Source organism: Apodemus sylvaticus, chromosome 20, assembly GCF_947179515.1.
Source record: "Apodemus sylvaticus chromosome 20, mApoSyl1.1, whole genome shotgun sequence".
In the NCBI taxonomy this organism is placed as follows: Eukaryota; Metazoa; Chordata; class Mammalia; order Rodentia; family Muridae; genus Apodemus; species Apodemus sylvaticus.
The window spans coordinates 57205953-57278041 of record NC_067491.1 but is presented as its reverse complement, the minus strand read 5'-3'; the positions used below and the strand labels follow the sequence as shown (position 1 = coordinate 57278041).

The 72089-nt window shown below is 39.8% G+C and overlaps 1 protein-coding gene and 1 pseudogene across 1 annotated transcript; both read left to right on the top strand.

Moving 5' to 3' along the window:
* The first annotated feature begins 21521 nt into the window (after nt 1-21521).
* On the top strand, nt 21522-50063 carry LOC127670846 (vomeronasal type-2 receptor 116-like). Its single transcript, XM_052165396.1, has 5 exons — nt 21522-21800; nt 22161-22967; nt 24811-25038; nt 28881-29004; nt 49135-50063. The coding sequence occupies exons 1-5, from the start codon at nt 21543-21545 to the stop codon at nt 50061-50063; spliced, it is 2346 nt and encodes a 781-aa protein (XP_052021356.1). The 5' UTR covers nt 21522-21542.
* A 15704-nt stretch (nt 50064-65767) lies between these two features.
* The window catches only part of LOC127670612 (leucine-rich repeat-containing protein 58-like), a 9441-nt pseudogene continuing 3119 nt past the window's right edge, over nt 65768-72089 (top strand).

Sequence of the window (72089 nt, the reverse complement as noted above, 5' to 3'; positions counted from 1 at the left end):
CTATGAATTCTATCTTGGGTGTTCCAAGCTTCTGGGCTAATATCCACTTTTTAGTGAGTGCATGCCATGTGTGTTCTTTTGTGACTGGGTTACCTCACTCAGGATGATATTTTCTAGTTCCACCCATTTGCCTAAGAATTCCATGAATTTGTTGTTTTTAATAACTGAGTAGTACTCCCTTAGGCAAATATCTTCTACTAATAGTGATATTTTGATTTTTTCCATTCCAATTTGTTTGCATTTTACGTTCTTTTGTTGTCTAATTGCTTTTGCTACGTGTTTGAGTACTATATTGAACAGGTAGGGAGAGAAAGGACAGCCATGTCTAGTTCTTGATGTTAGAGGGGTTGCTTCAAGTTTCTCTCCATTTTATTTGATGTTGGCTACTGCTTTGCTGTGTATTGCTTTTCTATTATCAGGTATGGTCCTTGAATTTCTGATCTTTCCAAGACTTTTATCATAAAGGGTATTGGATTTTGTCAAATACTTTCTCTGCATCTAATGAAATGGTCATGTGATTTTTTTCTTTGAGTTTTTTTATATAGTGAATTACGAGTATAATGAAGGGGTGATGGATTTTTTCAAATAATTTCTAAGCATCTAATGAAGTGATAATGTGTTCTTTTTTCGTTTGAGTTCCTTTATATAGTGGAACACATTGATAGATTTCTGTATATTGAACCATCCCTGCATCCCTGTGATGAAGCCTACTTGATCATGATGGATGATTGCTTTGATCATGGATGATTGGTAGGTAGATATTGCTTAAATTTGCTTTTGTCATGGAATGTTTTGGTTTCTTCATCTATGATGATTGAGAGTTTTGAAGTCGTCTGAAGCCTGAGTTGACGTTTTTTGTTCTCTTAAGGTCTGCATGATCTCTATCCAGGCTCTTTTGGCTTTCGTAGACTTTTGAGAAGCCTGGTGTCATTCTAATAGGTCTACAATTTTATGTTACTTAGCCTTTTTCTCTTACAACTTTTAATATTTTCTTTGTTGTATACATTTAGTATGTTGATTATTATGTGATGAGAGGACTTTTCTTTTCTTGTCCAATCTATTTGGCTTTTTGTACATTTATGGTCATCTCTCGCTTTAGGTTGGGGAAATTTTCTTCTATGATTTTGCTTAAGACATTTTTCTGGTCCTTGGAGTTTGGAATCTTCACTCTTTTCTTTTCCTATTATTCTTTATTAACATAGTTTTTAAAATTAATTATTTTTATACACTCCATATTTTATTCTCCACCCTGCCAACCCCTGTCTACCCTCCAACTGTTCCACATGCCATACCACTTCCCCTCCCCCTGTCTCCACGTGGATATCGCTAAACCCCACCCCACCTGACCTCTAAACTTCCTGGGGCCTCCAGTCTCTTGAGAGTTAGGTGTATCACCTCTGACTGAACACAGACCTGACAGTCCTTTATTGTATGTGTACTAGGGACCTCATATAAGCTGGCATATGCTGTCTGTTTGGTGGTCCAGTGTTTGAGACATTCCGGGGGTCCAGATTAATTGAGACTGCTGGTCCTCCTACAAGGTTGCCCTCAGCTTCATTCAGCCTTCCCTAATTCAACAGCAGGGGTCAGCTGTTTCTGTTCATTGGTTGGGTGCAAATATCTGCATCTGTCTCTTTCAGGTGCTTGTTGGGTCTCCCGGAGTGTTGTCATGCTAGGTCCCTTTTTGTGAGCACTCTATAGCATCAGTAATTGTGCCAGGCCTTGGGACCTTCCCTTGCACTAGATCCCACTTTGAATCTGTCGCTGGGCCTTCTTTTCCTCAGGCTCCTCTCCATTTCCATTCCTGTATTCTTTCAGACAGGAACAATTATGGGTCAGAATTATGACTGCTGGATGGGTCCCCTCTCACTCATTTGAAGTCCTGTCTTCCTGCTGGAGGTAGGCTCTATAAGTTCCCTCTCCCTACTGTCAGGCATTTTATCTAGGGTCCCTTCCTTTTAGTCCTGTGAGTATCTCAATTCCCAGGTCTCTGGGGCATTCTGGAGGGTCCCCCCCCAACCTATCATCTAAGGTTGCCTATTTCCATTCTTTTTGCTGGCTCTCGGGGCTTCAATCCTTTTCCCTCCACAAATGTCAGATCAGGTTCCCCTCTCTCCCCTCTCCCTCTTCTTCCCTGCCATGTCTACTTTCCTTCCCAGGTCCCTCCCTCCCTCTTCACTTGTGATTGCTGTCTTCTCTCTTGCAAGTGAAACTGAGGCGTCCTCACTTGGCACTTCAGCCTGTTGACTTTTTTGAGTTCTATGGAATGTATCTCAGGTATTCTGTCTTTTGTTTGTTTGGTTCGTTGGGTTTTTTTTTTTTTTTTTTTTTTTTTTTTTTTTTTTTTTTTGCTAATATCTACTTATTACTGAGTATATACCATACATTTCCTTTGGGGTCTGTTCTGAGCTACTTCACTCAGGATGATATTTTCTAAATCTATCCATTTGCCTGCAAAGCTCATGATGTCCTTGTTATTAACAGCTGAGTAGTAGTATTCCATTGTGTAAATGAACCACATTTCCTGAATCTATTCTTCTGTCGTGGGATATCTAGGTTGTTTCCAGCTTCTGGATATCACAAATAAGGCTGCTATGAACACAGTGGAACACGTACCCCTGTGGCATGGTAGGACATCTTTTGAATATATTTCCAAGTGTAGTATAGCTCGGTCTTCAGAAATATCTATTTCCAATTTTCTGAGGAAACTCCAGATTGATTTCCAGAGTGGTTGTACCAATTTGCAATTCCAGCAGCAATAGAGGAGTATTCCTCTTTTTCCACATCCCCTCCAAAAATTGTTTTCACCTGAGGTTTTGATCTTAGCCATTCTGGTTGGTGTAAGGTGGAATCTCAGGGTCATTTTGATTTGCATTTCCCTGATCAGGAAGGACTTTGAACATTTTTTTTAGGTGCTTCACAGCCATTCGATTCCTTAGTTGTGAAATCTTGGTTTAGTTCTATATATTTTTGGTTTGGGTTGTGTGTGTGTGTGTGTGTGTGTGTGTGTGTGTGTGTGTGTGTTAGCTTCTTGAGTTCTTAATAAATTTGTATATTAGCCCTCTATTGGATGTGGTGTTAGTGAGGATTTTTTCCCATTCTGTAGGTTGTCAATTTGTCATATTGATTATGTCCTTTGCCTTACAGAGCTTTCCAGTTTCATGAGATCCCATTTATCAATTCTTGATGGTACAGAATGAGCCCTTGAACTTCTGTTTAGGAAGTTTTCCCCTTTGCCAGTGGGTTCAAGGCTCTTTCCCACTTTCTTGTCTATTATATTTAGTGTATCTGGTCTTATGTTGAGGTCTTTGACGCACTTGGACTTGAGCTTTGCACAAGGTGACAAATATGGACCTATTTTCTTTTTTCTACATACAGACAGCCAATTAGACCAGCACCATTTATTGAAGATGCTTTCTTTTTTCCATTGTATATTTTCAGTTTCTTTGTCAAAGATCAAGTGTCCATAAGTGTGTGGTTTTATTTCTGGGACTGTTCAGATGGTCTAGTTGGTCCTGATTTAATTTTGGTATTTGGTATCTGTCAAGGAAATTGTCCATTTCCTCCAGATTCTCCAGTTGTGTCGAGTACAGGCTCTTGTAGTAGGATCTGATGATTTTTTGGATTTCCTCGGTTTCCGTTGTTATGTCTCCCTTTTCATTTCTAAGTTTGTTAATTTGGATACTTTCTCTGTGCCCTTTGGTCAGTCTGGCTAAGGGTTTATCTATCTTGTTGATTTTCTCAAAGAACCAGCTCCTGGTTTTGTTGATTTTTTGTATGGTTCTCTTTGTTTCTACTTGATTGATTTCGGCCCTGAGTTTGATGATTTCCTGCCTTCTACTCCTCCTGGGTGAAGTAGCTTCTTTTTGTTCTAGGGCTTTCAGGTGTGTCATTAAGCTGGTAATGTATGCTCTCTCCATTTTCTTTTTGGAGGCACTCAGGGCTATGAGTTTTCCTCTTAGCACTGCTTTCATTGTGTCCCATAGATTTGGGTATGTTGTGTTTTCATTTTCATTGTGTTCTAAAAAGTCTTTAATTTCTTTCTTTATTTCTTCCTTGACCAGAGTATCATTGAGTAGAGTATTGTTAAGTTTCCACGTGTATGTGGATTTTCTGTTGTTTCTGTTGCTATTGAAGACCACTTTTACTCCATAGTGATCAGATAGGAGGCATGGGATTAGTTCTATCTTCTTATATTTGTTGAGGTCTGTCTTGTGACCAATTATATGGTCGATTTTGGAGAAGGTACCATGAGGTGCTGAGAAAAAGGTATATTCTTTTGTTTTAGGATAGAGTGTTCTATATATATCTGTTAAATCTAATTGGTCCAAAGCTTCAATTAGTTTCATTGTGTCCCTGTTTAGTTTCTGTTTTCCTGATCGGTCCATTGAGGAAAGTGCAGTGTTGAAGTCACCCACAATTAATGAAGTCCTCCCTTCCCCTGGGAGGACAGGGGAAGAGAAGGGGGCTTACGGGACTTTCGGGGAGTGGGGGGGCTAGAAAAGGGGAAATCATTTGAAATGTAAATAAATTATATCGAATAAAAAAATTAAAAAATAAATAAATAAATAAATAAATCTGAAAAAAAAATCTATTCTGGAGGAACAAAGAAAACATAAATTTAACTATTAAGTAGTTCTTTTCCTGGAAATGTTTCAAAAAGTTTTCCAAAACAGTAAACTAATAGCCACGAAATTATCTCAATATTAAAAGGAACTTAAATCCCCTACTCTACCCTTAATTTCATCACAGAACCCAGTAGTACTTAAAAGAGAAAAGGCCTATTAACTTTTCTCAAACATCCATATATTCACTATAATACCTGTGAGAACTTTCTTCCATCAAAAATGAAAGGGGCTGGGGAAAGATAAGGAATGGTTTGAAGACATATTTAGTAGTTTCCAACCAACATCACATGAGAAGAAAATATTTTCAAACTGAAAAAAATTTATAAATAAAAATGAATTTGTGTCATATATCCAAGACTAAAAAATCATTTTACATAAGAAATTCAATGAAAAATGTCTATTTCAAAATTGAATTCGCATCTTCTATTGGAAATTTAGAAATATTTTTGAGAACTGGTATAAAAGTAGAATTAGTTATTGCAATGTAATTTGGTATTTTCTAGTTTGAAAATATGTGCTTCAACTGTATTACAAAATATAAATAAAAGAAAGGTAAAAAGCTAAAAATAAGAATACTTCAATATACAACTAAAATAAATAGGCTCTCGGTATGAGATTTTATGGGTTTTTTTCATTGTCATTTTGACACAATCAGGATTTATGTAATAAAAGAAAAACCACAATTGAAAATCCGTTGTACATACTCATGTTTAGTGGTTGCTGTTGGCTGCGCTGCCTCACTGGGTTGGTGCACCTCTGAGGAGGTGATCACAAGCTACATAACAAAGCAGGTCAGGGAAAATAGTAGAGGCAGGGCAGGCAGCACCACACCCCAGTGGACTCAGCTTCAGTTCTTACCTCCTTATCCTCCCTCCAGTTCCTGCATGGTTTCCTCAGTGATATATTTATAATGTATAATGTGAAAAATACCCTTTTCTCCAGAAAAGGATACTCTTCATCGGGTTTTTGGAAAGAAGTATAAACCTTAACTTGTGTAATTATTTACTTTAGAATACTCATATCTCCATACCAAAAGTGACAAGGGGACATGGTTGTAATAACAATCCAATGAGTTTGAAGCATAAAATGTAGTAGGGTAAAGGGAAACTTGACTGTGCATTCATGATCAACTTCATTTCCACCAGGTATGGATCAGTGTGTGCACTGTCCAGAAACTCATTATGCAAATGCAGAGAAGACACACTGCCTGGAGAAAACTGTCATCTTTCTGGCCTATGATGATCCCTTGGGGAAGGGACTCACATTCGTGTCCTTTGGATTTTCTACTCTCACAGCTCTTGTTATTGGGGTCTTTGTAAACCACAGAGACACTCCAATAGTCAAGGCCAATAACAAATCTCTCAGTTACATCCTGCTCATCACTCTGACCCTCTGTTTCCTCTGTCCATTGCTCTTCCTTGGTCTTCCACACACAGCCACATGTATCCTGCAACAGAACGTGTTTGGACTTCTGTTCACCGTGACTCTATCCACTGTGTTGGCCAAAACCATCACTGTAGTTATGGCCTTCAAGATTACAGCTCCAGGAAGAAAGATCAGATGGTTGCAGATATCACAGGTCCCTAAGTGTGTCATTCCAGCTTGCACTCTGATACAAGTACTTCTCTCTGGCATATGGCTGGGTACATCCCCTCCATTTATTGACATGGATGCTCACTCTGAACAGGGACACATCATCATTCTTTGCAACAAGGGCTCAGCTGTTGCCTTCCACTGTGCTCTGGCCTACCTGGGAGTCATGGCCTTGGGTAGTTACCTCATGGCTTTCTTGTCCAGGAACCTTCCTGACACATTTAATGAATCCAAGTCCATGGCTTTCAGCATGCTTATGTTCTGCAGTGTATGGGTCACGTTCCTCCCTGTCTACCACAGCACCACTGGGAAGGTCAGGGTAGCTATGGAAATGTTCTCTATCCTGGCTTCCAGTGCAAGCATTCTAATTGTAATCTTTGTCCCTAAGTGCTACATTGTTTTGTTTAGGCCAGAATTAAACACACTTCCTCGTAACAGGGATGAAAGACACCACCGGGGCAAATATTTACTTAAAACATAGTTCACATGATTCTTCATCTAAACTGAATTTCACTGGATCTCTACCGTTCTGACCATCACATGTTTTTTCCTGTGATGGTTTGTGGGTATGGCTTCTTCTCACCAAACCTTATATTCTGAGCTTAATTCCCTGGAACCCCATGATGAAGTAAGGAATCGATTTTCTGAAGTTGGACTAGTGCATTTCCAGTCCCCAAAATAAGTAAACATTTGTAATATAACTTTAGGAAACCCTTTTGAAAACAATCATAACATTGAGATATGATTCCATGAGCTCTTATTGTTTACACTGACTTAAATTATTAATTTTTCCTATTGAAATCTCTCACATTTTGCAGTAAGGACACTCTATTCACCAAATCATGTGATGGTCCTGGGGCTTTTTCTCTAAATTCTTATTTCTAAATCATCTTAATTACTTCAACCTGTGGTGTTTTTTCCTTTAAGGACCTTTTCATTTCTCCCAGTGCTGACTATGCAATGTCTTTCTGGTGGCATTGATTTCTAACAGTTTCAGATGTCAGGAATTTCACACAGTTTGTCTGCCACATAAAACTTCATACCACAACATTCCTCATAAATTTTCACATTTTCAAATCTTTCAATACTGTTCTCATTTCAACTGAAGTCCTGAAACAGCAATCAGCAGAAACCATGGCATAGCTAAATGTGAACCATCTTGATGTCTGTCCTGCTAAATAAGCAATTAGTTCTCTGAGTCTGAGGTCAGCATCATGTGGGCGAATCCTTGACACTGCTTCACATTATGTACAATGTGTAACATGATTATATTGACCAATAAAATTCTTGTTCCTCTAGAACCATAAGTTAATTGTGACATCACTCTAACCATTATTCTCTACCTTCTTATCCAAAATTATGAAAAGTGTCCTTTAAACACTTCCCAACCCATTTTGAAAATTTTGTGTATCTCAAAATCTAAAATTATTTCTTGACACCATAAAAGGATAACAGTTGATTAAATCCTGAGTCCTTGCAAACAAACAATGTGCTCTAAAAATTATGCATAATTTTTAGCACGTAGAATTCTTTACTTTTAAAATCTATTCAAAATGTGGGCATGTAACCCCCATTTTCAGACTAAGTTAGCAGACCACTTGCCCAAAACTCACAAAGGTAATGGTTTGCTCCTAACATGAATTAAAATTTGCTTGACCATCTTAAATCTGTAGTTCACAAGCTCTATAACTCTGGGACCCTTTAATATATTCCCAAATATTCTGGATGCTCCAATAATAATATTATTTTCATGGATAATTCATTACAATAATTCTGCTATCATTATGAATCATTAAATAATTATCTCCTGATTCAAAGGTATTTGGTGACTCTTGTGAAGAGTCCTGTGAACACAGACAGGACATGACTCAAGGGTTGAGAATCACTGCTCTCACTGAATTTATAGTAATTTCAGAACTTCAAAGGCATCTTTCTTTTCTTTCAAGAAAAAATAAACTAACTCCAGTATACTCTCGTTTTCTTCCCTCCTTCTTCCTTCTTTTCTTCCTTCACTCCTTCCTCTCTGCTTCTTCTCCTTATGTTTTTCCTTTTGTACTGATAAAATCTTCCTTGAAGCCAAAATTATCTGTCTTCAACTAAAAGCTACTTGTCTAGATAACCATCAGCAGCTTTGGCAGTCTAAATCTTTTAGGGGAATAATTTTTATTCTCTCTGAACCAAAGACTGCTATTAATAGCTATAATAACCATGGACTCATTTATTTACTGTACTTTAATTCAGTTTAAAGATTTATTACCAACTCACATATTCACCAACCATGGGCAACTTATCCCTTTTGTTAAAAATTGATTCTTTTCTTAAACAAAATATCCTGATTACCGTTTTATCTCACTTTAATCTTCCCAGTTTCTCTCTACTCTCATCCCTTCTGGATCTAGTCCATTTCTGTTTCTCATTAGAAAAGAATAGGATTCCTTAAGATAAAAACAAAACATACTAGCAAATCCTATAAGAAAAAAAGCCCATCTCACTGAACTAGGACAAGGCAAATCAACCTAAGGAAAGGAGACTAAAAGAATTCTTTTATATTAATTATTTTAATTGTAAACACAGATATTTACAGTTAAGGGTCTTTATGGACTGTAGAGTTTCATGATATTTAACAGATGTCCTAGAAAGGTTGAGACTCAGTCTCATATCTGTTTTATGATATAATTAGAAATTGTACTTAGCAAGTCTCTTTGTGATTTTTTGTTCTAGTGGTAAAGCTACCAATGGTACTTCATATTTTTTTTCTTTTCTTTTTTTTTATTTTTTTTTTATTTTTTTTATTCGATATAATTTATTTACATTTCAAATGTTTTCCCCTTTTCTAGTCCCCCCACTCCCCGAAAGTCCCGCAAGCCCACTTCTCTTCCCCTGTCCTCCCACCCACCCCTTCCCACTTCCCCGTTCTGGTTTTGCTGAATACTGTTTCACTGAGTCTTTCCAGAACCAGGGGCCACTCCTCCTTTCTTCTTGTACCTCATTTGATGTGTGGATTATGTTTTGGGTATTCCAGTTTTCGAGGTTAATATCCACTTATTAGTGTGTGCATACCATGATTCACCTTTTGAGTCAGGGTTACCTCACTTAGTATGATGTTCTCTAGCTCCATCCATTTGCCTAAGAATTTCATGAATTAATTGTTTCTAATGGCTGAATAGTACTCCATTGTGCATATATACCACATTTTTTGCATCCACTCTTCTGTTGAGGGATACCTGGGTTCTTTCCAGCATCTGGCAATTATAAATAGGGCTGCTATGAACATAGTAGAGCATGTATCCTTATTACATGGTGGGGAATCCTCTGGGTATATGCCCAGGAGTGGTATAGCAGGATCTTCTGGAAGTGAGGTGCCCAGTTTTCAGAGGAACCGCCAGACTGATTTCCAGATTGGTTGTAACAATTTGCAACCCCACCAGCAGTGGAGGAGTGTTCCTCTTTCTCCACACCCTCTCCAACACCTGTTGTCTCCTGAATTTTTAACCTTTGCCATTCTGACTGGTGTAAGATGAAATCTCAGGGTTGTTTTGATTTGCATTTCCTTAATGACTAAAGAAGTTGAGCATTTTTTAAGATGCTTCTCCGCCATCCGAAGTTCTTCAGGTGAGAATTCTTTGTTTAACTCTGTACCCCATTTTTTAATAGGGTTGTTCGGTTTTCTGGAGTCTAACTTCTTGAGTCCCTATATATATTGGATATTAGCCCTCTATCTGATGTAGGATTGGTGAAGATCTTTTCCCAATTTGTTGGTTGCCGATTTGTCCTCTTGATGGTGTCCTTTGCCTTACAGAAACTTTGTAATTTTATGAGGTCCCATTTGTCAATTCTTGCTCTTAGAGCATACGCTATTGGTGTTCTGTTCAGAAACTTTCTCCCTGTACCGATGTCCTCAAGGGTCTTCCCCAGTTTCTTTTCTATTAGCTTCAGAGTGTCTGGCTTTATGTGGAGGTCCTTGATCCATTTGGAGTTGAGCTTAGTACAAGGAGACAGGATGGATCAATTCGCATTCTTCTGCATGCTGACCTCCAGTTGAACCAGTACCATTTATTGAAAAGGCTATCTTTTTTCCATTGGATGTTTTCAGCCTCTTTGTCGAGGATCAAGTGGCCATAAGTGTGTGGGTTCATTTCTGGATCTTCAATCCTGTTCCCTTGATCCTCCTGCCTGTCACTGTACCAATACCATGCAGTTTTTAACTCTATTGCTCTGTAGTATTGCTTGAGGTCAGGGATACTGATTCCCCCAGACTTTCTTTTGTGGCTGAGAATAGTTTTAGCTATCCTGGGTTTTTTGTTGTTCCAGATGAATTGGATAATTGCTCTTTCTAACTCTGTGAAGAATTAATTGTGTTGGGATTTTTCATTGAATTCTAAAAGTCTTTCATTTCCTTCTTTATTTCTTCCCTGACCTAGTTACCATTGAGGAGATTGATGTTCAACTTCCATGTGTACACGGGCTTCCTGTTTTTGTAGTTATCGAAGATCAGCCTCATTCTGTGGTGGTCTGGTAGAATACATCGGATTAACTCAAAATTCTTGGATCTGTTGATGTTTATTTTGTGTCCAAATTATATGGTAGATTTTTGAGAAGGTAACATGGTGAGAAAAAGTTTTATTATTTTGCTTTAGGGTTAAATCATCTGTAGTTATCAGTTAAATCCATTTGTTTCATAACTTTTGTAAGTTTCACTGTGTCTCTTTCTTTAGTTTCTGTATCCATGATATGTCCAATGGTTAGATTGAAGTATTAAAGTGCCCCACTATTATTGTGAGGTTCACTGTTTGCTTTGAGCTTTAATAAAATTTCTATCATGAATGTGGATGCCCTTGCATTTGTAGCACAGATGTTCAGAATTGAGAGCTTTCCTTGGCAGATTTTTCATCTGATGAGTATGAAGTATCCTTCCTTATCTTTTTTTTGAAAACTTTTGGTTCTAAGTAGATTTTATTCAATATTGGAATCGCTACTCCAGCTTCTTTCCTGAGACCATTTACTTTGAAAATTGTTTTCCAGCCCTTTACCCTGAGGTAGTTTCTGTTTTTGTGTGTGAGGTTTGCTTCCTGTATACAGCAAAATGCTGTATCCTGTTCACATATCCATTCTGTTAGTGTATATCTTTTTATTGGGGAATTGAGTCTATTGATATTAAGAGATGTGAGGAAATAGTGATTGTTGTTTCCTGTTATTTTTGTTGTTAGAGATGAAATTATGTTCTTTTCTTTTGGGTATCTTCTTTGGGGTTCCTTGAAAGATTACTTTCTTCTGTTTCTAGGGTGTAGTTTCCCTCCTCCTGTTGGAATTTTCCATCTGTTATCTTTTGTAGGGCTGAATTTGTAGAAAGATAGTAGCCTGGGCTGGCATTTGTCTTCTCTTAGGGTTTGTATGATATCTGCTGAGGATCTTCTAGCTCTCATAGTTTCTGTTGAGAAGTCTGTTGTAATCCTGATAGGTCTGCCTTTATATGTTACCTGACCTTTTAAACTTACTGCTTTTAATATTCTTTATTTGTTTTGTGCATTTTGTGTTTTGACTATTATGTAATGGGAGGAATTTCTGTTCCGGTTCAGTCTGTTTGGAGTTCTGTAGGCTTCTTATATATTTGTGGGCATCTCTTTCTTTAGGTTATGGAAGTTTTCTTCTATAATTTTATTGAAGATATTTACTCACCCTCTCTGTTGGGAATCTTAGTTCTATTCTATACCTATTATCCTTAGGTTTAGTCTTCTCATTGTGTCTTGGATACCCAGGATGTTTTAAGTTAGGAACTTTTTTCATTTTGTGGTTTCTTTGAATGTTGTGTCAATATTTTCTATGGTGTCTTCTGCACCATAGATTCTCTCTTCTATCTTTTGTATTCTGTTGGTGGTGCTTGCATCTATGAGTCCTGATCTCTTTCCTACTTTTTCTAGCTTCAGTGTTGTCTCCCTTTGTTTCCTTTGTTGTTTCTATTTCCATTTTTAATCATGGATGGTTTTGTTCAGTTCCTTAACCTATTTGGTTGTGTTTTCCTGTAATTCTTTAAGGTATTTTTTTTTTTAATTGGATATGAATTTTTGTTTCTGTTTACATATTTTTTTTAACATTTTTTTTATTATTCGATATAATTTATTTACATTTCAAATGATTTCCCCTCTTCTAGCCCCCCCACTCCCCGAAAGTCCCGCAAGCCCCCTTCTCTTCCCCTGTCCTCCCACCCACCCCTTCCCACTTCCCCGTTCTGGTTTTGCCGAATACTGTTTCACTGAGTCTTTCCAGAACCAGGGGTCACTCCTCCTTTCTTCTTGTACCTCATTTGATGTGTGGATTATATTTTGGGTATTCCAGCTTTCTAGGTTAATATCCACTTATTAGTGAGTGCATACCATGATTCACCTTTTGAGTCTGGGTTACCTCACTTAGTATGATATTCTCTAGCTCCATCCATTTGCCTAAGAATTTCATGAATTCATTGTTTCTAATGGCTGAATAGTACTCCATTGTGTAGATATACCACATTTTTTGCATCCACTCTTCTGTTGAGGGATACCTGGGTTCTTTCCAGCATCTGGCAATTACAAATAGGGCTGCTATGAACATAGTAGAACATGTATCCTTATTACATGGTGGGGAGTCTTCTGGGTATATGCCCAGGAGTGGTATAGCAGGATCTTCTGGAAGTAAGGTGCCCAGTTTTCGGAGGAACCGCCAGACTGATTTCCAGAGTGGTTGTACCAATTTGCAATCCCACCAGCAGTGGAGGAGTGTTCCTCTTTCTCCACACCCTCTCCAACACCTGCTGTCTCCTGAATTTTTAATCTTAGCCATTCTGACTGGTGTAAGATGAAATCTTAGGGTTGTTTTGATTTGCATTTCCCTAATGACTAATGAAGTTGAGCATTTTTTAAGATGCTTCTCCGCCATCCGAAGTTCTTCAGGTGAGAATTCTTTGTTTAACTCTGTACCCCATTTTTTAATAGGGTTGTTTGGTTTTCTGGAGTCTAACTTCTTGAGTTCTTTATATATATTGGATATTAGCCCTCTATCTGATGTAGGATTGGTGAAGATCTTTTCCCAATTTGTTGGTTGCCGATTTGTCCTCTTGATGGTGTCCTTTGCCTTACAGAAACTTTGTAATTTTATGAGGTCCCATTTGTCAATTCTTGCTCTTAGAGCATACGCTATTGGTGTTCTGTTCAGAAACTTTCTCCCTGTACCGATGTCCTCAAGGGTCTTCCCCAATTTCTTTTCTATTAGCTTCAGAGTGTCTGGCTTTATGTGGAGGTCCTTGATCCATTTGGATTTGAGCTTAGTACAAGGAGACAAGGATGGATCAATTCGCATTCTTCTGCATGCTGACCTCCAGTTGAACCAGCACCATTTGTTGAAAAGGCTATCTTTTTTCCATTGGATGTTTTCAGCCTCTTTGTCGAGGATCAAGTGGCCATAGGTGTGTGGGTTCATTTCTGGATCTTCAATCCTGTTCCATTGATCCTCCTGCCTGTCACTGTACCAATACCATGCAGTTTTTAACACTATTGCTCTGTAGTATTGCTTGAGGTCAGGGATACTGATTCCCCCAGATTTCCTTTTGTTGCTGAGAATAGTTTTAGCTATCCTGGGTTTTTTGTTGTTCCAGATGAATTTGATAATTGCTCTTTCTAACTCTGTGAAGAATTGAGTTGGGATTTTGATGGGTATTGCATTGAATCTGTATAGTGCTTTAGGCAAAATGGCCATTTTAACTATATTGATTCTACCGATCCATGAGCATGGGAGGTTTTCCCATTTTTTGAGGTCTTCTTCCATTTCCTTCTTCAGAGTCTTGAAGTTCTTGTCATACAGATCTTTCACATGTTTGGTAAGAGTCACCCCAAGATACTTTATACTGTTTGTGGCTATTGTGAAGGGGGTCATTTCCCTAATTTCTTTCTCAGCCTGCTTATCCTTTGAGTATAGGAAGGCCACTGATTTGCTTGAGTTGACTTTATAACCTGCCACTTTGCTGAAGTTGTTTATCAGCTGTAGGAGCTCTCTAGTGGAGTTCTTTGGGTCACTTAGGTAGACGATCATGTCGTCTGCAAATAATGATAGTTTGACTTCTTCCTTTCCAATTTGTATCCCTTTGACCTCCTTATGTTGTCGAATTGCCCGAGCTAGTACCTCAAGTACAATATTGAAAAGATAAGGAGAAAGGGGGCAGCCTTGTCTGGTCCCTGATTTCAGTGGGATTGCTTCAAGTTTCTCTCCATTTAGTTTGATGCTGGCTACCGGTTTGCTGTATATTGCTTTTACTATGTTTAGGTATGGGCCTTGAATTCCTGTTCTCTCCAAGACTTTAAGCATGAAGGGATGCTGAATTTTGTCAAATGCTTTTTCAGCATCCAATGAAATGACCATGTGGTTTTGTTCTTTGAGTTTGTTTATGTAGTGGATTGTATTGATGGATTTCCGTATATTGAACCAACCCTGCATTCCCGGGATAAAGCCTACTTGATCATGGTGGATGATCGTTTTGATGTGTTCTTGGATTCGGTTGGCAAGAATTTTATTGAGTATTTTTGCATCGATGTTCATAAGGGAAATTGGTCTGAAGTTCTCTTTCTTTGTTGGATCTTTGTGTGGCTTTGGTATCAGCGTAATTGTGGCTTCGTAGAAGGAATTGGGTAGTGTTCCTTCTGTTTCTATTTTGTGGAATAGTTTGAAGAGTATTGGTGTTAACTCTTCTTTGAAGGTCTGGTAGAATTCTGCACTGAAGCCATCTGGTCCTGTGCTTTTTTTGGTTGGAAGACTTTCTATGACTCCTTCTATTTCTTTAGGCATTATGGGACTGTTTAGATGGTCTAGTTGGTCCTGATTTAATTTTGGTATTTGGTATCTGTCAAGGAAATTGTCCATTTCCTCCAGATTCTCCAGTTGTGTTGAGTATAGGCTCTTGTAGTAGGATCTGATTATTTTTTGGATTTCCTCAGTTTCCGTTGTTATATCTCCCTTTTCATTTCTAAGTTTGTTAATTTGGATACTTTCTCTGTGCCCTTTGGTCATTCTGGCTAAGGGTTTATCTATCTTGTTGATTTTCTCAAAGAACCAGCTCTTGGTATTGTTGATTTTTTGTATGGTTCTCTTTGTTTCTACTTGATTGATTTCGGCCCTGAGTTTGATGATTTCCTGCCTTCTACTCCTCCTGGGCGAAATAGCTTCTTTTTGTTCCAGGGCTTTCAGGTGTGTCATTAAGCTGGTAATGTATGCTCTCTCCATTTTCTTTTTGGAGGCACTCAGGGCTATGAGTTTTCCTCTTAGCACTGCTTTCATTGTGTCCCATAGATTTGGGTATGTTGTGTTTTCATTTTCATTGTGTTCTAAAAAGTCTTTAATTTCTTTCTTTATTTCTTCCTTGACCAAGGTATCATTGAGTAGAGTATTGTTCAGTTTCCACGTGTATGTGGGCTTTCTGTTGTTTCTGTTGCTATTGAAGACCACTTTTACTCCATAGTGATCAGATAGGAGGCATGGGATTAGTTCGATCTTCTTATATTTGTTGAGGTCTGTCTTGTGACCAATTATATGGTCGATTTTGGAGAAGGTACCATGGGGTGCTGAGAAAAAGGTATATTCTTTTGTTTTAGGATAGAATGTTCTATATATATCTGTTAAATCTAATTGGTCCAAAGCTTCAATTAGTTTCATTGTGTCCCTGTTTAGTTTCTGTTTTCCTGATCGGTCCATTGAGGAAAGTGCAGTGTTGAAGTCACCCACAATTATTGTGTTAGGTGCAATGTGTGCTTTGAGTTTTAATAAAGTTTCTTTTACGAAAGAGGGTGCCCTTGCATTTGGGGCATAGATGTTCAGGATTGACAGTTCTTCTTTTTGTATTTTTCCTTTGACCAGCAAGAAGTGTCCCTCAGGGTCTCTTTTGATGACTTTGGGTTGAAAGTCAATTTTATCTGATATTAAAATGGCTACTCCAGCTTGTTTCCTGAGACCATTTGCTTGTAAAATTGTCTTCCAGCCTTTTACTCTAAGGTAGTGTTTGTCTTTGACCCTGAGGTGTGTTTCCTGTAAGCAGCAAAATGTAGGGTCCTGTTTACGTATCCATTCAGTTAGTCTGTGTCTTTTTATTGGGGCATTAAGTCCATTGATGTTAAGAGATATTAAGGAATAGTGATTGTTACTTCCTATCATTTTTGACGTTATTTTTTAAATTTGAATGCTTAACTTCTTTTGGGTTTGATGAAAGGTTACTATCTTGCTTTTTCCAGGGTGAAGTTTCCCTCCTTGTATTGGTGTTGTCCTCCTATTATCCTTTTTAGGGCCGGGTTTGTGGATAGATATTGGGTAAACTTGGTTTTGTCATGAAATATCTTAGTTTCTCCATCTATGGTGATTGAGAGTTTTGCTGGATATAGTAGTTTTGGTTGGCATTTGTGTTCTCTTAGAGTCTGCATGAGATCTGCCCAGGACCTTCTAGCCTTCATAGTCTCAGGTGAAAAGTCTGCTGTGATTCTGATAGGTCTTCCTTTATATGTTACTTGGCCTTTTTCTCTTACTGCCTTTAGTATTCTTTCTTTGTTTAGAACATTTGGTGTTTTGATTATTATGTGACGGGAAGTATTTCTGTTCTGGTCCAGTCTGTTTGGAGTTCTGTAGGCTTCTTGTATATTCATGGGCATCTCTCTCTTTAGGTTAGGGAAGTTTTCTTCCATAATTTTATTGAAGATATTTGCTGGCCCTTTAAGTTGTAAATCTTCACTTTCATCTATGCCTATAATCCTTAGGTTTGGTCTTCTCATTGTGTCCTGGATTTCCTGGATATTTTGGGTTACAAGCTTTTTGCATTTTGCATTTTCTTTAACTGTTGAGTCCATGGTTTCTATGGAATCTTCAGCATCTGAGATTCTTTCTTCTATCTCTTGTATTCTGTTGTTGATATTTGTATCTCTGTCCCCTGATTTCTTCCCAAGGCTTTCTATCTCCAAAGTTGTCTCCCTTTGAGTTTTCTTAGTTGTTTCTACTTCTGATTTTAGATCCTGGATGGTTTTGCTTAGCTCCTTCACTTGCATGTTTGTGTTTTCCTGTAATTCTTTAAGAGATTTTTGTGTTTCCTCTTTCATGAGCTCAGCCTGTTGACCAAAGTTCTCCTGTATTTCTTTAAGAGATTTTTGTGTTTCGTCTTTCATGACCTCAGCTTGTTGAGCAAAGTTCTCCTGTATTTCTTTAAGTGTTTTTTGCATTTCCTCCTTGTTGGCTTTTGTATTCTCCTGGATTTCTTTCAATGATTTTTGTGTTTCCCTTGCAAGGGCTTCTAACTTTTGATCCATTTTCTCCTGAATTTCTTTATGTATGACCTTCATGTGTTCCTGTACCAGCATCATGACCAGTGATTTTAAATCCAAATCTTGTTTTACTGGTGTGATGGGGTATCCAGGACATGTTGGTAGAGGAGAATTGGGTTCAGATGTTGCCATATTGCCTTGATTTCTGTTAGTGACGTTCCTGCGTTTGCCTTTTGCCATCTAGATCTCACTGGTGTTAGTTTATCTTGTCAGTGCTGGACTCACCAGTGCAAGCTGCCCCTTCCCAGTTGGCCTCTGGTGCACAGCTTACCTCCTGCACTGCTTGTAGACAGTGTGCTGCTGCCCAGGCTGTTCTGATCCCAAAGCAGGCACCCGAAGGCTCCCGCTGGGGCCCGCTGGATTCACTGGAGCACACTGACTTCTCCCAGCTGGCCGCCCGGAAGCCCAGCTAGCCACTTGCAGGACTTGGAGATGTAATGCTGCCGCCCAGACTGATCTGGATCCGGAAGCGGAGAGAGTAGAGCTAGGGGCTTCTGCCTGAGGCCTTGCCCCAGATTGTGTCTGTGGAGCAGATGGAGCCCGTGTGCACTCCCAGGGAGTGCCGACCGTGTATGCTACTGTGACCTCCCCTGTGTTCTGCTCACTCAGCTGGGCAGCCGATCTGCCAACCGGGCTGTCGCACACAAGGTTAGCCTGGCCGCCCAGTCCCTGAGTCCAGGCAAAAGCCTGGGAGGCCAAGGTCCGAGCAAAGTTCCCCTGGGGCTATGACTGATAATTGGGTTTGCCAGGTGACTAGGATGGCGGGCGTGTGTGCCCGCGCTCCCTGAAAGCGCCGGGAGAGTCTGCTTTGCTAACAATCACCTGGGCGGGTTGACTCACAGATGGCCCACCAAGCCGCCCAGTTCTTGGGGTCAGTCCTGTGCCTTTTGGGGCCTGGACCCCCGCTTTGTTAGCCTTAGGCTATGCCTGTTACAGGTCTGCCCGCCTGAGCTCTCTGTCGTCCTGCAGGCAAAATGGCGGCGGCGCGCTCGCAGGCCTGGGCAAAAAACCTCCTGGTTGGGTTGGCACCCCGATGGCCCCCCGACCCGCCCAGGGCCTGGGTGCAGGCCAACGCCCGTCGGGCTCAGACCACCGCGGTGTTGGCCTCGGATTATGTTTGTGTACCTCAGTCTGTCCGATTCCTGGAGTACGGATCCAAGATGGATGCTCCTCTCCTGACTGGTGGGAGGCCGAGTTCTGAAGTGGCCTCCGTGCAGGAAAGGCGCCGCACAACTGCAGCTGCTTGCTGCCCGGCTGGTCAGCGAAGGTCAGTGGTCGTGGGCGCAGGGCCTAACTGGTCCCTGTGACGCCTTGGTTCCACTGCTGATGGCCCTTCAGCTGGAGCAGCCACTGCTGCCGCTGCCGCCGCCGCCGCCGCCGCCGATCTCCTCTTTAAGGTATTTTTGTGTTTCCTCTTTAACACTTTCTACCTGTTTTCCTGTTATTCTCCTGCACTTTTAAAGGGAGTTATTTATGTCCTTACAGTCTTCTATCATTAGCATGAGATTTGATTTTAATTGAGAACCTTGATTTTCTGGTTTGTTGGCGTATCCAGGACTTGCTGTGATGGGATATCTGGGTTCTGCTGATGACAAGTAGCCTTGGTTTCTGTTGTTTATGTTCTTTCCCTTGGCTCTTGCCATCTAGTTATCTCTGGTGTTAGTTGGTATTCCTGTCCCTTATTGTGGCTTGTCCCTTCTGCAAGTCTGCTTGTCAGCACTCCTTCGATATCAGTTCTCTCTGGGAGGAATTCTCTCTGTGGCCTAGGGTCAACTCCGGGCACAGACAGAAACCCAAGGGATCCTATCTCAGACTTCTCCTTGGTTCCTGTGATCTGAGGGCTCTGGTTAGGTCCCTCAGAGCAGATTGGTAGTCTTATCTGTGCTCATAGGTTTGTCATCACTACTTGGAGACTAACTCTCTATTGGCAGTATTTTGGTATAGAGAGCTGGTGCACAGGTTCAGCTCTGGGATAGAAACCAGAAGTGAAACTAGATGTTGTTTTTGGGCAGGGAAAATATCCTGTCCATGTTGCAGCTTCAGAGCTTATGTGGGCTTCCATGAGTGTTCATCAGTGAGGAAAAGCAGAAATCACCGAATCACTTGAGGCTAGGCGTTCATATGTTATTCTGATCTTCAGACCTGACTGTCCTCTTTAGCAGTGAAGTCCTACTATGTTGACTCCTTTCTTTCTCCTGTATTTTAGAATCATTTAGTGGAGAGCATCTAACTTAGCTAAAAGGTCAAGAAGTGATAACTTAGGTACTTTTAACAATATTTGTGACTTCACAGTGGAATTTTTCTACTTTTTCATTTTCTTTGATATAGAATTAATGTATATCCAGGGTTGTATGGAAGCAAGATATAGACAGACTCATTTGGAATTTACAGATAGGCCTGCTTCTGCATGTTTAATAAGGTTGTATGTAGTAGACTCATGCACCCACCAGTGGTATAGATAATGACAGATGCTTTTCAATATTTTAAGGCATAGGAGTTTTAGGTGTGCAGATTACCAGAAAACTTTGAAACTCTCCACTGTAATACCTGCCACTATGTCCTGGATGTGGTCAACTCTACTTCTCTGCTCATCTTCAGGTCCATCCAGAAACCACAGTGTCCTGCTAGCAAGACTCCCACCTTTGATATATGCTTTGAAGTATCCCTATATCTCCTGGAAGTTTTGCTATTCACTTTCTTCCCAGCTATTGGTAGTCAGATATATCTTAAATCCAAAAGGCAAGTGAGGAAGGATGTATGTTCACAAAATATCAAGCCAGTCATAGTCTGTAGAAATAGCAAAACCAAGAACTGACAACTAAGCTAGCGCTTTACTCCCTGAAAGATTAGAACTCAGCAATCCAATAATAGTGACAAAACATCACACAATGTGCCCCAGCATAGAAACTTGCCACCAATCTTGATCCTCTTCCTAGTGTTCTTTAATTCTTTCTTTCTTTCTTTCTTTCTTTCTTTCTTTCTTTCTTTCTTTCTTTCTTTCTTTCTTTCTTTCTTTCTTTCTTTTTTTGATTTTTGGATTTGGTTTTTTTTGAGACAGGGTTTCTCTTTTCCCTGAGACAGAGTTCCCTGGCTGTCCTGGAACTCACCCTGTAGACTAGGCTGGCCTCGAACTCCGAAATCCGCCTGCCCCTTCCTCCCAGAGTGCTGGGATTACAGGCGTGCGCCACCACCACCCAGCTCCTAGTTTTCTTAAGGAGATGAGTCTGGGATAGTAGACAAAGCCAGAAACCTAGTAAACTTGAGTATGTCTGAGACCCCGGCACCCTGGTTCCCAGGCACCCACCAGAGATTGTAGGCATCTCCTACCTCCCTACTACATTCCTGAATTGGATATTTGCCATATTTTCCACATAAGGACATAAGACATGTGATCACATACCACAAAACATAGTTTCCCATGCAAATGAGGTACCTAGTGGCTCTAAAGGTTTACACAATATGATTCCCTTTCTAGCCATTCCATCTTGCAAAAGGTATTTAATCTCTGGCCCACACAGAAAAGGTTGCATCCAACTATTTTCCAGGGTAAACCAAAAATAAACAGTTTGTTCAAAAGCCAAATCTTGCCACAGATAGACTGAAATCAGAAAGTGAGCTCTTTCATAATAGTATATCACATGAATCTGGTGGCTTCATGAAAAATAAACTATTTTACATAGTTTGGCATACTGGAAGATAAGAAGAGTGGATAATTTGTGATGAAATATATTTCATTCTACGATGGAATTATGTTATATTTCCACACCTGGAAGTCAGAGAAAGCAAACTCTCTTGGATATATAATTAACAAGTTTTGCTCTTCAGTATATCATTTGAGATGAAGAATTTGTTGAAGGACTGTGTGTTCTAAGGAAACACAAGCTTTCAGAATATAAAAGCCATTGCTCTAAAGTTATAGGTATAATAGTTATGAGTTCCCAATACGAATGCTGTGATACTTCTATGCAGGACGGATATACAAAACTACCAACTTGTTTTGGCCATGTTATTTGCAATCAATGAAATCAACTTGAACCCTCATGTTTTACCAAACATGTCTCTGGGACTTGAGATATATAATGTCCCTGACATTGAAAGGAACATTCTGAAGAGTGTATTCTATTGGCTCACAGGTTTGAGCATATTTATCCCTAATTGCAATTGTAGAAAAATGTACAAATCTGCTGCTACACTTACTGGAATATCATGGAAATCATCTGGAATCATTGGGACATTGTTGGATCTTTACAAATTTCCTCAGGTGAGTGCACATGATGTGAGTGGTGGGAAGCAAGCTGTTTGTTCCTCAGAATTAGCTGTTTGCAAAATGAAAAGGAGAAATTTTGATTAATTGGCATTAAAGAGGAAATACAAAGACAAATACGGACACAGTCTGTTCTTCGTTTCCTTTGATGTAGAGTAAGAAGGATGAACAGTACACAAGGCAATTTAAAACTTTGATACTTTTAATAATTTTTCTGGAAACACTCAGGAGGTGAGATGTGACATTAAGAACTATTGAGCAGAGTATCAACTTTATAACTTAAATTGGGTTTTTAAGACTAAGATTATTTAAATGGCATTTATTGTTCTCCTTTTTAAAATACTGATTTCCTTTCAGCTTACTGTTGGGCCTTTTGATCATGCAGAGATTGACACAAATCAGTTTACATCTCTGTACCATGTAGCCCCCAAAGACACAGCTCTGTTCTGTGGTATTGCCTCTTTGATGCTTCATTTCAGCTGGACCTGGGTGGGACTGCTCATCACAGATGACCACAAAGGTTCTCAGTTTGCATCAGATTTTAGAACGGAGATGGAAAAGAACAAAGCCTGCATAGCTTTTGTGGAAACAGTATCATATGTGGGAGAATCAATATTTCATGCGCTAACATATGATCAGATGCATACTCTAGAGTCATCAGCAAATGTGATTGTAATTTATGGACCCACTGATTTCCTATTAACTGTAATAATAAACATCTATAGAAAGTACATGATGAATAAAATCTGGGTTATGAATAAAAAATGGATTATCCCAACTATTCAACCATATACAATGTTACATTTATCCCATGGGGCTCTCACTTTTTCACCCCATCATGGGGAGATTGTTGGTTTCACAAAATTTCTGCAGGAAGCCAATCCTGCTAAGTACCCAGAAGATACTCTTCTTCATAGCTTGTGGAGGATTTTTTTCAACTGCTCAAGATTGCATTCTGAATGTAAAATCATTGAAAACTGTCTGCCCAATGCCTCTTTGGGATTGTTGCCAAGGAGTCTTTTTGAAATGGTCATGACTGAAGAGAGTTACAATGTGTACAATGCTGTGTATGCAGTGGCCCACAGTCTCCATGAGAAGAATCTCAATCAAATACAAGTTCAACCACAGGCAAATATTGATAGGACTCTGTCATTCCCCTGGCAGGTAATGTGACTTTCTTTGTATTGTAAATTCACCAACATGACACAGATGCCTGAAAAGCTCTCAAACTAGTAATGCTATATTATTTTTCCATTCAATAACCTATAAGACATAGTGCATATTTCAGTGCTTAGATATCAATATAGTTCAATGTCTATGTATATGATGGGTGGCCTGTAGAAGATTCTGTTCAACAGACTAATTCTTCTTTTTGTAGAAATAGCAGAGATAGCTGGGCATGGTGGCACACGCCTGTAATCCCAGCACTTGGGAGGCAGAAGTAGGCAGATTTCTGAGTTCGAGGCCAGGCTGGGCTACAGAGTGAGTTCCAGGACAGCCAGGACTACACAGAGAAACCCTGTCTTAAAAAAGAACCAACCCCCCTCTCAAGCAAACAAAAAAAGAAATAGCAGAGATATTTGTCTTCATAATTTCTCAGTAGAAAAACCAAGATTTTCATTAATGTGCCGATCCCTGAAGAATCTTCATGTCTTAGAGTTGGGAATACCCAGGGGATGCTCCACCATCTCAGAGAAGTTGATGGGGGTTGGGTGGTGAGATGGATTAGTCTAAAAAGAGGAACTGCAATCAGGATGGAACTGAATAATTACATTGAAAAGCATACAAAAACTATAAAAAAGGAAATATAGATCCAAATTCTAGAGTAGATTTAGAAAGTAGAAAAGGAATTGCCAAGAAAAGGTGATTAGAGGGTAAAGGCAATGAAAATGTTGTTTAGAGGACACCCCACTTTAGATAAATAAGAATAATTTATTGTTTCATAGCATGACATTCAGTTAATTGTGATGGGTAGTCATAGTTGTCAATGTGACTGTGTCTGCAATCCAAATCCAAGGGCCAAGCTGGTGGTTATGCTGGAGTTACCCTGTTAAGCTGTCTTGAGAGGCTTGTGTCAGGCGACTTGGGGGCGTTCAGTCTTTGAATCTAGGGAAATTTTGTGTGACTTTTTATTCATAGGAACAATAAGCACTCTTTAAGTCAGTGAAGCATACAGGACAAATGTGTACCTCTGGGTTTCATAGACGTCAACATACATGTAAATCATGGCTACCAATTCATGTTAGGCTATGCTTTCTAGTTTGAAAAATGACATTGTATTCTATGTTGCTAAGTTTATAAAACATTTGATTGTTTGAAATGCATGTTCTGAGTCTTGCAAATAAACCAGAACAAAAAGAAAAAAGAAAAAAGAAAAAATCCAGGTTTTCAAGTTCATTTTACACAAAATATATACAAAATTCCTGTATGCCATTAGAATAAGTATGTGCTCTAAATCAGCCCACTCCTGATTATCCACCAAACTCAAGTAACCTCATCTTAAACATTGAGGCTGTGAAAATGTCAGGAAATATAAGGATATACCTAGTTTTTCAAAGAAGTTGAGATCTGTTCACTCCATAGTCCTTGAACATTTGGTAGTACTTGGAATAGTAATAAGATAGTTTCTTTAAACCATGGCAAAGTAATAGGCTCTTTTGTAGCATTTTATAGATTCTTGGAATTATATTTTATTCTATTAGATAATAGTGATAGAAATGAAGTAGTTTCAATCTTTTGAAAAGGGATAAAAAGTTGTGACTTGTTTGCTGTATTATCTTTGATCATTTGGCTCTTCTTGGCCTGGCATATTCTATGCAAACTGACATTTAAGAAAAAAAGTATATTTATTTTCTCCTAAGCTTTCTTTTGTTGTGTTCAATCCCATAGAAAATGAATTAAAATAGTGTTAACATCATACACTATTGTCAGGAAATAATTCCTTATTCATAATTAAATTATAAATCCATAACTTCAACTTCATCATATGATTTCTCATATCTTTTAGCTTCACGCTTTTCTGAAGAATATTCAAGTCAAAAACTCTGTTGGTGACCCTGTGGTTCTGGACTGGAAAAGGAAGGCTGATCCAGAGTATGATATTAACAACGTTTGGGACTTTCCATCAGGTCTTTCACTATTGGTGAAAGTGGGTACATTTGTTCCCAGTGCTTCCAAGGGGGAACAGCTGATGATATCTGAATACATGATTAACTGGCCCATAGGATTTACAGAGGTGTGTTTCTAAGTAAATTTTATATGCTTCTTGACGTAGTAAATCTTGGTTGTTAATAATTACCCCATCAATACACTCATAACTATTATTATTAAGAGTTTTACTGATCGCTCATTCTTGTGGAAGTGTTTTAAGTATTTTTAAATTATCTAATCATTTAGACCTTTAAAGAAAGGTAATCAATTACTACTTTCTGACATCATTGTAACAAAAGAGATATCAAGCTGTTTACATTAACTTCTAGAGTCCAAGGTACATTTTTTTCAAAATAACATAAGTTGAACTTCTCTGAGAAGAGGAATCTTAATATAGATAGTATTTCTGAACTTCTTTCATCAAGGAAAACCTGTCAAGTATTATCATAAAACATGGTGTATGTATGAGGGACCATTAATATGGGAGATATTTCCCTAATTTATTAAAAAATGGGATTAGAAAGAAATTAGTGAAAAAACACCCTTACCAATAATAACCACAAATAATGTAAACTATTTTGGTGTAACTCTAACCAAGGAAATCAAAGACGTGTTTGAAAACAAATTCAAGTCCTTGAAGAAATAAATTGAAGAAGATGTGAGAAGATGGAAACCTCTTTCATCATCATGGATGAATTTGATTAACCTAGTGAAAATTGGAAATTTAGAGTGTTACCTAAATTTTACAAATTTAATAAAGGAATCTACACATACAGTGTAATTCCTATGAAAATTCTCACACAATTATTTACAGACCTGCAAAGAGTAATTCTCAATTTCATATGGAAAAACAAAAACTAAGGATAGCTAAATGAGCCTGAACAAAAAAAGAACTTCTGGAGAAATCACCATCCTTGCCCTCAAAATGTAATACTGAGCAATGGTATAAAACCTTTATGGTTTCTTTTAAAATGAAAGTAGTTGATTGGGGGAATGAAATCAGTTCCCTGTAGTACATTATGGACACTTGATTTTGACAGAAGCTGAACCTTACAATGGAAAAAAAGAAAGCATCTTCAACAAATGATGTCTCTCCTACTGAATATATGCTTGTAGAAGAATGCAAATAGATCAATATTTATCACTCTGAAGACACCCAAGACCAAGTGCATCAAAAACCTTAACATAATATCAAGATACACAGAGTCTAATAGAAGAGAAAGTGGGAAATAGCTTTGAACCCATTGGCAGAGAAGACAATTTCCTGGACAGATTATGAAACCATTGATAACTGAACCTGAAACGCTTCCATAAGGCAAAGGACATTATCAATAGGACAAAAATGGCAGGTGATAGACTGTGAAAAGAACTTCATTAACTTTACTTTCAGTGGAAGCCTAATATTCTAAATAATAAGTAACTCAAGAAATTAGATTCCTTAATTTGAAAAGCTAATAACAAAATTTTTAAAATGTGGTAAAGAACTAAATAGAGAAATCTCAAAAGAGGAGCCTTGAATGTCTTAGAAGCAGTTACAGAAATGTTCAACAACCATAGTCATCAGGGAAATGCAAGTGAAAATTACCCTGAGAAATCATCTTACACCAATCAAAATGGCTAAGATAAAAAGAAATGCTCAAGAGATAGCATATGGTAGTAAGGATATAGAGAAAGGGCAGGACTCCTCTGTTTCTGGTGGGATTGCAAACTTGTACAATCACACAGGAAAACAATCTGTCATTTTCTCAGAAAACTGAAAATAGTACTACATGAAGATATGTATATGTATATATATATATATATATATATATATATATATATATATATATATATATATATATATATATATACTGCTTCTGGGCATATACCCAAAACTGCTCTACCATATCAGAAAGGCCTTGCTCTCCTATCTTTATAGCATCCTTACATAATAGCCAGAAACTGGAAACAACCCAGTTAGGCCTCAATGGAAAAATAGATTCAGAAAATGTGGTTCATTCACATAGTGGTCTACTATTCAGCTATTAAAACACTCGGCCATTATAAATTTTCAAGGAAAACGGATGGAACTAGAAAATATCCTCCTCAATGAGGTAACCCAGACCCAAAAGGCATGCACTGTATTTGCTCACTCTTGAGAGGACATTAGTCATAAAGTACATGATAGCCCTGATTCAGTCCACAGATCCAGTGAAGCTAAACAAAGCAGGATACTGAAGCTAGGATACTTGAATCTCACTTAGAAGTGGTTTGAATCAGTCATAATGGGTAGAGTTAGGGAGGAACTGGGTGTGAAAGGGAAGGTGGTAGGGAATGGTGGTCTCAGTATCAGGTGTTGGGAGAGTTAGAAAAATGAAAGGCAATCTGTAGCTGCCATCAGTGGAGGGTTTGAGGGAATCACATGGAAGTGTCAGAAACATGGCTTCAGGAAGGGTACCAGTAGAAAATTCATGTGACCATAGCTGAGAAAAATAGCTGTGGAGATATAGTACATGAAGAGGACAAACAACTCCTATAGCCATGCTGGTCCTGCCTTGGGGGGATAAGGACAACAACACAGACACAAAAATTTTGACCCCAAATCTGTCCTATTTAAAAGAAATGCAAGGATGGAAGAGAGATTGATAGAATGGCCAACCAATAATGGCCCAATTTGAGATCCATCCTGGGGCAATACTCAATCCCTGAAACAGTTAATGATATTTTTTTATGCTTGCAGAAAAAGACCTAGCACAAGTGTCCTCCAAGATGCTTCACCCAGCAGCAGACAGACACAGATGAAGAGATCCACAGCCTAACACTGGACAGAGCTAAGGGTCTCTTATGGAAGGATTGAGGCCCAGAATAGTTTAGGAACTGCACAGGAAGACCAAGAGTCTAGGAACCTCAACCCATGGGGGCTCTGACAAAATAATCCACCAATCAAAGACCATACATGAGTTAGACATATTCTCAACACCCTCAAAATATGTAGTAGATGTGCAGCTCAAACTCCATGTTTGTTCTAAAAAGCTGAAGTGGGGGCTGTCCTTAAGCTATCTGTGGGACTCACTCCACAACTTAGCTGCCTTCCTTGGCCAGAGTGGGAGAGTATGAAGCTAATCCTGTAGAGACATGATGTGGCAGAGTGGCAGTAAATCCAGGGGGCCCACACCCTCTCAGCACAGCAGGGCAGGGGGAGGAGTGTTAGGGTGTGGACCAGGAGAGGCAGCATCCTGTATGTGAACTTAATAAAACAATTTGTGAAAAAATAATCACAATGACACATAAAATGGAGTGGTGTCAGGTGGTCCTTAGTTGTTTAAGAATCATGGGTGAGAAACCCATGATTAGCAGGATAGTAAACAGAAATACTGCACGTTCTCCATTTCTATTAATTTTCCAGTTTCCTGCTTTAACTCCTGTCCTTATTTCCATTGATGAGAAACATGTCTGTCCTCAGTTTACTATTGGCACGGTGTTTGATCACAATAGAAACCACAACTAAGACAACTAGAAAGGCAGTCACAGTCAGTTTTCAGGGGGCCTTTGCTTTTAAGCCTTTTGCAGACACACAACAAACTGAGAGGATGTCCTTTAATTTTTAAGTCTCATCTTGGAAAAATGGCAACAAAATCAATGCGAGGAAAGTAGGATTCTCTTCAGAACATCACAGTTGGAGGGTGAAGTTCATCATGGCCGGGAATCAGGACAGCAGTGATTTGAGGAAACTGGGCAGATTCTGTCCACATTCAGCAGGAGGAAAGCGATGGCTGTTGCTGGCCAAACTTCATTTCCACTTTTCATTCAATAGCCAAGTGGGGTAAAACAGCAAGTTTGTACGTTTTTAAATATAAATTTTAACTAATACACCTTTTATTATAAAATATGTACTTGGGCATTGATTAAGAACTAAGCATTTTGTATCTTGTATTAAATATTTTTCAGATTCCTCGGTCTGTCTGCAGTGAGAGCTGCAGTCCTGGATTCAGAAAAGTTGTCCTGGAGGGAAGGCCTACCTGTTGCTTTGACTTCAGTCCTTGCCCAGACAATGAGATTTCCAATGAGACAGGTGAAGTACAAGTCTTTCAGAGGATTTTGCATCCTCTCTATGGCACACTGACAAAACTAAGTAATGGAAAAAATTAGACAAGAGAACTACGTGGCAATTACATTACTTCAGATTCGCAACTAAATCTTTAAGTCTATGCTCTTTCTTTAAAATTTTTTATTGTTTGTTTTATTTGTTTACATTTCAAATATTATCTCCCTTCCTGTTTTGCCCTCAGCAAACACCCAATCCTATCCCTCCTGCTTCTATGATGATGCCACCCCCACTCACACAACACCTTCCTACTTCAGAGCCCTAGCATTCTCCACCACTGGGTCATCCACCCTCCCCAGGACTAAAGGGCTCCCCTCCCAATGATGCCAGATAAGATAATCTTCTGGTGCATATGCAGCTGTACCCATGGGTCCCTCCATGTGTTCTGGTTGGTTGATACTGTTCTTCCTATGGAGTTGCAACCCCTTCAGCTCCTGCAGGCCTTCATCTAACTCCTCCATTGGGATTCTTGTGCAGAGTCCAGCGGTTGGCTGTGAGCATCCCCATCTGTATTTCTCAGACTCTGTCAGTAGACATCTGTATCTGGCTCCTCTGAGCAAGCACTTTAATTGTTATTAGTTATATTCTTTATTTACATTTCAAATGTCATCCCCATTCCTGATTTCCCCCCGAAAATCCCCTAACTCATCGCCCCTCCCCCTGCTCACCATTCCATGGACTCTCACTTCACTGTCTTGGGGTTCCCCTATACTGGGGCATCTAGCTTTCTCAGGACCAAGGGCCTCTCCTCCCTTTGATGTTCAACAAGGCCATCCTCTGCTTCATATGTATCTGGAGCTATGGGTCCATCCCTGTGTACTCTATGGTTGATGGTTTAGTCCCTGGGAGCTCTGGGGGAGCTGGGTGGTTCATATTGTTGTTCTTCCTATGGCGCTGCAACCCTTCAGCTCCTTGGGTCTCTTCTCTAGCTCGTCCATTGTGCTCAGTTCAATGGTTGGCTGAGAGCATCCACCTCTATATTTGTCAATCACTGGCAGAGCCTCCCAGGTGACAGCTATACCAGGCTCCTATCAGCAAGCACTTGTTGGCATCCACAATAGTGTCCAGGTTTTGTAAATGTATATGAAATGGATCCCTAGGTGGGGCAGTCTCTGGTTTATCTCTCCCTCAGTCTCTGATCTACACTTTGTCTCTGTATCTCCTCCTGTGGGTATTTAGTTCCCCCTACTAAGAAGGACTAGAGTATCCATAATTTGTTCTTCCTTCATCTTGAGCTTCATTTAGTCTGTGAATTGTATCCTGCCCCTCTTTTCCCCTCATCCTCTGCTCTGTCAACCAATTTTCTCCGTCTAGCTCCCATTATTATTTTCTTCCATCTTCTAAGTAGGACGGAAGGATCCACAATATGGTCTTCTTTCAGCTTGATCTTCATAGTTTGTCCATTGTATGGTGGGTATTACAAGCCTTTTGCCTAATAGCCACATCACTATGAGAGAGTAGCACATATGTTTCTGTGTTCTTTTGCTGCTCGACATTTTCAGTGAGGATGGTATTTTCTACTTCCACCCATTTGAATGCAAAATTCAAAGTTGCCATTTCTAATAGCTAAGTAGTACTCCATTGCGTATTTGCATGGTAAGTATTGTATCCATTCTTTCATTGATGGACATCTGGGTTGTTTCAAGTTCTGGCTATTATAAAAAAGGCTGATATGATCATATTGGAGCGTCTTTTGGATATATGCCCAGGAGTGGTGTAACTGGATCCTCAGGTAGTACTATTTACAATTTTCTGAGAAACTAACAGACTGATTTCAATAGTGGTTGTACCAGCTTCCATTCCCACCAGCAATAGAAGAGTTTGTCTCTTTCTCCACATCCTTACCAGCATTTGCTGTCACCTGAGAGTTTGATTTTAGTTATTCTAAAGGGTGTGTGGTGGAATCTGAGGGTCATTTTGATTTACATTTCCCTGATGACTAAGAATGTTGAACAATTCACTAGGAGCTTCTCAGCCACTTGAGATTCCTTATTTGGAAAGTCTTTTATTAGCTCTGTATTCCATTTTTAATAGCATTACCTGGTTCTCTGGAATCTTTATGCTAACGTCTTTGATCAACTTCACTTGAAGTTTTGTTCAGGGTGATAGATATACATCTATTTTCTTTCCTCTACATCAGACATCCTATTAGCTCACCACTATTATTTAGATGCTTTCTTTTTTCCCTATTGTATGATTTTGGGTTTTTGTCAGAAATTTAAGTGTCTGTAGGTATGTGGCTTTGAGGATTGATTCCATTGATCAATATGTTTGTTCCTAGACTAGTATCATGCAGATTTTATTACTATTACTTAAGGTCAAGGATGGGGTTACCTCCAAAAGTTCTGTTATACTTCAGGATTCCCTTAGTGATGCTAGGATTTTGTTTTTCCATATAAAGTTAAGATTACTATTTCAAGGTCTGTAAAGAATTGCATTGAAATTTTTATGGAAATTGGATTGAATATGTAGGTTACTTTTGGTTTGGTAATCATTTACATTATGTTAATTTCGATTTCAAGGACATGAGAGATCTTTGGATATTCTGATATCTTTCTCAATGTTTTCTTCAGTGATTTCAAGATAATTTCTTATAGGTTTTCAGTTGCATGGCTAGAATTACATGAAGATATTTATATTATTTGTAAATATTGTAAAGTAATCTGTTTCCCTAATTTCTTTCTCAGCTCATTTATCATTTGTGTAAAGAAGGAATATGGCATTTTTAATGTTAATTTTGTATTCAGCCACTTTTTTCTGATTTTTAATATTTCTTTAATTATTATTTCTTTTTTCTTTTTTATTAATTTTATTAATTTTATTCGATACATTTTTTATTTACATTTCAAATGATTTCCCCTTTTCTGGTCCCCTACTCCCCGAGTGTTCATCAGTTGTACGTGTTCTCTGGTAGAAATTTTTGGAATTATTTATGTTTACTATCATATCATCGGTCAAAAGCAATACTTTGACTTCTTTCTTTCCAATTTGTAGCCACTTGATCTGTCTTAGTTCTCTGACTGTTCCGGCTACAACTTCAACCTCTGTATTGAATAGATTAGTGAGAGTGGGCAACATTGTCTTGTCACTGATCTTAGTGGAATTAACTAAGTTTCTGTCCATTTAATTTGATATTAGCTACTGGCTTTCTGTATGTTGTTTGTGTAAAATTTAGATCTTTGACATATATCCCTGATTTTTCAAACACTTAAAAAATGAATTAATGTCACATTTTCTTTATTTTAATTAATTTTTTACACTCCATATTTTATTCACCCCCATCTACTCACCAACTGTTCAACATCTCATACTTCCTTCACACCCTCTGTCTCCACATGGAGGTCCAGACCCCCACCCTGCCTGACCTCTAAACTCCCTGAGGTCTCCAGTCTCTTAATGGTTAGGTGCATCATCTCATAACACTGACCCATCAGTCCTCTACTGTATGTGTGCTGGGAGCTGGTATATGCTGCCTGTTTGGTGGTCCAGTGATCGAAAGATCACATAAGTCCAGATTAATTGAGACTGCTGGTCCTCCTACAGGATCGCTCTTCTCCTTAGCTTCTTTCAACCTTCACTATTTCAACAACAGGGGTCAGCTGCTTCTGTCTATTGGTTGGGTACAAATATCTGCATCTGACACTTTCTGCTGCTTTTTGGGATTTCCAGTGCTCTGTCAAGATAGGAGGTTCCTTTTTGTGAATGAATTGGTATCACATTTTCATAATGTTTCCTTCAGCATTTAATGAGATGATCAATATGTTTTTTTTTCTTCAGTTTTTTTATATGGTGAATCAGGCAGAAGGATTTTCATGTATTGAACCATCTTTGGATCTCAGGGATGAATCCTACTGAGTTATGGTTTATGACATTTTTGATGTGTTCTTGGAATTGGTTTGTGAGTTTTGATTTTTATAGATTGTTTTTAGTATTTCTGCATCAATATGCATAAGTGAAATAGGTCTGAAATTATTTTTGTTTGTTGAGTCTGTGAAATTTGTGTATCAGTTTGACCGTGGATTCATAAGATGAGTTTGGCAGTGCTCCTGCTTCTATTTGGTGGAGTAATCCGTGAAGCATTGGTTTTAGCTCTCCTTTAAAAGTCTGGGAGAATTCTGAAGTAAAACCACCTGGCCCTGGGTATTTTTTTTTTATTTGATATATTTTTTATTTACATTTCAAATGATTTCCCCTTTTCTGTTCCCCCACTACCCAAAAGTCCCATAGGCCCTCTTCCCTCCCCCTGTTCTCCCATACACCCCTTCCCACTTCCCTGTTCTGGTTTTGCCCTATACTGCTACACTGAGTCTTTCCAGAACTAGGGGCCACTTCTACATTCTTCTTGCACATCATTTGATGTGTGGATTATGTTTTGGGTATTCCAATTTTCTAGGGTATTTTTTTTTTTTGTTGTTGTGGAAAACTTTTTTTTTTTTTTTTTTTTTTGTCTTTTTTTTTTTATTTGATATAATTTATTTACATTTCAAATGATTTCCCCTTTTCTAGCCCCCCCCCCCCACTCCCCGAAAGTCCCGTAAGCCCCCTTCTCTTCCCCTGTCCTCCCTCCCACCCCTTCCCAGTTCCCCGTTCTGGTTTTGCCAAATACTGTTTCACTGAGTCTTTCCAGAACCAGGGACCACTCCTGCTTTCTTCTTGTATCTCATTTGATGTGTGGATTATGTTTTGGGTATTCCAGTTTTCTAGGTTAATAACCACTTATTAGTGAGTGCATACCATGATTCACCTTTTGAGTCTGGGTTACCTCACTTAGTATGATGTTCTCTAGCTCCATCCATTTGCCTAAGAATTTCATGAATTCATTGTTTCTAATGGCTGAATAGTACTCCATTGTGTAGATATACCACATTTTTTGTATCCACTCTTCTGTTGAGGGATACCTGGGTTCTTTCCAGCATCTGGCAATTATAAATAGGGCTGCTATGAACATAGTAGAGCATGTATCCTTATTACATGGTGGGGAATCCTCTGGGTATATGCCCAGGAGTGGTATAGCAGGATCTTCTGGAAGTGAGGTGCCCAGTTTTCGGAGGAACCGCCAGACTGATTTCCAGAGTGGTTGTACCAATTTGCAACCCCACCAGCAGTGGAGGAGTGTTCCTCTTTCTCCGCACCCTCTCCAACACCTGCTGTCTCCTGAATTTTTAATCTTAGCCATTCTGACTGGTGTAAGATGAAATCTTAGGGTTGTTTTGATTTGCATTTCCCTAATGACTAATGAAGTGGAGCATTTTTTAAGATGCTTCTCCGCCATCCGAAGTTCTTCAGGTGAGAATTCTTTGTTTAACTCTGTACCCCATTTTTTAATAGGGTTGTTCGGTTTTCTGGAGTCTAACTTCTTGAGTTCTTTATATATATTGGATATTAGCCCTCTATCTGATGTAGGATTGGTGAAGATCTTTTCCCAATTTGTTGGTTGCCGATCTGTCCTCTTGACGGTGTCCTTTGCCTTACAGAAACTCTGTAACCTTATGAGGTCCCATTTGTCAATTCTTGCTCTTAGAGCATACGCTATTGGTGTTCTGTTCAGAAACTTTCTCCCTGTACCGATGTCCTCAAGGGTCTTCCCCAGTTTCTTTTCTATTAGCTTCAGAGTGTCTGGCTTTATGTGGAGGTCCTTGATCCATTTGGATTTGAGCTTAGTACAAGGAGACAAGGATGGATCAATTCGCATTCTTCTGCATGCTGACCTCCAGTTGAACCAGCACCATTTGTTGAAAAGGCTATCTTTTTTCCATTGGATGTTTTCAGCCTCTTTGTCGAGGATCAAGTGGCCATAGGTGTGTGGGTTCATTTCTGGATCTTCAATCCTGTTCCATTGATCCTCCTGCCTGTCACTGTACCAATACCATGCAGTTTTTAACACTATTGCTCTGTAGTATTGCTTGAGGTCAGGGATACTGATTCCCCCAGATTTTCTTTTGTTGCTGAGAATAGTTTTAGCTATCCTGGGTTTTTTGTTGTTCCAGATGAATTTGATAATTGCTCTTTCTAACTCTGTGAAGAATTGAGTTGGGATTTTGATGGGTATTGCATTGAATCTGTATAGTGCTTTAGGCAAAATGGCCATTTTAACTATATTGATTCTACCGATCCATGAGCATGGGAGGTTTTCCCATTTTTTGAGGTCTTCTTCCATTTCCTTCTTCAGAGTCTTGAAGTTCTTGCCATACAGATCTTTCGCATGTTTGGTAAGAGTCACCCCAAGATACTTTATACTGTTTGTGGCTATTGTGAAGGGGGTCATTTCCCTAATTTCTTTCTCAGCCTGCTTATCCTTTGAGTATAGGAAGGCCACTGATTTGCTTGAGTTGATTTTGTAACCTGCCACTTTGCTGAAGTTGTTTATCAGCTGTAGGAGCTCTCTAGTGGAGTTCTTTGGGTCACTTAGGTAGACGATCATGTCGTCTGCAAATAATGATAGTTTGACTTCCTCCTTTCCAATTTGTATCCCTTTGACCTCCTTATGTTGTCGAATTGCCCGAGCTAGTACCTCAAGTACAATATTGAAAAGATAAGGAGAAAGGGGGCAGCCTTGTCTGGTCCCTGATTTCAGTGGGATTGCTTCAAGTTTCTCTCCGTTTAGTTTGATGCTGGCTACCGGTTTGCTGTATATTGCTTTTACTATGTTTAGGTATGGGCCTTGAATTCCTGTTCTCTCCAAGACTTTAAGCATGAAAGGATGCTGAATTTTGTCAAATGCTTTTTCAGCATCCAATGAAATGACCATATGATTTTGTTCTTTGAGTTTGTTTATGTAGTGGATTGTATTGATGGATTTCCGTATATTGAACCAACCCTGCATTCCCGGGATAAAGCCTACTTGATCATGGTGGATGATCGTTTTGATGTGTTCTTGGATTCGGTTGGCAAGAATTTTGTTGAGTATTTTTGCATCGATGTTCATAAGGGAAATTGGTCTGAAGTTCTCTTTCTTTGTTGGATCTTTGTGTGGCTTTGGTATCAGCGTAATTGTGGCTTCGTAGAAGGAATTGGGTAGTGTTCCTTCTGTTTCTATTTTGTGGAATAGTTTGAAGAGTATTGGTGTTAACTCTTCTTTGAAGGTCTGGTAGAATTCTGCACTGAAACCATCTGGTCCTGTGCTTTTTTTGGTTGGAAGACTTTCTATGACTCCTTCTATTTCTTTAGGCTTTATGGGACTGTTTAGATGGTCTAGTTGGTCCTGATTTAATTTTGGTATTTGGTATCTGTCAAGGAAATTGTCCATTTCCTCCAGATTCTCCAGTTGTGTTGAGTACAGGCTCTTGTAGTAGGATCTGATGATTTTTTGGATTTCCTCAGTTTCCGTTGTTATGTCTCCCTTTTCATTTCTAAGTTTGTTAATTTGGATACTTTCTCTGTGCCCTTTGGTCAGTCTGGCTAAGGGTTTATCTATCTTGTTGATTTTCTCAAAGAACCAGCTCCTAGTTTTGTTGATTTTTTGTATGGTTCTCTTTGTTTCTACTTGATTGATTTCGGCCCTGAGTTTGATGATTTCCTGCCTTCTACTCCTCCTGGGTGAAATAGCTTCTTTTTGTTCTAGGGCTTTCAGGTGTGTCATTAAGTTGGTAATGTATGCTCTCTCCATTTTCTTTTTGGAGGCACTCAGGGCTATGAGTTTTCCTCTTAGCACTGCTTTCATTGTGTCCCATAGATTTGGGTATGTTGTGTTTTCATTTTCATTGTGTTCTAAAAAGTCTTTAATTTCTTTCTTTATTTCTTCCTTGACCAAGGTGTCATTGAGTAGAGTATTGTTCAATCTCCATGTGTTTGTGGGTTTTCTGTTGTTTCTGTTGCTATTGAAGACCACTTTTATTCCATAGTGATCAGATAGGAGGCATGGGATTAGTTCTATCTTTTTATATTTGTTGAGGTCTGTCTTGTGACCAATTATATGGTCGATTTTGGAGAAGGTACCATGAGGTGCTGAAAAAAAGGTATATTCTTTTGTTTTAGGATAGAATGTTCTATATATATCAGTTAAATCTAATTGGTCCAAAGCTTCAATTAGTTTCATTGTGTCCTTGTTTAGTTTCTGTTTTTCTGATCGGTCCATTGAGGAAAGTGCAGTGTTGAAGTCACCAACAATTATTGTGTTAGGTGCAATGTGTGCTTTGAGTTTTAATAAAGTTTCTTTTATGAAAGAGGGTGCCCTTGCATTTGGAGCATAGATGTTCAGGATTGAGAGTTCTTCTTGTTGTATTTTTCCTTTGACCAGCAAGAAGTGTCCCTCAGAGTCTCTTTTGATGACTTTGGGTTGAAAGTCAATTTTATCTGATATTAAAATGGCTACTCCAGCTTGTTTCCTGAGACCATTTGCTTGTAAAATTGTCTTCCAGCCTTTTACTCTAAGGTAGTGTTTGTCTTTGACCCTTAGGTGTGTTTCCTGTAAGCAGCAAAATGTAGGGTCCTGTTTACGTATCCAGTCAGTTAGTCTGTGTCTTTTTATTGGGGCATTGAGTCCATTGATGTTAAGAGATATTAAGGAATAGTGATTGTTACTTCCTATCATTTTTGACGTTATTTTTTAAATTTGATTGCTTAACTTATTTGGGTTTGATGAAAGGTTACTATCTTGCTTTTTTCAGGGTGGAGTTTCCCTCCTTGTATTGGTGTTGTCCTCCTATTATCCTTTTTAGGGCTGGGTTTGTGGATAGATATTGGGTGAACTTGGTTTTGTCATGAAATATCTTAGTTTCTCCATCTATGGTGATTGAGAGTTTTGCTGGATATAGTAGTTTTGGTTGGCATTTGTGTTCTCTTAGAGTCTGCATGAGATCTGCCCAGGACCTTCTAGCCTTCATAGTCTCAGGTGAAAAGTCTGCTGTGATTCTGATAGGTCTTCCTTTATATGTTACTTGGCCTTTTTCTCTTACTGCCTTTAGTATTCTTTCTTTGTTTAGAACATTTGGTGTTTTGATTATTATGTGACGGGAAGTATTTCTGTTCTGGTCCAGTCTGTTTGGAGTTCTGTAGGCTTCTTGTATATTCATGGGCATCTCTCTCTTTAGGTTAGGGAAGTTTTCTTCCATAATTTTATTGAAGATATTTGCTGGCCCTTTAAGTTGTAAATCTTCACTCTCATCTATGCCTATAATCCTTAGGTTTGGTCTTCTCATTGTGTCCTGGATTTCCTGGATATTTTGGGTTACAAGCTTTTTGCACTTTGCATTTTCTTTAACTGTTGAGTCCATGGTTTCTATGGAATCTTCAGCATCTGAGATTCTTTCTTCTATCTCTTGTATTCTGTTGTTGATATTTGCATCTATGTCCCCTGATTTCTTCCCAAGGCTTTCTATCTCCAAAGTTGTCTCCCTTTGAGTTTTCTTAGTTGTTTCTACTTCTGATTTTAGATCCTGGATGGTTTTGCTTAGCTCCTTCCCTTGCATGTTTGTGTTTTCCTGTAATTCTTTAAGAGATTTTTGTGTTTCCTCTTTCATGAGCTCAGCCTGTTGACCAAAGTTCTCCTGTATTTCTTTAAGAGATTTTTGTGTTTCGTCTTTCATGACCTCAGCCTGTTGAGCAAAGTTCTCCTGTATTTCTTTAAGTGTTTTTTGCATTTCCTCCTTGTTGGCTTTTGTATTCTCCTGGATTTCTTTCAATGATTTTTGTGTTTCCCTTGCAAGGGCTTCTAACTTTTGATCCATTTTCTCCTCAATGACCTTCATGTGTTCCTGTACCAGCATCATGACCAGTGATTTTAAATCCAAATCTTGTTTTACTGGTGTGATGGGGTATCCAGGACTTGCTGGTAGAGGAGAATTTGGTTCAGATGTTGCCATATTGCCTTGATTTCTGTTAGTGACGTTTCTGCGTTTGCCTTTTGCCATCTAGCTCTCACTGGTGTTACTTGGTCTTGTCAGTGCTGGACTCACCAGTGCAAGCTGCCCCTTCCCCGTTGGCCTCTGGTGCACAGCTTACACTCTGCACTGCCTATAGACAGGGTGCTGTTTTCCAGGCTGTTCAGATCCCAAAGCAGGCACCTGAAGGCTCCCGCTGGGGCCAGCAGGATTTATCGGAGCACACCGACTTTTCCCAGCTGGCCGCCCGGAAGCCCCCACTAGCCTCTTGAGGGACCTGGAGATGTGGCGGCCACCCAGGCTGATCTGAAGCGGAGAGATTTGAGCTGGGGGCTTCTGCCTGAGGCCTTGCCCCAGATTGTGTCTGTGGACCAGGTGGAACCCGTGTGCACCCCCAGGGAGCTCCGAAGGTGAATGTTGCTGTGACCTCCCCTGTGCTCCGCTCACTCCGCTGGGCAGCCGATTTCCCCAACCGGGCTGGCGCACACTAGGTTAGCCTTGTCGCCTGGGCCCTGAGTCCAGGCAAACGCCTGGGAGGCCAAGGTCCGAGCAAAGTTCCCCTAGGGCTATGTCTGTTATTTGGGTCCGCCAGGTGACCCGGATGGCGGGCGTGCGCGTCCGCGCTCCGCGAAAGCACCGGGAGAGTCTGTTGTGCTAATAACCTCCTGGGCTGGTTGACACACAGATGGCCCACCAAGCCGCCCAGTTCTTGGGGTCAGTCCTGTGCCTTTTGGGGCCTAGACCCCCGTTTTGTTAGCCTCAGGCTACGCTTGTTAGCAGTCTCTGCCCTCCCGAGCACTCTGGCTCCTGTAGGCAAAATGGCGGCGCGTGCACCGGCCGGGGCAAAAAAAAAAACTCCTGGCTGGGTTGGCGCCCCGATGGCCACTCGAACAGCCCAGGGCCTGGGTGCAGGCCAACGCCCGTCTGGCTCAGACCCCTGCGGTGTTGGGCCTAGGATTATGTTTGTGTACCTCAGTCTGACCGATCTCTGGAGCCCGGGATCAAGATGGCGGTGAGTCTCTCCTGACTGGCGGGCAGCCGAGTTCTGAAGTGGCTTCCGTGCAGCGAAAGGCTCCGCAGAACCGCAGTTGCTTGCCGCCCGGCTGGTCAGCGAAGGTCAGTGGTCGTGGGCGCAGGGCCTAACTGGACCCTGTGTCGCCTTGGTTCCACTGCTGATGGCCCTTCAGCTGGAGCAGCCACTGCTCTCGATATATTTTTTATTTACATTTTGAATGATTTCCCCTTTTCTGGGCCCCTACTCCCCGAGTATTCATCAGTTGTAGGTGTTCTCTAGTAGAATTTTTGGAGTTATTTATGTTTATTATCATATTATCTGTCAAAAGCAATACTTTGACTTCTTTCTTTCTAATTTGTAGCCACTTGATCTGTTTTAGTACTCTGACTGTTCCAGCTACCACTTCAACCTCTGTATTGAATAGATTAGTGAGAGTGGACAACATTGTCTTGTCCCTGATCTTAGTGGAATTACCTAAGTTTCTGTCCATTTAATTTGATATTAGCTACTGGCTTTCAGTATGTGGGTTGTGTAAAATTTAAATATTTGACATATATCCCTGATTTTTCAAATACTTTAAAAATGAATTGATGTCACATTTTTTTATTTTAATTAATTTTTTACACTCCATATTTTATTCACCCCCATCTACTCACCAACTGTTCAGCATTTCATACTTCCTTCACACCCTCTGTCTCCACATGGAGGTCCAGAACCCCACCCTGCCTGACCTCTAAACTCCCTGAGGTCTCCAGTCTCTTGATGGTTAGGTGTATCATCTCATAACACTGACCCATCAGTCCGCTACTGTATGTGTATTGGGAGCTAGTATATGCTGCCTGTTTGGTGGTCCAGTGATCGAAGCATCACATAAGTCCAGATTAATTGAGACTGCTGGTCCTCCTACAGGATCGCTCTTCTCCTCAGCTTCTTTCAACCTTCTCTAGTTCAACAACAGGGGTCAGCTGCTTCTGTCTATTGGTTAGGTGCAAATATCTGCATCTGACTCTTTCTGCTGCTTGTTGGGATTTCCAGTGCTCTGTCAAGCTAGGAGGTTCCTTTTTTTGAATGAATTGGTATCACATTTTCATAATGCTTCCTTCAGCATTTAATGAGATGATCATTATGTTTTTTATTCTTCAGTTTTTTTATATGGCGAATCAGGCAGAAGGATTTTCATGTATTGAACCATCTTTGGATCTCAGGGATGAATCCTACTGAGTTAAGGTGTATGACATTTTTGATGTGTTCTTGCAATTGGTTTGTGAGTTTTGATTTTTATAGATACATTCTAGTATTTCTGCATCAATATGCATAAGTGAAATAGGTCCAAAATTATCTTTCTTTGTTGAGTCTGTGAAATTTGTGTATCAGTTTGACGGTGGACTCATAAAATGAGTTTGGCAGTGCTCCTGCTTCTATTTGGTGGGATAATCCGTGAAGCATTGGTTTTAGCTCTCCTTTAAAAGTCTGGGAGAATTCTGTAATAAAACCACCTGGCCCTGGGTATTTTTTATTTGATATATTTTTTATTTACATTTCAAATGATTTCCCATTTTCTGGTCCCCCACTACCCAAAAGTCCCATAAGCCCTATTCCCTTCCCCTGTTCTCCCATCCACCCCTTCCCAATTCCCTGTTCTGGTTTTGCCATATACTGCTACACTGAGTCTTTCCAGAACTAGGAGCCACTCCTACATTCTTCTTGCACATCATTTGATGTGTGGATTATGTTTTGGGTATTCCAATTTTCTAGGGTATTTTTAATCAAGAGACATTTCATGACTGCTTCTCTCTCTTTTTTTTTTTTAGGGTTTTATAGATATTTGTATACCTGATCTTGACTTAACTTTAGTAAGTGTGGAATTTGTTTAGAAATTCAGCCAGTTCATTAAACGTTTCCAGTTTTGTGGAGTATAAACTTTGCAGTAAGCTAACACTTTTTTTTTTCTTGTCTGTGTTTTTGCCTCCCTTTTCATTTCTGATTTTATTTATTTATATATAGTTATTTATGTTTAATTAGATGTTTTCTTTACTTACATTTCAAACGTTATCCCCTTTCCTCATTTCCCCTCTGAAAACGCCCTATTCCATCGCCCCTCCCCCTGCTCACCAACCTACACACTCATGCTTCCTTGTCCTGGCATTCTCCTATACTGAGGCATCGAATCTTCTCAGGACCAAGGGACTCTCCTCCCTTTGATGTCCAACAAGGCCATCCTCTGCTACATACGAAGCGGGAACCATGGGTTCCTCCATGTGTACTCTTTGGTTGGTGGTTTAGTCCCTGGGAGCTCTGGGGTGTTCTGGTTGGTTCATATTGTTGTTTCTCCTATGGGGCTACAAGTTCCTTCAGCTGCTTGGGTCCTTTCTCTAGGTCCTCCATTGGAGACCTTATGATCAGTTCAATGGTTTTCTGAGATCATCCACCTCTGCATTTGTCAGGTACTGGCAGAGCCTCTCAAGAGACAGCTATTTCGGGCTACTGTCAGCAAGTGCTTGTTGGCATCCACAATAGTGATTGGGTTTGGTGACTATATATGGGATTGATCTCTCTGTGGGGCATCTCTCTCTGGAAGGTCTTTCATTCAGGCTCTGCTCACACTTGGTCTCTTTATCTCCTCCCATGGTCACTTTGTGCCCCCTTCTAAGAAGGACCAAAGTATTCACACTTTGGTGTTCCTTCTTCTTGAGCTTTGTTTGGCTGGGAATTGTATCTTAGGTATTCTGAGCTTCTATGCTAATATCCACTTATCAGTGAGCACATACCATGTGTGTTCTTTTGTGATTGGGTTATCTCACTTGGGATGATATCTTCTGCTTCCATTCATTTCCCTAAGAATTTCAAAATTAATAAATTCATTGTTTTTAATAGCTGAATAGTGTATTCTATTGTGTAAATGTACCACATTTTCTGTATCCATTCCAGTGTTGAGGAACATGTAGGTTCTTCCCAGCTTCTGGCTGCTATGAACATAGTGTAGCATGTGTCCTTATTACATGTTGGAGAATCATCTGGGTATATGCCCAGCAGTGGTAAAGCTAGGTCATCAGGTAATACTATGTCCAGTTTTCTGAGGAAACAGCAAACTGACTTCAGAGTGGTTGCACCAGCTTGCAGTCCCACCAGCAGTGTGTGTGTGTGGGGTGTTCCTCTTTCTCCACATCCTTGCCAGCATCTGCTGTCACTTGAGTTTTTGATCTTAACCATTCTTACTGGGGTGAGGCAGAAATTCAGGGTTGTTTTGATTTGCATTTCCCTGATGACTAAGGATCTTGAATATTTCTTTAGGTGTTTCTCAGTAAGAGAATGAAATTACAATAAAATAATATCCTACACAGTAATCACCAACAATATAAAGTATCTTGATGTGACTCTAACCAAACAAGTCAAAGATCTGTATGACAAGAACTTCAAGTCACTGAAGAAAGAAATTGAAGAAGCCTCAGAAGATGGAAAGATCTCCCATGCTTGTGGATTGGCAGGATTAATATAGTAAAAAATGACCATCTTTTCAAAAGCAATATACAGATTAAATGCTGTCCCCATCCAAATTCCAACTCAATTTTTCAGAGTTAGAAAGAGCAATTCTCAAATTCATCTGGCCTAACAAAAAACCCAGGATAGTAAAAATGATTCTCAAAAATAAAAGAACTTCTGTGGGAATCCAGCATCCTGGACCTCAAACTGTACTACAGAGCAACAGTGTTTAAAAAGTGAATGGTAAACTGGTACAGTGACAGATTGGTAGATCAGTGCAATGGAATTGAAGACCCAGAAATGAAACAACACACCTATGGTCACTTGATGTTTGACAAAGTAGGTAAAACCATCCAGTGAGAAAAAGATTATCATTTCATCAAATGGTTATGGTTTAACTGGTGATCAGCTTGCAGAAGAATGCAAATTGATCCATTATTATCTCCTTGTACAAAGCTCAAGTTCAATTGGATCAAGGACCTCCACATAAAACCAGATCCACTGAAACTAATAGAAGAGGAAGTGTGGAAGAGCCTCGAGCACATGGACACAGGGGAAAATTTCCTGAACAGAGCACCAATAACTTATGCTCTAAGATAAAGAATTGGCAAATGGGACTTCATAAAATTACAAAGTTTCTGTAAGACAAAGGACACTGTCAATAGAACAAACACAATGGCAACCAACAAATTGAGAAAAGATCTTTACCAACCGGATATCCAGTAGAGGTCTAATATCCAATGTACACAAAGAATTTAAGAAGTTAGATTCCAGAGAACAAAAGAAACCTATTAACAATGGGGTACAGAGCTAAACAAAGAATTCTCAAGTGTGGGTTTTATTTATTTAGATACGATTGCTATGTAGTTAATATGGTGAGATTTTGTCTATCTTATTGATTTTCTCGATGAACTAGTTCTTGTCTTCATTGATTAATTTTATTCCTTTTGCTCTAACTGATTGATTTCAGCCCTGATTTGATTATTTCCTCTTCTTGCCTCCTCTTCCTTGTATTTCATTTTTCTAGAGCTCTCACATATATGTTTAAATTACTCTTTTGAGAATTTTCAAATTAAATTCTTTATAAAGACACTCAGTGCAGTGATCCTTCCTCTTAGCACTATTTTTACTGTTTCCCAAGAATTTGGGTTTGCTGTGCTTTGTTTTTATTGAAATCTAAAAATTTCTTTATTTATCCCCTAATCCAGAGATCATTGAGTAATGAGTTCTTCAGTTTTCATGAGTGTTTAGGTTTCATGGTATTTCTGTTGTTGAAGTCCAAATTTCCTCCAAGGTTCTCTCATAACAGAAAAAATGATGTTTCAATTTTCTTGTATCCATGAACGATGCTTTGTGACTGATTATCTGGTAAATATTGGGGGGAAGAATCCATTAGGTGCTGAGAAGACAGTATATTCTTTTGTGTTTGTGTGAAATATTCTCTAGATGCCTTTTAAGTGCATTTGATTCATAATGTCTGTAAGTTTTGTTATTTCTCTGTTTAGTTTCTGACTAAATAACATGTCAATTGGTGAAAACAGGGTGTTGAAATTAACCACTAGTAATGATCAGAGTTTGACATGTGGTTCAAGCTTTATCAATGTTTCATTTACAAATGTTCATGCCTTTGAACTGGAGGCATGCATGTTGAGAATTGAAATACCATCTTAGTAGATTTTTCCTTTGCTGAGTATGAATTATCCATTCCCATCTCCTTTTATTAATTTTAGTTGGAAGTTTATTTTAATAAGTATAAGAATGATTATTTCAGCTTACTTCTAGGGCTTTTTGTCCTGGAAATTTTTTTCAGAACTTACTCTAAGGTAATGTCTATTGGTATTGCTGAGTTGTTTGTTTTATACAGCAAAATGAAAGCATCTTAGTCAGGGTTTCTATTCCTGCACAAACATCATGACCATGAAAGAAGTTGGGGAGGAAAGGGTTTATTCAGCTTACACTTCCACACAGCTGTTGATCACTAAAGGAAGTCAGGACTGGAACTCAAGCAGGTCAGGAAGCAGGAGCTGATGCAGAGGCCATGGAGGGATGTTACTTTTGGGCTAGCATCCCTGGCTTTCTCGGCCTGCTTTCTTATGGAAAGCAAGACTACCAGCCCAGGGATGGCAACACTGACAAGGGGCCCTTCCCTGTAATCACTAATTGAGAAAATGCCCCACAGCTGGATCTCATGGAGCCATTTTCTCAAATGAAGCACCTGTCTCTGTGTAAGTTCAACCTGTGTCAGGTTGACACACAAAACCAGCCAGTAGAGATAGTTCCTGTTTTTGTACTTGTTCTGTTAGTCTGTGTCATTTATTGAGAAATTGAAAATCCATAGATGGTGAGAAATATTAATGATCAGTGTTTTTTCATCCCTATTATTTGATGTTGGTGTTGCGTGTATATGGGTTTGTGTGTGTTTAAATTGATTTTCCTTGTATGGAATTACCTATTTCTTGTGTTTCCTTCAAATTAGCTATCATCTTTCTGTTGGAGTTTTCCTTCTAGCATTTTGTTTTAAGAATGGATTTTTGGATAGATATTGTTTAAATCCAGACTTGTCTTGAATTATGGTTGTTTACTCCATCTATTGTGATTGACAGTTTTGCTGGTTATAGGACTCTAGGTTGGCATGTGTGATGTTTTCATAGGTTTTAAGATATCTGTCCAGGCCCTTCAGTTTTTAGAGAATCTATTGAAAATGCACAATTCTAACAGGTCTGCCATGGAATGATACCTGGTCTTTTCCCTCAGTGCTTAGTCTTTCTTAGTCCTCTACATTCTGGATTTTCATTATTTTGTTGAGGGAGGACTTTTCTGGCCCACTCTATTTTGTGTTACACAAGCATCTTTTATGTTTATACGTATATCTCTCTTTACATTGTGATTTTTTCTAATATAATTTTGTTGAAAATACTTTCTCACCCTGGGATCTGGGACTCTTTACCTTCTACTATTCTGATCATTCTAAGGTTACTTGTTTTCTTTGTATTTCAGATTTCTTGGGTGTTTTATTTCAGGGATATATTAGCGTTAACATTTTCTTTTACTGATGTGCCAGTTTCTATTTCTGTATGCCTGAGATTCTCTCCTACATCCTTTCATCTTATTGGTGATACTTGCATTTGTTGTTCTGTAAGCTTCTTTAGGTTTTCCATCTGCAGTTTACCCTCAGTTTGTATTTTCATTCTGGCTTCTATTTCCACTTTCATTTCCTGAACAGCTTTACTTACTTCCCTGGTTAACTGTAGTTTCTGCTATTACTCTAAGAGATTTATTTGTTTCCTCTGTAAAGTCCTATATTTGTCTGATTGTGTTTTCCTTTTCTTTTTTAAGCATTTTATTCCTTTCCTCTTTAACAGCCTCTATCATCTTCATAAGACTGGATTTAAGGGCACCGTGGTTCAGTTGTGTTAAGATTTGCAGGGCTTGCTGTTGTAGAGTAAGTTTGCCCTGTTGGTGTCATAATATTCTGGAATTTTGTTGTTTGAGTTAGTTTCATGCCTTTAGCCATCTAGATGTTTTTTTTTAATAATAAAACAACAAATAAAACAATAAATAATTCGACAACATAAGGAGGTCAAAGGGATACAAATTGGAAAGGAAGAAGTCAAACTATCATTATTTGCAGATGACATGATAGTCTACCTAAGTGACCCAAAAAACTCCACTAGAGAACTCCTACAGCAATCTAGATGTTTTAGTCACTGCATGTTCTTGTTATGATATATATTGGGATGATGGCTAACCACCGTGATCTTGGTGTGATAGTCCCCTGGTGTATATTTTGGTGCTATATGGTTCTGGAATAGCAGGTCTTAAAAAGATGGCAAGAGTCTTGGCAGAAAATTTTATATTTGGCAGGGACGATCTCCTCAGAGCCATGCCTGACAAAGTTTTTTGGGCAGGGACAATTAGAGAAGGAAAGAAATCTAAATGTTTTGGTTCTGGATCAACAGTCTTGATGAACCTGGGCAGAGATGTAGTGGGAGAATAGAAGTCTGGTGCAGATTTCTGGATAATTATATTTCCTCATCTATTAATTTCCATTATTTGACTGTAAAATATTTTATATAAGGTATTTCTCTGCTACATATAGACTACCTAATTGCCTGTTAATTCGGTTATAGTTCCTGTATGCAGATTGAAGACATATAAATTTCACTTATGAATTTAATGTGGTAGTAGAAGGACCACTTCAACTGTCTCCCCAAAATGCATTTTTTTATTACAGACTGAAGTTCAGACACTTTAGAGATATGTACATTTGGAGGGATGGAATAGAATAAAGGTTTAGACCTACATCACAGTATCAGATTGCATTGATTAAAAATACAGCTACATATATGTTGAACACTCAAAAGTTAAAGAAATTACTGATCAAAGGAATTTGAATACAGGGAAATATAATAAACATATATTTCAAGACAAACCATACGCCTTATACGAAATAAATTTTGTCTTATAGATCAGTTGCCATAAATTAATGAATATTGTTTATAAGATATAATATTAAAAGCTAGTATAACACAGCAACAAATATAATCTAACAACACAGCAGAACAGATTTATGTAAAATTGTTACATTAGCATGAATAGTCACATTGAGAAAATGTTAACTATTTGACAGGAGAGTTTAAGAAAGCATAGGAAAACAGTAAACTAATAGCCACGAAATTATCTCAATTTGAAAAGGAATTTACATCCCCTACTCTACCCTTAATTTCATCACAGAACCCAGTAGTAGTTAAAAGAGAAAAGGCCTACTAACTTTTCTCAAACATCCATATATTCACTATAATACCTGTGAGAACTTCCTTCCATCAAAAATGAAAGGGGCTGGGGAAAGATAAGGAATGGTTTGAAGACATATTTAGTAGTTTCCAACCAACATCACATGAGAAGAAAATATTTTCAAACTGAAAAAAAATTTATAAATAAAAATGAATTTGTGTCATATATCCCAGACTAAAAAATCATTTTACATAAGAAATTCAATGAAAAATGTTTATTTCAAAATTGAATTCGCATCTTCTATTGGAAATTTAGAAATATTTTTTGAGAACTGGCATAAAAATTGAATTAGTTATTGCAATGTAATTTGGTATTTTCTAGTTTGAAAATAATGCTTCAACTGTATTACAAAATATGAATAAAAGAGAGGTAAAAAGCAAAAAAAAAAGAATACTTCCATATACAACTAAAATAAATAGGCTCTAGGTATGAGATTTTATGGGTGTTTTCATTGTCAATTTGACACAATCAAGATTTATGTAATAAAAGAAAATCCACAATTGAAAATCCTTTGAAGGGCTGGACTGTAGCAAAAAGTTTTGTACATCCTCATGTTTAGTGGTTGCTGTGGGCTGCGCTGCCTCACTGGGTTGGTGCAGTTCTGAGGAGGTGATCACAAGCTACATAACAAAGCAGGTCAGGGAAAATAGTAGAGGCAGGGCAGGCAGCACCACATCCCAGTGGACTCACCTTCAGTTCTTACCTCCTTATCCTCCCTTCAGTTCCTGCATGGTTTCCTCAGTGATATATTTATAATGTATAATGTGAAAAATACCCTTTTCTCCAGAAAAGGATACTCTTCATGGGGTTTTTGGAAAGAAGTATAAACCTTAACTTGTGTGATTATTTACTTTAGAATACTCATATCTCTATACCAGAAGTGAAAAGGGAGCATGCTTGTAATAACAATCCAATTAGTTTGAAGCATAAAATGTAGTAGGAAAAAGGGAAACTTGACTATGCATTCATGATCAACTTCATTTCCACCAGGTATGGATCAGTGTGTGCACTGTCCAGAAACTCATTATACAAATGCAGAGAAGACACACTGCCTGGAGAAAACTGTCACCTTTCTGGCCTATGAGGATCCCTTGGGGAAGGGACTCACACTCGTGTCCCTTGGATTTTCTACTCTCACAGCTCTTACTATTGGAGTCTTTGTAAACCACAGAGACACTCCAATAGTCAAGGCCAATAACAGATCTCTCAGCTACATCCTGCTCATCACTCTGACCCTCTGTTTCCTCTGTCCATTGCTCTTCCTTGGTCTTCCAAACACAGCCACATGTATCCTGCAACAGAACGTGTTTGGATTTCTGTTCACTGTGACTCTATCCACTGTGTTGGCCAAAACCATCACTGTAGTTATGGCCTTCAAGATTACAGCTCCAGGAAGAAAGATCAGATGGTTGCAGATATCACAGGTCTCTAAATGTGTCATTCCAGCTTGCACTCTGATACAAGTACTTCTCTCTGGCATATGGCTGGGTACATCACCTCCATTTATTGACATGGATGCTCACTCTGAACAGGGACACATCATCATTCTTTGCAACAAGGGCTCAGCTGTTGCCTTCCACTGCGCTCTGGCCTACCTGGGAGTCATGGCCTTGGATAGTTACCTCATGGCTTTCTTGTCCAGGAACCTTCCTGACACATTTAATGAATCCAAGTCCATGGCTTTCAGCATGCTTGTGTTCTGCAGTGTATGGGTCATGTTCCTCCTTGTCTACCACAGCACCACTGGGAAGGTCAGGGTAGCTATGGAAATGTTCTCTATCCTGGCTTCCAGTGCAAGCATTCTAATTGTAATCTTTGTCCCTAAGTGCTACATTGTTTTGTTTAGGCCAGAATTAAACACACTTCCTCGTAACAGGGATGAAAGACACCACAGGGGCAAATATTTACTTAAAACATAGTTCACATGATTCTTCATCTAAACTGAATTTTACTGGATCTCTACCGTTCTGACAATCACATATTAGGTCACATGTTTTTCCTGTGATGGCTTTGTGGGTATGGCTTCTTCTCACCAGATATTATATTCTGAGCTTAATTCCCTGGAACCTCATGATGAAGTAAGGAATTGATTTTCGGAAGTTGGGCTAGTGCATTTCCAGTCCCCAAAATAAGTAAACATTTGTAATATAAATTTAGAAAACCCTTTTGAAAACAATCATAATATTGAGATATGATTGCATGAGCTCTTATTGTTTCCACTGACTTAAATTATTAATTTTTCCTATTGAAATCTCTCACATTTTGCAGTAAGGACACTCTATTCACCAAATCATGTGATGGTCCTGGGGCTTTTTCTCTAAGTTCTTATTTCTAAATCATATTAATTACTTCAACCAGTGGTGTTTTTTTCTTTAAAGGACCTTTTCATTTCTCCCAGTGCTGACTATGCAATGTCTTTCTGGTGGCATTGATTTCTAACAGTTTCACATGTCATGAATTTCACACAGTTTGACTGCCACATAAAACTTCATACCTCAACATTCCTCATAAATTTTCATATTTTCAAATCTTTCAGTACTGTTCTTATTTCAAATGAAGTCCTGAAACAGCAATCAGCAGAAACCATGGCATAGCTAAATGTGACTCATCTTGATGTCTGTCCTGCTAAATAACCAATTAGTTCTCTGAGTCTGAGGTCAGCATCATGTGGGCGAATCCCTGACACTGTTCACATTATGTGCAATGTGTAACATGATTACATTGACCAATAAAATTCTTGTTCCTCTGGAACCATAAGTTAATTGTGACATCACTCTAACCATTATTCACTACCTTCTTATCCAAAATTATGAAAAGTGTCCTTTAAACTCTTCCCACCACATTTTGAAAATTTTGTGTATCTCAAAATCTAAAATTATTTCTTGACACCATATGAGGATAACAGTGGATTAAATCCTGAGTCTTTGCAAAGAAACAATGTGCTCTAAAAATTATGCATAATTTTTAGCACATAGAATTCTTTACTTTTAAAATCTATTCAAAATGTGGGCATGTAACCCACATTTTTCATACTAAGTTAGCAGACCACTTACCCAAAACTCACAAAGGTAATGGTTTGCTCCTAACATGAATTAAAATTTGCTTGACCATCTTAAACTTGTGGTTCATGAGCTCTATAACTCTGTGAACCTTTAATATATTCCCAAATATTCTGGTTACTCCAATCATAAAATTATTTTCATGGATAATTCATCACAATAATTCTGCTACCATTATGAATCATTAAATAATTATCTCCTGATTCAAAGGTATTTGGTGACTCTTGTGAAGAGTCCTGTGAACACAGAGGGGACATGACTCAAAGGTTGAGAATCACTGCTCTCACTGAAGTTATAGTAATTTCAGAACTTCAAAGGCATCTTTCTTTACTTTCAAAGGAAAATAAACTAACTCCATTATACTCTCGTTTTCTTCCCTCCTTCTTCCTTCTTTCCTTCCTTCACTCCTTCCTCTCTGCTTCCTCTCCTATGTTTTTCCTTTTCTACTGATAAAATCTTCCTTGAAGCCAAAATTATCTGTCTTCAACTAAAAGCTACTTGTCTAGATAACCATCAGGAGCTTTGGCAGTCTAAATCTTTTAGGGGAATATTTTTTATTCTCTCTGAACCAAAGACTGCTATTAATAACTATAATGGACTCATTTATTTACTGTACTTTAATTCAGTTTAAACATTTATTACCAACTCACATATTCAACAACCATTGGCAACTTATCCCTTTTGTTAAAAATTGATTTTTTTCTTAAACAAAATATCCCGATTACAGTTTTATCCCACTCTAATCTTCCCAGTTTCTCTCTACTCTCATCCCTTCTGGATCTAGTCCATTTCTTTTTCTCATTAGAAAAGAATAGGATTCTACAAGATAAATACAAAGCATAGTAGCAAATCATATTAAGAAAAAAAGTCCATCTCATTGGACTAGGACAAGGCAAATCAACCTAAGGAAAGGAGACTAAAAGAATTCTTTTTTATATTAATTATTTTAATTGTAAACACAGATATTTACAGTTAAGGGTCTTTATGGAATGTAGAGTTTCATGATATTTAACAGATGTCCTAGAAAGGTTGAGACTCAGTCTCATATCTGTTTTATGATATAATTAGAAATTGTACTTAGCAAGTCTCTTTGTGATTATTTGTTCTAGTGGTAAAGCTACCAATGGTACTTCATATTTTTTATTTATTATTATCAGTATTATTACTAGTCCCCAATTTATTTTTACAGTTCAGTCTCTATCCCTTTCCCACTCTGCCCTCTGACCTTTCCTCACCCCATTCCTCCACCACAGTCTCCAAGGGAATGGCCCAACCTCCAACTCCCCCACCCCTACCACACACCATCAGGCCTACACATTTCCTGGGACCTCAAGTCTCTCAAGTGATAGGTGCGTCTACTCTCAGTGAGGCCATTTCAGTGAGTCCTCATTGTGTGTGTGTGTGTGTGTGTGTGTGTGTGTGTGTGTGTGTGTGTGTTTGTCTGTGTCTGTGTGTCTGTGTGTCTGTGTGTGTATGAGGGGCTTTGGGCCAGCTAGTGTATGCTGCCTGCTTGGCAGTTCATTGTCTGAGAGATCTGGAGGATCCGGGTTTATTGAGACAACTGGTCTTCCTATGGCTCACACTCCTCTTCAATTATTCCAGCCTTTCCCTAATTCAGCTGCATCTTAGGATCAATAATAGTGTCAGGCTTGGAGCCTCCCCTTCAGATAGGGTCCAATTTGGACTTGTCACGGGACCTTCTTTCTCTCAATCTCTTCTCCATTGTTGTGCCTGCAGTTCTTTCAGACAGGAACAATCCTGGGTCAGCATTTTTCACTGTGGGACAGCAACCCTATGCCTCCACTTGATCCCTGTATTTCTACCAGAGGTAGAGTCTTTTTCTAAAAGATTTACTTATTTATTATATGTAAGTACACTATAACTGTCTTCAGACACACCAGAAGAGGACGCTGGATCTCATTATGGATGGTTGTGAGCCACCATGTGGTTGCTGGGATTTGAACTCAGGACTGTCAGAAGAACAGTCAGTGCTCTTAACCACTGAGCCATCTCTCCAGCCCCCCAGAGGTAGAATCTACAACTTCCCTCTCCCCACTTTTGGACATTTCATCTAAGGTCCTTTCCTTTGTGTCTTGAGATTCGCTCATACCACGTCTCTGGTATGTTCTAGAGGGTCTCCCAACCTCCTAGCTCCTGAGATTGCATATTTCCATTTATTATGCTGGCCCTCTGGGCTTCACTACCACTCCTCTCACCCCCACAATATCTGATCATGTTTCCATTTTCCCTGACCAACCCCCCATCTCTTCCACCCAGTTTACTTTGTCCCTCTGTCCTCTGTTTCTTCTCCCTCCTGAGTGAAAATGAAGCATTTTAAGTCAGGCGGTGGTGGCGCACGCCTGTAATCCCAGCACTTGGGAGGCAGAGGCAGAGGCAGAGGCAGGCAGATTTCTTAGTTTGAGGCAAGCCTGGTCTACAGAGTGAGTTCCAGGACAGCCAGGGCTACACAGAGAAACCCTGTCTCAAAAAAAAAAAAAAAAAAAAGAAAAAAAAAAGAAAATGAAAATGAAGCATCTTCACTTGGGCCCTTTGGCTTCTTAAACTTGAGTTCTCTGGATTGTATCCTGGGAATTCTGTATATTTTTGGCTAATATCTGCTTATTAGTGAGTACATGCCATTCATGTCCTTTGGGGTATGAGATACCTCACTCAACATGATATTTCCCTGTTCCATTCATTTGCTTGCAAAACTCATGATGCCCTCATTCTTTTTTTTTTATTCGATATAATTTATTTACATTTCAAATGGTTTCCCCTTTTCTAGCCTCCCCCCCCCTCCCCGAAAGTCCCGTAAGCCCCCTTCTCTTCCCCTGTCCTACCTCCCACCCCTTCCCAGTTCCCCGTTCTGGTTTTGCCGAATACTGTTTCACTGAGTCTTTCCAGAACCAGGGACCGCTCCTCCTTTCTTCTTGTATCTCATTTGATGTGTGGATTATGTTTTGGGTATTCCAGTTTTCTAGGTTAATAACCACTTATTAGTGAGTGCATACCATGATTCACCTTTTGAGTCTGGGTTACCTCACTTAGTATGATGTTCTCTAGCTCCATCCATTTGCCTAAGAATTTCATGAATTCATTGTTTCTAATGGCTGAATAGTACTCCATTGTGTAGATATACCACATTTTTTGCATCCACTCTTCTGTTGAGGGATACCTGGGTTCTTTCCAGCATCTGGCAATTATAAATAGGGCTGCTATGAACATAGTAGAGCATGTATCCTTATTACATGGTGGGGAATCCTCTGGGTATATGCCCAGGAGTGGTATAGCAGGATCTTCTGGAAGTGAGGTGCCCAGTTTTCGGAGGAACCGCCAGACTGATTTCCAGAGTGGTTGTACCAATTTGCAACCCCACCAGCAGTGGAGGAGTGTTCCTCTTTCTCCACACCCTCTCCAACACCTGCTGTCTCCTGAATTTTTAATCTTAGCCATTCTGACTGGTGAAAGATGAAATCTTAGGGTTGTTTTGATTTGCATTTCCCTAATGGCTAATGAAGTTGAGCATTTTTTAAGATGCTTCTCTGCCATCCGAAGTTCTTCAGGTGAGAATTCTTTGTTTAACTCAGTACCCCATTTTTTAATAGGGTTGTTTGGTTTTCTGGAGTCTAACTTCATGAGTTCTTTATATATATTGGATATTAGCCTTCTATCTGATGTAGGATTGGTGAAGATCTTTTCCCAATTTGTTGGTTGCCGATCTGTCCTCTTAATGGTGTCCTTTGCCTTACAGAAACTCTGTAACCTTATGAGGTCCCATTTGTCAATTCTTGCTCTTAGAGCATACGCTATTGGTGTTTTGTTCAGAAACTTTCTCCCTGTACCGATGTCCTCAAGGGTCTTCCCCAGTTTCTTTTCTATTAGCTTCAGAGTGTCTGGCTTTATGTGGAGGTCCTTGATCCATTTGGAGTTGAGCTTAGTACAAGGAGACAAGGATGGATCAATTCCCATTCTTCTGCATGCTGACCTCCAGTTGAACCAGCACCGTTTGTTAAAAAGGCTATCTTTTTTCCATTGGATGTTTTCAGCCTCTTTGTCGAGGATCAAGTGGCCATAGGTGTGTGGGTTCATTTCTGGATCTTCAATCCTGTTCCATTGATCCTCCTGCCTGTCACTGTACCAATACCATGCAGATTTTAACACTATTGCTTTGTAGTATTGCTTGAGGTCAGGGATACTGATTCCCCCAGATTTTCTTTTGTTGCTGAGAATAGTTTTAGCTATCCTGGGTTTTTTGTTGTTCCAGATGAATTTGATAATTGCTCTTTCTAACTCTGTGAAGAATTGAGTTGGGATTTTGATGGGTATTGCATTGAATCTGTATATTGCTTTTGGCAAAATGGCCATTTTAACTGTATTGATTCAACCGATCCATGAGCATGGGAGGTTTTCCCATTTTTTGAGGTCTTCTTCCATTTCCTTCTTCAGAGTCTTGAAGTTCTTGTCATACAGATCTTTCACATGTTTCGTAAGAGTCACCCCAAGATACTTTATATTGTATGTGGCTATTGTGAAGGGGGTCATTTACCTAATTTCTTTCTCAGCCTGCTTATCCTTTGAGTATAGGAAGGCCACTGATTTGCTTGAGTTGATTTTATAACCTGCCACTTTGCTGAAGTTGTTTATCAGCTGTAGGAGCTCTCTAGTGGAGTTTTTTGGGTCACTTAGGTAGACTATCATGTCGTCTGCAAATAGTGATAGTTTGACTTCCTCCTTTCCAATTTGTATCCCTTTGACCTCCTTATATTGTCGAATTGCCCGAGCTAGTACCTCAAGTACAATATTGAAAAGATAAGGAGAAAGGGATGATGTCCTCATTCTTAACAGCTGAAGAGAATTCCATTGTGTAAATGAACCCTATTTTCTGTTTCTATTCTGTCGGTGTAGGACATCTGTGTTGGCTCAAGCTTCTGGCTATCAGAAATAAGGGTACTATGAACACAGTGATGCCCGTGCCCTGTGGAATAGTCACGTTCCTTTAGGGTGTATGCCCAGGAGTAGGATAACTGTGTCTTCAGGTGCATCTATTTCCAATTTTCTGAGGAACCTCCAGATTGATTTCCAGAGTAGTTCTTTCAGTTTGCAAGCCCACCAGCAACCAGGAGTGTTCCTCTCTCTCCAAATCCTCACCAACAGGTACTGTCCACTGAGTTTCTTCCTAGCCTTTTCTCCTGAATGTCCTTCATGTGTTCCTGTACCAGCATCATGACCAGTGATTTTAACTCCAAATCTTGTTTTACTGGTGTGATGGGGTATCCAGGACTTGCTGGTAGAGGAGAATTTGGTTCAGATGTTGCCATATTGCCTTGATTTCTGTTAGTGACGTTCCTGCGTTTGCCTTTTGCCATCTAGCTCTCACTGGTGTTACTTGGTCTTGTGAGTGCTGGACTCACCAGTGCAAGCTGCCCCTTCCCCGTTGGCCTCTGGTGCACAGCTTACACTCTGCACTGCCTGTAGACAGGGTGCTGTTGTCCAGGCTGTTCAGATCCCGAAGCAGGCACCTGAAGGCTCCCGCTGGGGCCCGCAGGATTTATTGGAGCACACCGACTTCTCCCAGCTGGCCGCCCGGAAGCCCCCACTAGCCTCTTGAGGGACCTGGAGATGTGGCGGCCATCCAGGCTGATCTGAAGCGGAGAGAGTTGAGCTGGGGGCTTCTGCCTGAGGTCTTGCCCCAGATTGTGTCTGTGGACCAGGTGGAACCCGTGTGCACCCCCAGGGAGCTCCGAAGGTGAATGTTGCTGTGACCTCCCCTGTGCTCCGCTCACTCCGCTGGGCAGCCAATTTCCCCAACCGTGCTGGCGCACACTAGGTTAGCCTTGTCGCCCGGGCCCTGAGTCCAGGCAAACGCCTGGGAGGCCAAGGTCCGAGCAAAGTTCCCCTAGGGCTATGACTGTTATTTGGGTCCGCCAGGTGACCCGGATGGCGGGCGTGCGCGTCCGCGCTCCCCGAAAGCACCGGGAGAGTCTGTTGTGCTAATAACCTCCTGGGCGGGTTGACACACAGATGGCCCACCAAGCCGCCCAGTTCTTGGGGTCAGTCCTGTGCCTTTTGGGGCCTAGACCCCCGTTTTCTTAGCCTCAGGCTACGCTTGTTAGCAGTCTCTGCCCTCCCGAGCACTTTGGCTCCTGTAGGCAAAATGGCGGCGCGTGTGCCGGCCGGGGCAAAAAATACTCCTGGCTGGGTTGGCACCCCAATGGCCACTCGAACAGCCCAGGGCCTGGGTGCAGGCCAACGCCCGTCTGGCTCAGACCCCTGCGGTGTTGGGCCTAGGATTATGTTTGTGTACCTCAGTCTGACCGATCTCTGGAGCCCGGGATCAAGATGGAGGTGAGTCTCTCCTGACTGGCGGGAAGCCGAGTTCTGAAGTGGCTTCCGTGCAGCGAAAGGCTCCGCAGAACCGCAGTTGCTTGCCGCCTGGCTGGTCAGCGAAGGTCAGTGGTCGTGGGCGCAGGGCCTAACTGGACCCTGTGTCGCCTTGGTTCCACCGCTGATGGCCCTTCAGCTGGAGCAGCCACTGCTACCGCCGCCGCCGCCGCCGCCCCATGTGTTTTTTTCTTTGAGTTTGTTTATGTAGTGGATTGCATTGATGGATTTCCGTATATTGAACCAATCCTGCATTCCCAGGATAAAGCCTACTTGATCATGGTGGATGATCGGTTTGATGTGTTCTTGGATTCGGTTGGCAAGAATTTTATTGACTATTTTTGCATCGATGTTCATAAGGGAAATTGGTCTGAAGTTTTCTTTCTTTGTTGGATCATTGTGTGGTTTTGGTATCAGCGTAATTGTGGCTTCGTAGAAGGAATTGGGTAGTTTTCCTTCTGTTTCTATTTTTTGGAATAGTTTGAAGAGTATTGGTTTTAAGTCTTCTTTGAAGGTCTGATAGAATTCTACACTGAAACCATCTGGTCCTGTGCTTTTTTTGGTTGGAAGTCTTTCTATGATTCCTTCTATTTCTTTAGGCATTATGGGACTGTTTAGATGATCTATTTGGTCCTGATTTAATTTTGGTATTTGGTATCTGTCAAGGAAATTGTCCATTTCCTCCAGATTCTCCAGTTGTGTTGAGTACAGGCTCTTGTAGTAGGATCTGATGATTTTTTTGGATTTCCTCAGTTTCCGTTGTTATATCTCCCTTTTCATTTCTAAGTTTGTTAATTTGGATACTTTCTCTGTGCCCTTTGGTCATTCTGGCTAAGGGTTTATCTATCTTGTTGATTTTCTCAAAGAACCAGCTCCTGGTTTTGTTGATTCTTTGTATGGTTCTCTTTGTTTCTACTTGATTGATTTCGGCCCTGAGTTTGATGATTTCCTGCCTTCTACTCCTCCTGGGTGAAATAGCTACTTTTTGTTCCTGGGCTTTCAGGTGTGTCATTAAGCTGGTAATGTATGCTCTCTCCATTTTCTTTTTGGAGGCACTCAGGGCTATGAGTTTTCCTCTTAGCACTGCTTTCATTGTGTCCCATAGATTTGGGTATGTTGTGTTTTCATTTTCATTGAGTTCTAAAAAGTCTTTAATTTCTTTCTTTATTTCTTCCTTGACCAAGGTATCATTGAGTAGAATATTGTTCAGTTTCCATGTGTATGTGGGTTTTCTGTTGTTTTTGTTCCTATTGAAGGCCACTTTTACTCCATAGTGATCTGATAGGAGGCATGGGATTAGTTCTATCTTCTTATATTTGTTGAGGTCTGTCTTGTGACCAATTATACGGTCAATTTTGGAGAAGGTACCATGAGGTGCTGAGAAAAAGGAATATTCTTTTGCTTTTAGAATAGGATAGAATGTTCTATTTATATCTGTTAAATCTAGTTGGTCCAAAGCTTCAATTAGTTTCATTGTGTCCCTGTTTAGTTTCTGTTTTCCTGATCGGTCCATTGAGGAAAGTGCAGTGTTGAAGTCGCCCACAATTACTGTGTTAGGTGCAATGTGTGCTTTGAGCTTTAATAAAGTTTCTTTTAGGAAAGAGGGTGTCCTTGCATTTGGAGCATAGATGTTCAGGATTGAGGGTTTTTCTTGTTGTATTTTTCCTTTGATCAGCAAGAAGAGTTCCTCAGAGTCTCTTTTGATGACTTTGGGTTGAAAGTCAATTTTATCTGATATTAAAATGGCTACTCCAGCTTGTTTCCTGAGACCATTTGCTTGTAAAATTGTCTTTCAGCCTTTTACTCTAAGGTAGTGCTTGTCTTTGACCCTTAGGTGTGTTTCCTATAAGCAGCAAAATGTAGGGTCCTGTTTACGTATCCAGTCAGTTAGTCTATGTCTTTTTATTGGGGGCATTGAGTCCATTGATGTTAGGAGACATTAAGGAATAGTGATTGTTACTTCTTGTCATTTTTGACGTTTTTTTTTTTAAATTTGATTGATTAACCTCTTTTGGGTTTGATGAAAGGTTACTATCTTGCTTTTTCCAGGGTGAAGTTTCCCTCCTTGTATTGGTGTTTTCCTCCTATTATCCTTTGTAGGGCTGGGTTTGTGGATAGATATTGGGTAAGCTTGGTTTTGTCATGGAATATCTTAGTTTCTCCATCTATGGTGATTGAGAGTTTTGCTGGATATAGTAATTTTGGCTGGCATTTGTGTTCTCTTAGGGTCTGCATGAGATCTGCCCAGGATCTTCTAGCCTTCATAGTCTCAGATGAAAAGTCTGCTGTGATTCTGATAGGTCTTCCTTTATATGTTACTTGGCATTTTTCTCTTACTGCCTTTAATACTCTTTCTTTGTTTAGTACATATGATGTTTTGATTATTATGTGACAGGAAGTATTTCTGTTATGGTCCAGTCTGTTTGGAGTTCTGTAGGCTTCTTGTATATTCATGGGCATCTCTCTCTTTAGGTTAGGGAAGTTTTCTTCCATAATTTTATTGAAGATATTTTCTGGCCCTTTAAGTTGTAAATCTTCACTCTCATCTATGCCTATAATCCTTAGGTTTGTTCTTCTCATTGTGTCCTGGATTTCCTGGATATTTTGGGTTACAAGCTTTTTGCTTTTTGCATTTACTTTAACTGTTGAGTCCATGGTTTCTATGGTATCTTCAGCATCTTAGATTCTTTCTTCTATCTCTTGTATTATGTTGTTGATATTTGCATCTATGTCCACTGATTTCTTCCCAAGGTTTTGTATCTCCAAAGTTGTCTCCCTTTGAGTTTTCTTAGTTGTTTCTACTTCTGATTTTAGATCCTGGATGGTTTTGCTTAGCTCCTTCAGTTGCTTGTTTGTGCTTTCCTGTAATTCCTTAAGAGATTTTTTTGTTTCCTCTTTCATGACCTCAGCCTCTTGACCAAAGTTCTCCTGTATTTCTTTAAGTGTTTTTTTGTGTTTCCTCATTATTGGCTTTTGTATTCTCCTGGATTTCTTTCAATGATTTTTGTGTTTCCCTTACAAAGGCTTCTAACTTTTGATCCATTTTCTTCTGAATTTCTTTAAGTTTGTCCTTCATGTGTTCCTGTACCAGCATCATGACCAGTGATTTTAAATCCAAATCTTGTTTTACTGGTGTGATGGGGTATCCAGGCCATGCTGGTAAAGGAGAATTGGGTTCAGATGTTGCCATATTGCCTTGATTTCTGTTATTGGCGTTCCTGCGTTTGCCTTTTGCCATCTAGTTCTCACTGGTGTTAGTTGGTCTTGTCAATGCTGGACTCACCAGTGCATGCTGCCCCTTCCCAGGTGGCCTCTGGTGAACAGCTTACCTCCTGCACTGCCTGGAGACAGGGTGCTGATGCCCAGGCTGTTCAGATCCTGAAGCAGACACCTGAAGGCTCCCGCTGGGGCATGCTGGATTCACTGGAGCACACCGACTTCTCCCTGCTGGGGGCCTGGAAGCCGCTCTTGCCTCTTACAGGACCTGGAGATGAGGTGTTGCCGCCCAGGCTGATCTGGATCTGTAAGCGGAGAGATCTGAGGGCTACTGCCAGAGGCCTCCAGACTCGGGAAGTTTAATTTTTCAATTTCCTTAGATGATATGTCATTTGATGGTGTACCTGATCCCAATTTTATTTTGGTACATGGTATCTGTCTAGGAAATCATCCATTTCATTTAGATTTTCCAGTTTTGTTGAGTATAGGCTTTTGTACAAAGATATGAATTTGTTTTTCATTTTTCGGCTTCTGTCGTTATGTCCCCTTTTTAATTTCTGATTTTGTTCATTTAGATTCTGTCTCTGGGCCCTTTAGTTAGTTTGGCTAGGGGGTTTATCTATAATGTTGATTTTTTTAAAGGAACAGCTTTTGGTTTCTTTATTTGTATTATTCTCTTTGTTTCTACTTTTTTGATTTTGGTTCTGAGCTTGACAATTTCTTACCCTCTCCTCCTCTTGGGTGTGTTTGTTTCTTTATGTTGTGGGGCTTTCAGGTGTGCTGTTAGTGTGTTAGTGTGTTAGTGTAAGATCTCTCCAGTTTCTTTACTAGGGCCCTAAGTGCTATGAATTTTCCTCTTTGCCCTGCTTTCACTGTCTCATAAGTTTTGGTTGTTGTGCCTTCATTTTCATTGAATTCTAAAATGTTATTCATTTCTTTCTTTAATTCTTCCCTGATGAAGTTATCATTAATAGAGAGTTGTTCAATTTCCATAAGTACATGGGTTTTCTGGGAGTTTTGTGTTGTTTTTGAAATCTAGCCTTAATCTGTGATAATCTCATAAAATGCACAGGATTATTTCAATCTTCTTGTACCTGTTGAAGCTTGTTATGCAACCGATTATATGGCTAATTTTAGAAAAGATAATATAAGGTATGGAGAAGAAGGTATATTCTTTTGTTTTAGTGTAAAATGTTCTCTATATATTTGTTAGATGCATTTGAGTCATAACCTCTATTAGTATCACTGTGTCTCTGTTTAGTTTCTGTTTCAATGACCTGTTCTTTGGTGAGAGTGGGGTGTTGAGGTCTTCCACTATTACTGTGTATGATTCAAGGTGTGTTTTCAGCTTCATTAACGTCACCCCTTATGAATGTGGATACCCTTACATTTGTGGCACAGATGTTCAGAATTGAGACTTTCTCTTGGTTGATTTTTCCTTTGATTAATATGAAGTGTCGTTTGCCATCTCCCTTGAAAATTTTTGGTTGAAAGTCTATTAGCTATTAGAATGACAACTCCTGCTAGTTTTTTGGGACTGTTTGCTTGGAAGACTTGCTTCAAGCCTTTAACTCTGAGGTAATGTTTACCTTTGTCATTGGGGGTGTGTTTCTGATATGCAGCAAAATGCTAGATCCTTTTTGCATGTCCAGTCTGTTAGCATATGTCTGTTTATTGGGGAATTGAGCCTGTTGATGTTGAGAAATACTAATGATGGAATATTTTAGTTCCTGTTATGTTTGTTGTTGTAGATGGCATTATATGCATGTGATTCTCTCCTTTTGATTATTTTGTTCTGAGATAACTCTTATCTTCTTTTCTTATTGGTGAAGGTACCTTCCTTGTGTTGGAGTTTTCCTTATAGAATCCAAGTAAACATCAAAGCAGTCATCCACCATGATCAAGTAGGCTTCGTCACAGGGATACAGGGATGGTTCAATATACAGAAATCTATCAATGTAATCCACTATATGAAGGAACTCAAAGGAAAAAAAAAACACATTATCACTTCATTAGATACTGAGAAAGTATTTGACAAAATCCATCACCCCTTCATGATACACATAATCCACTATATAAAAAAAAGTCAAAGAAAAAAATCACATGACCATTTCATTAGATGCAGAGAAAGTATATGACAAAATTCAATACCCTTTATGATAAAAGTCTTGCAAAGATCATAAATTCAAGGACCATACCTGATAATAGAAAAGAAATACACAGCAAAGCAGTAGCCAACATCAAACTAAATGGAGAGAAACTTGAAGCAACCCCTCTAAAATCAAGAACTAGACAAGGCTGTCCATTCTCTCCCTACCTGTTCAATATAGTACTCAAAGACCTAGCAAAAGCAATTAGACAACAAAAGAAGGTAAAGGCAAATAAATTGGAATGGAAGATATCAGAATATCACTATTTTTAGATGATATTGGCTTAAGGGAGTACTACTCAGTTATTAAAAACAACAAATTCATTGAATTCTTATGCAAATGGGTGGAACTAGAAAATATCATCCTGAGTGAGGTAACCCAGTCACAAAAGAGCACACAAGGCATGCACTCACTAAAAAGTGGATATTAGCCCAGAAGCTTGGAACACCCAAGATAGAATTCATAGAGCAAATGAAGCTCAAGAAGAAGGAAGACTTCAGTACTTCTTAGAAGAGGGAACTAAATACCCACAGGAGCAGATACAGAGACAAAATGTGGAGCAGAGCCTGAAGGGAAGGCCATCCAGATACTGCCCCCCCCTGGGGATCCATCCCTCATACAGTCACCAAACCCAGACACTATTGTGGATGTCAGCAAGTGCTTCCTGAGAGGAAGATGATATGGCTGTCTCCTGAGAGGCTCTGTTGGTGCCTGACAAATACAGAAGTGCATACTCACAGCCAACTAATGAACTAAGCAGAGGGTCCCCAATGGAGGAGCTAGAGAAAGGACCCAGGGAGCAGAAGGATCTTGCAGCCTCGTAGGAGGAGCAAAAATATGAACCAACCAGCACCCCCAGAACTCCCAGGGACTAAACCACCAAACAAAGAGAACACATGGAGGAACCCATGGCTCCAGCCACATATGTTGAAGGGGATGGCCCTGTCAGACCTCAATGAGAGGAGAGGCCCTGGGTCCTGTGAAGGCTCCACGTCCCAGTGACAGGGAACGCCAGGATAGGGAAGCGGGTGTGGGTGGGGTAGTAAGCAGGTGGAGGAGGGATGGGATAGGGGTTTTTGGAGGGGAAATGAGGAAAGGGGATAACATTTGAAATGTGAATAAAGAAAATATCTAATAAAAAAGTGAGTGAAATAAAAAGTAACAAACACATTGAAAGTAAGAGCATTGTTACATCAGAGCAGGAGGAGGGACCAAGATTAGAAGGAGAATGCAGAGTTTAATATCTTAAATATAAGGCAACTTTATAAAATAACAGCAATATGCACAATGCAGAGAGAAAGAGGCAAAAAGAAGAAACTACAGAGTGGAAGGAGCAGGTAGGACCCTCCTTACCACAGGACAGAACAGGTCTTTTCTTAATAGCAAGGCAAGCTTAGTCTTACTAAAGAGGACAAAGCTTTCTGCTATGAACTTGGGTTAAATTCATTTAGCAACAAACTTGAAGAAGCTTTTCTTTCCCTATGCAATAAAGATTGGAGCTCATTTTTCATCCAGAATGAACTCATTCATTCTGCACTGGTGTTTGATCTTTTGCTCTAAATGCATTTGTAAGTATAGATGTGTGTGTGTGTGTGTGTGTGTGTGTGTGTGTGTGTGTGTGTGTGTGTGTAATTATGAGATAAGGATGTAGTTTGGCCCAACTGGTTTTAATGGAGATATATGAAGGTGTAAGCATGAATCCATATATAATTTTATGTGAGTTTATCCATGTTTACTTATGTAAAAAGATTTTCTGCAAATTTGCCTCTCTTCTTCTGGTTCAATAGACGTTTATTGCTCCAAATCTCCCCCTAGCCAAACAAGCAAGAGGCATCTGGACATGAGGGGAAGGGTTCTAGCAAGCAATCCCTTACTTAATCCACTGCTGTTTTAAAATGAGGTGCTAAGTGCCAGTCTGATTTGAAGATGCTATAATTTTGGTTGTATGGTTTTGGCTTCTTTATCAAAAGACAAGTGTCCACAGGTGTGTGGGTTTAATTCTGGGTCTTTGATTCTATTCGGTTGATTAACCTGACTGTCCGTGTCCACTATCACGCAATTTATATCACTGTTGCTCTGTAGTACAGCTTGAGGTCAGGGATGGTGATTCTTCCAGAAGTCTTGTTCAGAATTGTTTCGTTCATCCTGGTTTTTTGTTTTTCCATGTGAAACTGAGAATTGCTCTGTCCATGTCAATAAATTATTGTGTTGCTATTTTGATGGGGATTGCATTGATTCAGTAGATTTCTTTTAGTAAGATAACCATTTCATTGTATTAAACCTATCAATCCATGAGAATGGGAGACCTTTCCATCCTCTGCTTCCCAAGCATGGTAATTCTAAAACTTCCTTCTTTCAGTGATCTACTGTCTGAGAAATCTAAAGTCCCACCTCTGTCTCCCTTCCCAGTCATTTGCTACCAGCAAATTTATTTAGCATTTAGCACAATCTGGGAGGAAGGACAGTGCCTCACACTTAGACCTGCAAATTCTCCTATAATTTGGGAACCCCATTAAGATAATATTAGCAATAAACCAAATCTACAACTGTATATTCTTACTTGTAAGTGGATATTAGACAAAGAGTAAAGAAGAAGGTTGAGACTTGACTCGGCTGGCATCAGGGGTGAGAGACTGGGCAGGGCCGTGCTGTACCACTTCTGATGGGGTGGAACAAACCCTTCAGGTTCCGGGATGCACTGCCTCATCAGGCTTCCTAGGATCCCGCTGGATGGAGGAGACAGGGCTCAGGGAGGCCAAACTCAACTGGTCCATCCACAGCGTGTGGGGCGGAAGCCCTGGAGTCTGAGCTGGATGCATGACTGAGGAGTGGCGTGGCTTGCAGGAGGAGCTGCTTTGGCTGCTGCTGGTCGCTGCCACAGGCGCGCTGGGCTGTGGCTTCCACCTTTGGCTCCTGGACCTGAGTGGCAATGAGCTTGCAGCGCTGGGACCTGAGCTGCTGACACTGAGAGGCCCATGCAAGCTGCTGGCCAGGAACAACCTGCTGGGAGGCCCAGGCTCGCAGCCCAAGGGCCTGCCTGGCCCAGTCGCTGCTCTGCTGCAGCCTCCAGGTGCTCAACCTCAGTGGCAACAGCTTCCAGGAGCTGCCTGCCTTGATGCTGGAGTTGCATGTGCTTCAGACCTTCAGCCTGGGCTGGGTAGCAATTAGCTGCAGAGCATCCTGGCAGAGATGGAGAACTTGCAGAGTTTATACCTTGGAGTAAACGTCATTGAAGAAATCCCACCAGAAGAATTAGCAAATCTGCCTTCTCTGAGTTACAAGGTGCTGCGTGACAAGATCCAAAGTGTGCCTACTCAGCAATCACAGTTGCATTCGCTTCGATCCTCAGTTTTCATAACTTGGTGACATACCTGCCTCGAGAGATCCGTAATCTTATTCCCTGGAAATGTTGAGTTTATGAGGAAACCCATTGGTTGGTTGTTTTGTTAGAGATATAACATGACCATACAGCTCTTCTGGAATTAGCCTCAAGGACCATTAAGATCCGAAGTATTTCTTACACACACAATGGAATTCCTGGGAATCTTCATAGATACTTGGGTTCAGCCTACAATTGTCCAAAACCCAAAGTGCGGTGGAGTCTATTTTGACTGTTGTGTCAGACAAATTAAGTTTGTGGGTTTCTCCCTAAGATTTCATCTTACACCAGTCAGAATGGCTAAGATTAAAAATTCAGGAGACAGCAGGTGTTGGAGAGGGTGTGGAGAAAGAGGAACACTCCTCCACTGCTGGTGGGGTTGCAAATTGGTACAACGACTCTGGAAATCAGTCTGGCGGTTCCTCCGAAAACTGGGCACCTCACTTCCAGAAGATCCCGCTATACCACTCCTGGGCATATACCCAGAAGACTCCCCACCATGTAATAAGGATACATGTTCTACTATGTTCATAGCAGCCCTATTTATAATTGCCAGATGCTGGAAAGAACCCAGGTATCCCTCAACAGAAGAGTGGATGCAAAAAATGTGGTATATCTACACAATGGAGTACTATTCAGCCATTAGAAACAATGAATTCATGAAATTCTTAGGCAAATGGATAGAGCTAGAGAATATCATACTAAGTGAGGTAACCCAGACTCAAAAGGTGAATCATGGTATGCACTCACTAATAAGTGGATATTAACCTAGAAAACTGGAATACCCAAAACATAATCCACACATCAAATGAGGTACAAGAAGAAAGGAGGAGTGGCCCCTGGTTCTGGAAAGACTCAGTGAAACAGTATTCGGCAAAACCAGAACGGGGAAGTGGGAAGGGGTGGGTGGGAGGACAGGGGAAGAGAAGGGGGCTTACGGGACTTTCGGGGAGTGGGGGGGGGCAAGAATAGGGAAATCATTTGAAATGTAAATAAATTATATCGAATAAAAAAAAAAGAATACCAAAAAAAAAAAAAGGATACATGCTCCACTATGTTCATAGCAGCCCTATTTATAATATCCAGAAGCTGGAAAGAATTCAGGTATCCCTCAACAGAAGAATGGATGCAAAAAAAATGTGGTATATATACACAATGGAGTGCTATTCAGCCATTAGAAACAATGAATTCATGAAATTCTTAGGCAAATGGATGGAGCTGGAGAACATCATACTAAGTGAGGTAACCCAGTCTCAAAAGATGAATCATGGTATGCACTCACTAATAAGTTGTTATTAACCTAGCAAATTGGAATACCCAAAACATAATCCACACATCAAATGAGGTACAAGAAAGAGGGAGGAGTGGCCCCTGGTTCTGGAGTATAGACTCAGTGTAGCAGTATAGGGCAAGACCAGAACAGGGAAGTGGGAAGGGGTGGATGGGAGAAAACGGGGAGGGAAGGGGGCTTATGGGACTTTCAGGGAGTGGGAGGCCAGAAAAGGGGAAATCATTTGAAATGTAAATAAAAATATATCGAAAAAAAAAAGTTTGTGGGTTTCTGTGGGAAGTACCGTCTTCCCTCATGCACTGCGTGCTCCAGAATGCTCCTCCCACTGCACTCTGCCTCACACAACTCCACATTCCAGAGTGAGTCTGACTCAGAAGATGAAGCCAGTGCACACAGAATGCAGAAAGTTCTTCATGGTTGGGGAGCAGTGGGTATTGATAAAACACTGAGCAGAAGTGACTTAAAAAGAAACCGGGCCTTGAAGTTGATTGGAGACCTGAGCGTTTTTCATCTTGAATGTCCATGTAAGACTTTGCCATGGTGTGAAAGAAAGGTTTTGCATTTTATCTTCACATTTGGCAGGAGTGAGTCCGGTCCCGAGTTTAGATTCTTTGAGTGTAATTTATTATCAATGGCAGTTCAAAATTAAGCTGACTGACCACAATTTTCATGTAAGTCTTTGAAGAAACACTAACAGCATGGTTCATTCTGAAGAGCAGTCATGTTTGCAATCAGCAAGAACAACCTCGGATAGCTGAGTTGATTAAAGAAGGCATCACAGTCCTCTTACCAGGGCTGGTTTATGCTGAACACTATACACAAATAAAATGAACCTTCTCCTTGTGTTACCCCTGGACTGTTGAAAGCCTTTCGAGACAACTAACTGGACAGTAAGCCTATAACTTTTAATATATTTAAACCAGCTCTCGTCTTGTGTGATTGTTACTAACTTTATATAAACTAGCAATTCCTTAATCTTAGCAAGATTACGGAAGCTTATTATAGAAATTATTTCAGCGTAACCTACAACCTGACACTGTGCAAAACACTTGGAAATATACTTTAACTAGCTGAATAATTGTATACATAATACCTGAGTTCTGAGGGCCTGGAACTCTGTAGAATGGACTGGCCTGGAACTAAGAGATCTCCCTGGAAGAACTCCCAGATGGGACATCTTCCAGGTGGCAATTCTAGGGGTCCTCCGCCTCCCTAGTTGCTGATATTATAGGTGTACACCACCATCTGCTTCCATGGCCATCTTAACTTTGTGTTAACTGCAATGATCTCTTCTAAGTAAATGTCTTTTACACTTAATGAGAGGCTAAAGTCTTGATCTGTGTATTCACCAAGAGGCAGAATAATAGGTTTGGACCCCCCAAAAATCTAGATGACAAGTAGTCTAAGAACTGCTAAGTAGTCTAAGAACCTTCTTTACAACATCGGACTAAATGAGGAAAAGTCGGGCATAGTTGTGCACACCTTCAGATCTTCACTTGGGAGGTAGAGGCAGAAGAACAGGACTTCAGAGTTGACCTAGGCTCCATAGTAAATTTGAGGCCAGCCTGGGCTACATACATGAAAACTTGTCTCAAGGTGGAAGGGGGCTGATTTTAACCACCACGTGTGTCTCCTTTGTTCCTCTTGTTTACTAAGCCAAGACTTCCTCTACATTTAAAAGAAAAACTACAACTACATAAGTCAGAGTGAAGCAGAGCCTATTATGTTGGTCCTCAGTAGAGGAGTTCACAGAGCCAGCAACCACTGAACACCGAAGAAAGCATTGAGAGAACATTAAATACATTGTATCCCTAAGGTGGGGAAGAAAAATAGTAACACAAAGTGTTGTCATTGGAAATTAATAAATTTTACTAACTAGTTGATTAGGAATAAAATACTAAAAGTATAAGCTAACATTAAAAGGCATGAAACTGTCACTGCTGATCCTTAACCAACCTATAACAGGAAGTCTACTTGGTAAGTGCCAAAAGCAGTTTCAGATTGCAGTGTGGCATCAGGTGATCTCTTGAAGAGTACTTTCTTAGAAGCCAACTGTATGCAGAATCCTTGCATATTACATTTCTTTATTTTTATTTTTATTTTACTCGATATATTTTTTATTTATATTTCAAATGATTTCCTCTTTTCTGGTCCCCCACTCCCCAAAAGTCACATAAGCCTCCTTCCCTCCCCTGTTCTCCCACCCACCCCTTCCCATTTCCCTGTTCTGGTTTTGCCTTATACTGCTACACTGAGTCTTTCCAGAACCAGTGGCCACTCCTCCGTTCTTGTACCTCATTTGATGTGTGGAATATGTTTTGGGTATTCCAGTTATCCAGGCTAATATCCACTTATTAGTGAGTGCATACCATGACTGATCTTTTGAGACTGGGTTACCTCACTTAGTGTGATGTTCTCTAGCTCCATCCATTTGCCTAAGAATTTCATGAATTCATTGTTTCTAATGGCTGAATAGTACCCCATTGTGTATATATACCACATTTTTTGCATCCATTCTTCTGTTCAGGGATACCTGGGTTCTTTCCAGCTTCTGGCTATTATAAATAGGGCTGCTATGAACATAGTGGAACATATGTCCTTATTACATGCTGGGGAATCCTCTGGGTATATGCCCAGGAGTGGTATAGCAGGATCTTTCGGAAGTGACATGCCCAGGTTTCTGAGGAACTGCCAGACTGATTTTCAGAGTGGTTGCACCAATTTGCAACGCCACCAGCAGTGGAGGAGTGTTCCTCTTTCTCCACATCCTCACCAACACCTGCTGTCTCCTGAGTTTTTAATCTTAGCCATTCTGACTGGTGTAAGGTGAAATCTCAGGGTTGTTTTGATTTGCATTTCTCTGATGACTCATGAATTTGAGCATTTTTTAAGATGTTTCTCTGCCATCCGAAGTTCTTCAGGTGAGAATTCAACTCTGGACTCCTTTTTTTAATAGGGTTATTTGGTTTTATGGGGTCTAACTTCTTGAGTTCTTTGTATATACTAGATATTAGCCCTCTATCTGATGTAGGGTTGGTGAAGATCTTTTCCCAATTTGTTGGTTGCCGATTTGTCCTTTTGATGGTGTCCTTTGCTTTACAGAATCTTTGTAATTTTATGAGGTCCCATTTGTCAATTCTTGATCTTAGAGCATACGCTACTGGTGTTCTGTTCAGGAACTTTCCCCCTGTACCGATGTCCTCAAGAGTCTTCCCCAGTTTCTTTTCTATTAGCTTCAGAGTGTCTGGCTTTATGTGGAGGTCCTTGATCCATTTGGAGTTGAGCTTAGTACAAGGAGACAAGGTCTTCTTCCATTTCCTTCTTCAGAGTCTTGAAGTTCTTGTCATACAGATCTTTCACATGTTTGGTAAGAGTCACCCCAAGGTACTTTATACTGTTTGTGGCTATTGTGAAGGGTGTCAGTTCCCTAATTTCTTTCTCAGCCTGTTTATCCTTTGAGTATAGGAAGGCTACTGATTTGCTTGAGTTGATTTTATAACCTGGGCATATACCCAAAGGATTCCCCAGCATGCAATAAAGACACATGCTCCATTATGTTCATAGCAGCCTTATTTATAATAGCCAGAACCTGGAAAGAACCTAGATGTCCCTCAAAGGAAGAATGGATACAGAAAATGTGGTATATTTACACAATGGAATACTGCTCAGCAATTAGAAACAATGAATTCTTAGGCAAATAGTTTGATCTGGAAAATATCCTAAGTGAGGTAACCCAATCACAAAAGAATACACATGGAATGCAATTTCTGATAAGTGGATATTAATTAGCCCAGAAGCTCTGAATTTGGAAGGCACAAATCGCATAACAAATGACTCCCATGAAGAAGTATAGAGAGGGTACTGATCCTGGAAAGGATTGATCCAGCATTGGAGGGGAATATAAGGACAGAGAAAAAGGAGGAAGGTGATTGGAGAATGGGTGAAGAGAAAAGATTTATGGGACATATGGGGAGGGGGGATCTGGGAAAGGGGAAATCATTTGAAATGTAAACAAAGAATATAGAAAATAAAAATATTAAATTAAAAAAAAAAGAAAAAAAGAAAAGTAAATGAAGACTATATTCAGTAAAAATAAATAAATAAATATTCAGACATTAAAAAAGATATGGCAATATCTTTCAGGAAATAACATCTATAAAACATAGGTAACCTACTTCAAAGAGATCCAACGTATTTCTAGTAAAAATCAGTAGGGCAAAGTTGTGGCTAATTGAAGATGCAATAAGACACAGGGGATAGCATTCACTTCACCTGGTTAACAACAAAACGCCATTTTGCAGTTGGAGGCAGGAGAAATAAATGAACCTTATCTAACTGTAATGTGTACATGTGGGAAATTAATGAAGATAGGTTTTTTTTTAAATCAATGTGACAAATGCCTGAAGTTCTGGTACATACAAAACTGAAAGACCCAGACAATGAGTACTTGTATTAAGGATGCAGTTAAA

Coding starts and splice junctions, on each gene's coding strand:
- LOC127670846 (XM_052165396.1), top strand. CDS start 21,543: ATGTTATTTGCAATCAATGAAATCAACTTGAACCCTCATGTTTTACCA. Junction 22,968..24,810: donor CTCTGTCATTCCCCTGGCAG/GTAATGTGACTT, acceptor CATATCTTTTAG/CTTCACGCTTTTCTGAAGAA. Junction 25,039..28,880: donor GGCCCATAGGATTTACAGAG/GTGTGTTTCTAA, acceptor AATATTTTTCAG/ATTCCTCGGTCTGTCTGCAG.